A 70575-nucleotide genomic window follows, 5' to 3' on the forward strand; every position below is an offset into this window, starting at 1 on the left:
ACTTAATAATTCATTCATCAAGTATTTATTATCTACTATATTTCAGACAAACATACTGGGTTATTTTGAGGGTTAGAAGGAATTTCAGAGGTCAATGAATTCTGGTACCCAACTACAAAAAGAATCCCCACTATAACATGGCTGACTATGGCCATTCAGAGTTTGCCTGAAGATCGCTAAGAAGGGGGAAACCACCACTTTTCTAACAGTAGCTAGGTAGTATAAGTGAATATCATGCTGGCAGGAATATCATAGTGGCAGGAAGAGCTCAGTTCAAATCTGGCCTTAGACACTAATTTGTATAAGCCTGGGAAAATCTTTTAACCTCAGCTTCCTCCTCAATAAAATGAGTACCTATCACAGAGTTATTGTGAGGATCAAATGAGAGATTAGCACAGTGACTGGTACATAGTAAGTACTATATAAATGTTTAAATATTATTAAAACTGTTATTATTATTATCATTATTATTATTATTATTAAGCACTAGAGGGTAGTTAGGTGGTGCATTGAAACACAGCACCATGCCTAGAATCAAGAAAATGAGTTCAAATTTAGCCTCAGATATTTACTAGCTGTGTGATCCTAGGCAAGTTACTTAACCCAGTTTGCCTTAGTTTTCTCATCTGTAATATGAGATGGAAAGGGAAATGGGAAACTGTTCCAGTATCTTTGTTAAGAAAACTTCAAATAGGGTCCCAAAGAGTCAGACACAACTGGAACAACAACAACCATAAAATAGGCATTCGGGATAAAGAAGATGAAGAACTACAAAGAATTAAATAAATCCTTGTCTTACATTCCAATGTATGAAGGATTTCATTCCATTAGGGGAGACAAGTACAAATAAAACTTAGACAGCATAAATATAAAGTGAATAAAAGCAAACATCAACCAAGTTGTTAAATATAAGGTAATTCGGGAAGGAATTAGTAGTTTCAGGCATCAGGAAAAGTTTCTTGTGGAGGTGGCAACCAAGCTCCAAAGTGAAGGACAAGAGGGCCTAGGAGGGGGAGAGGGTGCATTTCAAGCCTGGTGGATAACCAGTGCAAAGCATGGGCATTAAAGTGTTGTATGCCTAGAACATAGAGAAGTGGACCACAGAGTGTAGGAGAAGGAATAATATCCATGAGGCTGAAAAGAAAATTTAGAACCAGATAAGGTAGAACTTTACAAGATAAATGAACTGTATATTTTATCTTAGAGACAATAGGAGGTTAGTTATATGGTTAAATCTGTGTTTAAGAACTGTTACCTTTTAAAAAAATTAGTATTGATATTTGGTTATTTACTATAAAAGATTTGTGAGCACCATATCAAATGATTTGTGAGCACCATATCAAATACAATTTTTACAAATCTTTTTGGAAATTATGTGCTGGCTGTTTATTTTGTTTCATAGTCTTAATTGCTTCATTTATAAGTTTCTTTTCTTCTTTGTGTATTATAAATGCCTAACTCATTCTGTCCTGAAGTTTAGGCAGCAGTATAGTAGATGGACTGAAGTGGGGAGTCACTGAAATCAAGGACACCAATTAAGAGGTTATTGGGGGGTAGCTAGATGGTTCAGTAGATAGAACACTGGTCTTGGAGTCAGGAGAACCTGAGTTTAAATCTGATCTCAGACATTTAATACTTGCTAGCTGTGTGATCTTGGGCAAGTCATTTAACCCCATTGCCTTGCAAAAAACAAATAAAAAAATTGGATAATTAAATGAATAAAAAAAAGAGTCTATTGTGGGGACAATTAGGTGGCACAGGGGATAGAGTACTCACTCTGGAGACAAAAGGACCTGAGTTCAAATTAGACCCCAGCACTTACTATGGGTATGACATTTAACCTTGATTAGCCTCTAAATACACACACACACACACACACACACACACACACACACACACACACACACCACACACACACACACACATATATATATTATATATGTTTGAAGCTTAGTTGCCACCTCCACAAGAAACCTTTCCTGGTGCCTGAAACTACTAATCCCTTCCCTAATGACCTTATATTTAACAACTTTTTTGATTTTATATATACAAAATATGTAATATATTTAATAATATTAATATTTATAAATTCTGTTTATATTTAATTTAATATTATATTATAATATATAATGTATTAATAATATTAGTATTTAAATATATATTTTAAAAGAGGCTATTGCAATAACCTAAGCAAAGAGAGATGAAGATATGAACTATAGTAGGCAGATGGAAGGGATTAGATGTAAGAGACGTTGCTGGGTCTGTTATGTGGGTCAAAATTGATGATTTGTATATGAAGCATTTTCTAAAGCTTCAAGTTCTATATACATGTTGGCTATTTGAATAATGAGCTCTATCTTGTCCTTTAATCTGATTAAATTTGATTAACTCCATTCAGGAACCAAAAGCAGATTTCTTCTCTCTTCCTAGCTCTAAGGGTCCCTTAGGGGCTGCATTATGTTTCCATTTCTGACCAAGGAAAATTCAGATAAGTTTAAGAGAATTTCAGATAAAAGATAACCACATGAGAGGGTTCACTGACTAATCAAACCTATCCTAGAAGCTGAATACATTTTCTGAACTTTTCTCAGACCTGTAACTTCAGTGCTTTAGGCCAAGGATCTCTTCTAAATGCCTTAAATATACATTAAATATAATGTAGATGAGAGAGACAGCTAGGTGGTGCTTGGTCTAGGGTGTTGGGTCTTGAGTTGCAAAGATCTTGCTTCAAGTTGTTCCAAGTATATGACTTGGAGGGGCGGCTAGGTGACGCAGTGGATAGAGAACAGGCCCTGGAGTCAGGAGTACATGTGTTCAAATCTGACCTTAGACACTTAATAATTACCTAGCTGTGTGGCCTTGGGCAAGCCACTTAACCCCATTGCCTTGCAAAAACTAAAAAAAAAAATCATCTAATCCAAGTATATGACCTGGGTTTAAGTTTTCATTTGAAAATCCCACAAGAGGAACCTCTAGCTCTATAGAAGAAGAAAGAATATTTATAAATAAGACTATTTATAAAGTTCTTTTTTAGATGGCCAATAATTGGAAACTGAGGAGTTACCAATCAATTGCTTAATGGCTGACAATTTATGGTATATGAATGTGATGGAATATTATTGTGCTGAACTGAACGATTTAGGGGATGATTTCAGAAAAATGTGGAAAGAGTATATGAACTGATGAAAATGGAATTGTGTAGAACAGGGGAGCAATCTAAACAGTAACAGCAATATTGTAGAACTGGGAAAGTCCTTAACTTCAGTTTTTCTCAACTGTAAAATGAGGATAACAACACCTACATTCCAGGGTTGTTGTGAAGATCAAATGAGAAAATATTTGTAAAGTATTCAGTATAGTAGTATCTAACGTACAACCGGTGTTCTTTAAAGTCTTGTTGCCTCCACAAAACTGCCTACAATTGTGTAGTGTCCAAGTAAGTATATTGGAGTACAGGGGACTCTTGAAGACCTTGTCCTGTACCCCTCAAAAGATACAAAGGCCTCCTCTGTCACTCATCTTGTTTTTGCTACAGATACCAGTTAATAGGAGAACAAAGCTTGCAGTGCATAAATGGGGAATGGAGTGGTGAGTCACCCATTTGTGAAGAGGTCTTGGAAGCCATCAGAGAGGCCCCAGTGGAAGCTGAGGAGTCAGTAAGTATTATCTAAGTACCCTATTACCTTTGAGCACAGTGGAGTTTGCGGATACATGGTGTTCAAACATAGAGTAATCCTGCAACCCAGGGTTTCTAGGTCTCCCTCTTCAAGGCAGAACAAGATGGTGACTGGTACTTTTGTGACAACTAGAACTTGGGATGTTGTAGTTTTCTCATATCTAAGTACCAAATCTGGAATGAAAACCTAACTACTGATGGGTACTATGAAGTTCTCTTTTATCAAATGGACTGAAAGAACTTAATGTTTCTTATTTCTGAGTTGTTTCCTGTCTTTCCTGTTACTCCCGAGGACATTTCTGCCATTCTAATATATGTAGACAGTGCTGTTACTAGCAACAACTTCTGAATCCCCTTCAGGCTCAGAATCTAAGTGACACCATGGGAAGGCTGATCATAAGATCATAGATTTAGAGCTGGAAGGAACCTTAGAGATCATCTTATCTAAGCCTATCATTTTACACATGAGTAAACTAAGGCTCAGAGAAGTTCAGTCACACAGACAATAAGAAGCAAAATTCAAACACACACCTTCCAAATTTTATACTCTTTTCCATCATACCACACTTCCATAAAGACATCCAGATGCTGGATAAAGGATATATATATATACAGGGATTCTAAACAAAAGGCATTTTATTTTTATGGAGACTTTCCTTTTGGTTAAAAAGTATTTAATGACCAGCATAATTTCCCTTAAAGATTTTCTTATTATCTATCTCAGGAAGTCACTTTATTATTATGTGACAATAACAAGAATTCCTTTAAGAGTTCCTGAATTTCTGAGTCTCTAATCAAGGAAGATTCTATACTCTAGTGATTGTATTGTATAGTTGTTTTTCAGTCATTTCCAATTCTTCTTGACCCCATTTAGGGTTTTCTTGGTCAAGATATTGAAGTGATTTGCCATTTCCCTCTCTGCTTCATTTTATATATGCAGAAACTGAGACAAATAGAATTAAGTGACTTACCCAGAATCACACAGCTAAGATGTATATGAGGACAGATTTAAAATGATGAAAATGAGTCTTCTTCACTTCAGTCACAGCACTCTTTCCACTAACCCACCTAGTTATCCTAGTGATTATTTGAGTAATGAGCTTTAATATTCTCCCAGAATTATAATATTGCTTTCTTTCCCAAGTGTGTGTTTCGGGAAAGGAACAACATTTGTGAAAATGTACAAAGGATGATGCAGTGTCAAAAAGAAAACAGAAAGACACTAGAGGAACTGAAATACTCTATGGAAATCAAGAAACTCCAGCTGGAAAAAATAAAAGCTGTCATGAGCACAGAATAAAAGAGAGAAGCTTTTGAATAAACTTTGTTTTTGCCTCTGAAATTCATTTACAATTAATCTGGTCTCTCTCTTTTTTTTGCTGCTATCATTATTTTTTTTCAAAGCATCATTCCCCAACTGAAAAATGGTCAAAGTATATAAATGGTCAGTTTTCAGACCAAAAAACCATAGTTTGGTATGGTAATATAAAAAAAATGCTCTAAATCACTATTAATTAGAGAAATACAAATCAAAACAACTCTGAGGTACCACCTCACACTTAATAGATTGACTAATATGGAAGAAAAGGAAAATGACAAATGTGGAAGATAATGTGGAAAAATTGGGACACCATTATACTGTTTGTGTAGCTGTGAACTGATTCAATCATTCTGAAGAGCAATAAGAATTATGTCCAGAAGGCTATAAAATCCTTTTGATACCCTTTGATCCAGCAATAACAATACTAAGTCTGTATCTCAAAGAGATAAAAAATAAAAAAGGAAAAATAACTTATATGTGTAAAAATATTTGTAGTAGTTTTTTTTGTGGTGCCAAAGAAATGGAAATTGAGGGGATGGCTATCAAATGGAGAGTGACTGAACAAGTTGGGACATATGATTGTGCCATTAAAAAATGAGAGAGATTTTAAGACTCAAAACTTTAAAAAAGAATGCAAAAGAGTGTTTTTTATTCAAAATTAGAACAAATTAAAGATTTTTTAAAAAGCACAGAGATCTTTGATTCCTTTTTTTAGTTTCAAAATCTTTTCCTTCCCTCTTCCATGCCCCATCCATTGAGAAGGAAAGAAAAACAAAACTCATTACAAATATGAAATTATGCAAAATACATTTCTACATTAGCCATGTTCAAAAAAAGAAATAAAAATAAAAATAAAAAATGTCTTCTTCATCCTGAGTCCCTCAGTTCTATATTTAGAAATAGATAGCATGTTTTACCATGAGCTCTTTAGAATTTTGGTTGGATGCTTTGTAGATCAGTTACTAAATCTTTCAAAGCTAACTATCTTTACAATATTGCTGTTACTGTTCTCCTGGTAAAGCTCATTTCACTCTGTTTCAGTTCATACAGGTCTCTCCAGATTCCTCTGAAACCCTCTCCTTCATCATTCTTTACAGCAAAATAGAATTCCAACACATTCATATACTTGTTCCATCATTAAGCAGTTGATTGACAGCTCCTCAGTTTCCAATTCTTGGCCACCAAAAAAGAGCTTCTGGAAATATTCTTGTGTATATGAAACCCTTTTCTTCTTACATAGAGCTAAGGTTTCCTCTAGGGAGATTTTTCAAATAATAACTTAAACCCAGGTGATATACTTGGGTTTAAGTTTTATTTTGTTTTTTTCCCCCATGGACTGTACAAGTAGAGGATGTCAGTCCAGGAGAAATAACTTATATATAAGGGATTATAATTTCAAGATGTGTCAATAGTATGAAATGGAGGCAAGAAAACTAATGCTACCTTGTTATCTTGGCCAGTTTGAATAAACTTTGTGTTAAACAGTGTTGTTAGAGGTGTCATGTCTCAAGATAAAGAGGTAATGATCCTATTATCCTTACCTGATCACTCTTCATATGAAGTATTGTGTTCAGTTCTGGACATTTTATTTTAATGAGGACATTGACAAGAGGGAGGTCATCCAGAGAAAATATGATGAGAGAACTGGAAGTCAAATTTATAAGAACTAATTGAAATCCCTAGGGCTATTCAGTCTAAAGAAAAGATTTTGGGGAAACATGATAGCCATCTTCAAGTAAGTCAAGGGCTATCATGGAAAAGAAATTAGTCTTTTGTGCCATTTTTCTATATAAGACAAAACTAGGAGCAATGGGTAGAAGTTGTAGAGGCAGATTTCAGTTCACTGAAAGGATAATAAAACTATAATGATAATAATATTTTGTATTTTATATGTGGTTTTAAGATTTGCAAAGTCCTTTACTGTTCTTAAAGTAAAGATCCAGTCATGTTACCTCCCCTACTCAATAGTCTAGTGACTCACTATTGTCTCCAGGAACTAATAAAAAAGCTTTGACATTCAAAACTTTTAATAACTTAACCCCATCCTACCTTTGCAGTCTTTTTTTTACTTTTCTCTCCAATGTGTATTGTTTGAACCAATGACACTGATCTCCTAAGACATTTCATGAATAAGATACTCCATCTCTCTGCTCCAGGTATTTTTTTCTGGCTGTCCCCCAGAATAGAATGTTCTTCCTCCACCTCTTTGCTTATTGACCTCCCTTAAGTTCCTACTAAAATCCCTTCCCCAATCCCCCCTTGATTCTCATGTCCTCCCTCTGCTAATTACTTCCAACTTATCCATGCTTTTGAATATATTTATTTTCATTTTGTCTCTCCCATTAGATTTTAAGTTCCTCAAGGACAGAGCTTATCTTTTGCTTCTTTTTGTACACCCAGCACATGACACCATATTAGTTAGTAGGCACTTAATAAATATGGTTTGACTGATTATTTCATGTGACCATGTGACCTGTGAGATAAGTGTTATTGTTATCATTGGATTATAAGTTCCTTCAAGCCTAGGGACTGTCTTTTGCTTTTTTTTTTCCCGATCCTCAGACAGTATAATGTCTGCCACAGAAAAGTACTTAATAAATCTTTATTGATTGACTGATTTTGCAAGTGTGATTGGGAGATGATAAATGAGTGACTCAGGATCATCCAGTTAATAAGTATCCAAGGCAGTATTTTAACTCAGGTCTTCTTAATTTGGAGTTCAATGCTTCATCCACTGTACCATCTGCTGAATAAAAAGGTAATTACCAAATCATGATTTAGGAGATCTTCCTGTCTTCCAGTGGAGGGCAAGTGGCCTCTTATTTGGAATGCTATTAAGGTTATTCCTAATCAGGAACTAGTCCTTAGAAGTCCCTTCTAAATCAAAAGGGCTAGAATGGCAAGAAGCTATCTTGTCTAACCCCTTCATTTTCCAGATGAGGAAACTGAGGTCCAGGGAGATTTAGTATCCATTCAATGTGATACAAGTAGTAAATATTAGCATTCTGGACTTCTGATATCAAAGTTAGTGTTCTCTCCCATGCCCCCTCCATACCAGACTCTTCCATAGGGGAGGAAACAGAGAAAAGCTGAGAGTTACAGTTCTAAAGGAAATATACACATTGATAACACATCTGTAAAAGTAGCAAATTGATTGTTTCATTAATTGATAATGAAAATAATATTACAAGATGAATTAGGAGATGAAGGGGCTGATCACAGAAAGACCAGCAAAGAGGTATTCGCATGTACTGAAAGTTTGTTGATATGGTGGTAAGGGCAAAGACTAGGAAGAGATTGATTTCCGAGATATTCTGAAGGAAGATTGGAGAGGATCATTGAGTGGATAAAACAGACAGATGAAATAAAGTTGACTATGATTATAAACTTGAGCACCTGAGACTGTGGTGATTCCACAAATGGAAAGGAGTCTGTCAGGGAGAGTTGTATTTCAAAAAGGGATTATAGGAATTAAAGATGGACAGACTATTTCCTCTAGTCTAATACCCTCATTTATAAGGCAAAGAAAGAAGACACTTATCCCAAATCAGGTAGTATCAGGGTCAGGGTTCAAACCCAGTTCTTCCTGAAGTAACTGAGAGGCACAGTAGATGAAATATTGGACTTGAAATCAGGAAAACCTGCTTAAACACTTATTAGTTGTGTGTTTGGACAAGCCATTGATCCTCAGCCTCACTTTTTTCACCTGGTTAACAATAGCACTATCTCTCAAAATTTTGTGAAAAAGAAATGAGATGACATATGTAAATCTTAAAGTGCTATAAAAATGATCATTATAATCATTATTTTGACTTCAAAACCAGTATTCTTTCCAAAATACCATTAGGGTATAATGTACCCCTTAAGACACAATATCTTAACTTTAAGGTATCAATTCCTGATAGGAAAAGGTAAGATTAGCTAATCCTTCATAGATCCTTTCAAACAAATATTTAGTGACCATAAATTATTTATATAGTCTTCTGAACAGTACCCATCTTTAGTTGGTAAGAAAGTTTGTTGATATGGTGGGTAGGTTGAAGAGAGATCAGGGAGGAAGTAGCAATGAAGGGCTATCATGAAAATTTAGATGTCCAGCCTTGTTGTGCTATCTCAAACATAGGAGGATCTAAAGTCCCTATGTTCATTGGACTGAATCTTGCTTAACCCCTTGTGTTTATTAAAGTTGGATGAAGTGCTGGCAAAGTGTCTTTACACTTTTGGGAAAAGCTTGGCAGAGGAGAAAAACCAATGATTACAACATCTGTTATCAAAGATGCTGGCTGGCTCAAGAAAAAGGAGAGTTAATAAATGTTGCTTCTTTGTTTCTGCAGTTAACCATTTTTTTTTGTTTTTACTGTTAATCATTTATGAGATAATCATGCTTGAACACCCTATACTCCCCTCAATTCAGCCCTTACTTTCCTATTTACACACACATACACTCTCTCTCCAGTTTTCTGTATCTCAGCAGTAGAGAAATGATTTATCAACTAGTGGATATTCCTTTAAACTACACCCTATAAAGTAAGGAACTGGACAAGATAACAGAAACTTCTCTCTGAATAATCAAGACCTCTTACTCCATATCTCCTGACTCTGAACTGGTTAACTGCAGGTTAGTGGTTTATTATGAATTAAAAGTACCCTGGAAGAGATGAGGGCAGAAGGATTTGGGGAGGAGGGAGGAGCAGAGTGGAGCGGCAGAAGTCAAGTTACTAGTGGAAGTCCAGGAAGCATTGAAATGGGAATCTCTTGATTGATTTTCCTGCCATTTTCTGCAGAGAGAAACTGAAATCTCAAAAGGTAAGGCAAGTTTCTAAAGTCTTCCCTGTGGTTTAAAGGAAACTAGGAAATCAAACTAACTCACAGAGAACCACCATATGCAAAAACATAGAATTGGAGCATTTTGTTTTTGATGATCCTATCTTGTTTATTCTTTCCCTGTCAGACCATACCATTAGGCCTTGCTAAAAGTATAAAGATAGTATAATACCAGCACTAGCATTAGCACTGCAACCCTCTATCATAAAATAAAGTGATTTGAAAAAGATTATTCCTACAATAGTGCTAGTAACAGTCTATTGGTCATTTAACAAGGAATTTTTGAACTCTTAGGTCCTTTTATCTCCAGAATGAATCATCATGTACTAATCAATCAAGAATTTATTTATTTGTTTACTGAAATATATATATTTGGTTTTTTCTTTTGAAAAGTTAATTTTTTTCTGTTAATGTATATCTATTTTCTCTTCTTCCCACATTCCTCCATTTCCTCCAGAAAAGAAAAACAAAACCCTTGTAATAAATGTGCATAGTCAAGCAAAACAAATTCACTCACCTTGTCCAAAAACATATCTCAAGCTACATGCTGAATCTCTCACCCCTCTCTTTGAAGGTAGATGATTTGCTTCATCTTGGCTCCTCTGGAATTGTGGTTGGACCTTATGTTGATCAGATCAACAGGTGTTTATTGAGCACCTACTGTGAGTTAGGCTGTATTAGGAAATGTACAAATACAAAAAAGGACATTCTAGCTATAATAATAAAACAATACAAATGGCAAGGTAAGGTGATGAGTAGGATCAGTGGAAAAAGCATTGACAGAGATAACTAGACTGAAATCCTAATTCTGACACTAGATAGTTAAATTAACCTCTTAAAAATTATCTTCTCCTCTATTAAATGAAGATAATGCTTGTGCTTCCAGGGTTATTGAGAGAATATTGGCATTGAGAAAATATTAAGGCATACTATAAATGTAAGCTAGTATTATATTCTAGGATTTTAGGGAAAGGAAGACTCAGTGAAATCTAAAGTAGTCAATGAAAGTCTCATGGAGGAAGAGACTAATCCATGATAATTTATTGACAGAATGAGGGCTAAAAGTTTACTCTAATACTCTTTTTATCAAATCACACTTCCTTAGAGATCATGAGGAATAGATATCTACTTGGGACTGAGGGCAGATGTTGGGAAGTAAGGAGAAATCTGATTCATTAGGTAAAAATGGGATGAATTTAAATAGATTTGGACATAATGTCATAGTATTTAGAGAGCCAAGGAAAGTTTCAGAACTGAGGAGTAGCAAAAGGAAAACAGTATTTTAGTAATTAAGTAAATGTGATGGAAGGATTAGAAAAGAAAGATGACTGGAGTTGGTGAAGCTAGTTAAACTACTACAGTCATCTAAATTTGACAGTAGGAAATGAGAGGAAGGGATAGTTTGAAAAGAATACAGATATATGAATCAAAGATCATTCCAAGTTTTAAGAATTTCTGATGGGATGACTAGTTATCTCACTCTTTCCATGATAACTCCAATTTGGGTTGCCAGTACTAGAAAGGGGAAAGATAGGGAAAAGGTCCAGATAGGTTTCACCCCAGCATCAAGGTTCCCAGCACCATTATATCAGCATTGTATGGTGGAAAGAATTGGAGATTTCTTCAGAAGGAAGGAAATTTAGAGTGGGAACTTATTGGAGCCGATGGTATCAGGGCTTCTGGGTTCAAATCTCACTCTCTCCCTTACTACCAGAGACCTTAAATCAGTAAATTCTCCCATTTGTGCTTTAGTTTTCTAATGGATAAAACAAAGGGGCTACACCTGAAGACTCTGAGGTCCCTTCGAGTTCTGAATCTTAGATCCTTTTACTCCATATAATGCAGTAATATTAGTCTCCTTGATACTTCTCAAACAGTGCTCTTTCTCTACTTTCATTGTAACTTTGGACTTGCTGGCATCCAAGCCTTAACTTATAATCTAATTCTTCTCTCCAACTCTTTAAGACTCAGATCAAGCACTGCCTTCTGTGAGAGGCCATTCCAAGTCCCCTCTTAAATGTTATTTTCCAAATAATCTGTATATATTTTGTTTGTGCCTATTTGTGTGCATGATATTTCCCCTCATTAGATTGTAAGATCTTTGAGGGAAAGAAACATTTTTTGCTTTTTCTTCTTCTTCCCAGAATTGAGAACTGATGCCAAGCACAGAGTGAGTGTATAATAAATGATTGCTAGTTGGGTGATAAACTAATAGGAAATTTTGTCACTGATCAAGTCACAGCACATGAACAAATACTTTACCCACCACACTAAATTAGTCTGGTTGACAACAAAAGGAATCTTAGCAACTTGATCAATTTTCCTGCTGCTTCTGGAGATTTTTTTAAAGAATATCTGGTGAGGGCAGCTAGGTGGTGCAGTGGATAGAGCACCGGCCCTGGAGTCAGGAGTACCTGAGTTCAAATCTGGCCTCAGACACTTAATAATTACTTACCTGTGTGGCCTTGGGCAAGCCACTTAACCCCATTGCCTTGCCAAAAAAAACACTAAAAAAATCCCAAAAGACACAGTTCTTGAATAAAGAATATCTGGTGGGATGACTAGTTATCTCAATCTTTCCATTATAACCCCAATTTTGGGTTGCCAGTACTAGCAAGGAGAAAGATAGAGAAAATATCTGGACAGGTTTGATCCTAAGGTCAAGGTTCCTAGCACCCTTATGCTCAATAGAATCCCACAGAATAAATCTATTTCTACAAATTATTCAGTTGTTTTTAGTCATATCCCTCCCATCCCCATAACCCCATTTGGGGTTTTCTTGACAAAGATACTGAGAATAGTTGCCATTTACTTCTCTAGCTCATTTTACAGATGAGGAAACAGATAAACAGGGCTAAATGACTTTCCCAGAGTTATATAGATAGTGTCCGAGGCCAGATTTGAAATCAGGAAGATGAGTCTTCCTAACTCCCGAGTCCATCAGTCCATACATGCACTACATAGCTGACCATTTCTACATAACAACTACAAATATTTTAAAAAATAGCTATTATATGCCTAAGGCTCTTGATTTCCAGTTTAAACTATCAGAAAATGTCACTTCATGGATAAAGTGGGAATTGGAAATAATCCTTGGAGTTTGACACTAGAAATATATTTTGCTGTCTAGAGCTAAGTGCCTAGAGTCAGGATTGTGGACTTGCAGCATAGACCTCCCCCTCACAAGTTTTTACAACACATCCAATTGTGACCACTAAGTGACCTACTTACCAAAATGTCAAAGAACCACACACTGGACTTCCAGTCTCTGGAGGAAGGCCAAACTAAATTGATCAAATTAGTTGTATCTATGTTTTCTGTTGTTTTGGGTTGAACTTGTGATTTCATTGGTCTAGGGATCTCCCAGTAAAAAAAAAATTCCCTCTACTAATGCAGAGAAGCACCTGTTCTTAGAAGACTTATACATTTCCAAGAGTCACCTGGGGCAAGTTGCCTATGGTAAAAATCCAGCATGGTGGTCTCACAGAGTTGGGCCTTGGATCCAGATCTTCTTAATTCTAGGCTGGTTCTTTATTCACTCTGGTCATGTTTGAAGATAATCTTATGCTGGTGGCTGTTTTGGTGGAGCTTCTTCTTTTCTAAAATCCTCAGGATTCTGGTTGACTTTTTAATCAGTTCTGGGGTGGAAGAAGTCACTTGGTGTTCTCCCTCATTGTATTTCTTTTTGCTAAATGAGATACATGGGAGCAGGGTGACCTACCTCCCATCCAAGTGTGCATGTCTTATCAAGAAGCCTATTTTCCCTTTTAGACACAAATATGAAATAGGGCATAGGTGGGAAATCCAAGAATAATGAAATATTTATTCCTTAGTTAACAACCACTGTTATTTTGTCCATACATTCTGCTTAGGACTTTGTTGTGATTGTTGTTGGTTCTGGTGTCATTGTTTGGACACTGATGAGCTCAGAGAGAATTAAAAAGCAATCGTTCTGGCCAAAAATTCTTAGGGTCTTTGATCCACCTAAAATAATTTTTTTGACTAGGAAGAAGAGGCCATTTTTTGTTTTGTTTTCTTCTTACTTGGTGTAATCACTGAACATTTCCTCAGACGGAGACCTATTAAAAACCTTGGCTTTAAGGTCACTGAATCCAGGGCCATCTCAAGCCATCCAGATCCTTATCTAGTCACCAGAGGAGGAAGTGAAACTGGTGACTTTGCCCACCCCTCCTTCATTTAAATCCATTTCACTAACATGACGTGGCATTACCTCCCTGAGTCATGGTCCTGTTCATGAATGAAGGAGAAACAAAAACAACATGACAAATTTCCTTTAAGGAAGGAAGTTCCTTAAATAATTTGAAGTATAAATTTCAAAATTTATGAATAAAGTCTGAAGTGGAATAAATTAATGCCAGGAAAATTCCATTATTTCCTTTTCATGGGAAAGCAATTTGCAAAACTGCAAATTATTTAAAGGAATTAATATTTGAGGCTGACACATGGCATGATGAATTTATTTTCTATTCCATAAAAGTTAATGTAGTTTGGTTTGCTTTGTTTGCCTGAATCAAGAGACCATTTTCCTACTTATTTTTGCCAGAATAACTTGGAAGAAACACTTGATCACAGCCTTCCCAAAGGTTATCAAGGTGATGGCATTTAGGAGGGAGAAATGGAAAGGATATGGTCCAACTCTATTTCTAATAATAATAGATTTTGCTCTGCTGACCAAGGTGCATGGTAAGTAATTGGAGAATGGGTGAAAAGGTCATATAAATATCAATCATTTGAACAAATCAGTACATTCTACTTCCTATCCCTACCACCTTTGATCATAATCAACTCCTGGGTGTCTGGGAAAACGCTTGTCAAAGAGGTTTTGCTGGATAGTACATTCCATCACCTAAGATGGAAGAAAATTTATATTAGTGTTACACAATGACTCTTTTCTACACCCATCTTCTTAAACTCTCAGGTTGTAGTCTAATATCTGGAGTTAACCAGGTCTAAAATCAGGAATTTAACAATAGAGAGGGCTCATCAGGAGTGTGCCTGGTAGGGAAGAAGTGTTTTCCTAGATGAGTCTCTTACCTTTATTGAAAGGAAAGGATGTCATACAGGGGAGGAGCTGAAATGAAACTCAGGATTGTTACATCTGTACTTTCTAAATTCCCATAAGGGGTAGGAGGCAGGGGATAAAGGGAAAACAAGGGAAATATTTAAATATGAAAAACCAACTGGTAATTTTGATTATGTTAGCCTAAATGTTTCTGATTATAGAGGGAAAGGATCAAAGATGGACAGGATTTCTCCATGACTGAAAATCTCTCTCTCTAACCCTTGGCAATTTAGAGTTACAGTTGCAGCATTTCTAAACTATAGAAAACTTTCATTATGAGAGAAAACATATAGAAATAAAATTAAAATTGTAAAGTTCAGTTAATATTTTGTTTCAGAATTGATAGTCAAAAAGAAAGACTGGTAAGATTTTCCTTTAAGATTAATGCAAAGATTAGGATAACTTTATAATTTTTTAAACATTTTTAAAGGAGAAGAAAAAAAAGATACAACACTCATGTACCTAATGCACCCTTGAAGTAATAGGAAAATTGTTAAGATAGGAGTGTTGGGATAGCATTAGGGGGAGCCTTGTTTTCAACATATTGAGTTTGAGATAAACTTGGGATATCCAATTCAAGGTTTCAAAGGAAAGTTATAATGAAAGACTAAACTTCAAAACAAATAGATCTGAGAATCATCTATATAAACCCCTGGAGCTGTTGAGATTACTAAGTGAGATTGTATGGTAGGCAAAGAAAAGAAGATCCAGCATACGGTCTTGGGTGATGCCCAAAGTTAGTGGGCTACAGAGATGCTAAGAAGAATGAAGAATGTATTTAGTAACTTTGAAGAAAGTTTTAGTTGAAAGATGAAGTTAGATTGCAAAGTGTTTAGAGAAGAGAAAGAGGAGAGAGAGTAGGCTAATAGAGATGTCTTTTTCAATGAGTTTAGTCACAAGGGGAGAAGAGATATAGAACAATAGGTAACAAGAATGGTCAAATCAAGTGAGGTTTTCTTTAGGACAAGAGAGAGTGCTTAAAAAATCCCATAAGTCAAGACGTCAGTAGATTGAGAGTGACTGAAATTTAGAGAAAGAATAGGGGAGGAGCAATATGTTCAAGAAGATGTAAACATAGAGGAGTTTGCCTTGGCTAGGAAAAAGGATTTTTTTTTTTGTTTGAGATGAGAGTGAAAAAAAAAGATAGAGGGTAAAGATTTCTGAATGATGTGGGATGAGGAGATAAAAGGAGTATTTAATAAATGAACTTGATGTTTTTAGTGAATCATAAGATGAAATTCTCAGTTGAAAGGATAGGGAGATAGCTCTTTGGGAGGTTTGAGGAAAAATTAGAAGATTTAGAATAGAAGCTGTAGAAACCAAAAGTATATCAATTAGGGATGAATGGGACATTTGTTTTGCTGCAATGAAGGCTTGGTTAGGAAGATAACATACTTTTCTAGTGGGGTCTATTAGCATGATTTTGAGGATTTCCCCTGCTCTATCAGTAGCTTGTAAATAGGAGCTAAGGAGGCATCTGATAGGAGCAGTGCAAGATTGTGGCTTGGTTCTGTAACCAATGAAGTGTCTTTGCAGAGATAAGGAAGGCATTAATTGATTGTGTTAACCTGAGCAGTGTTGTCTAGATAGGCTATATAAGGGGCTAATAAACCTCAGGTCTAATATTCCTTATTTAATTAAGGTGTCATATAAATTAGGAATCAGAAACGAGATTTTTATGCCTTTTACCATTATCAACCCATATTTTTCATTCTTGAGTATGTACTTTGTTCATTGTTTTCAAGGCACTCTATTGTGTTCTTTGGGAATCAGTGAACACAAAAACGTGTCCCCCCCTTTATTGTTTTTTAGCAATATACTATTTAACCCCAGGGATAATGGACCATACCTATGTTTTAATCTTTGCATTTCATTTGGTTTGCTGTCCAGGTTCTTGTGGTCCCCTGCCCAAACTTGTCTATGCTGCCCCAGTGGCAGTATTAGATCAAACTAACTTCACAGAGGGAACACAAGTGAAATACAATTGCCGCCCAGGTTACAGCCGGAGTAGCTCCAAGACTACACTTACCTGTATAGAAAATTCCTGGTATCCCATCACTCCATTCTGTGTCAGTGAGTAACTAACATTTGAATTTTGGTTTCCTAACTTTGTTTTTATTTAGAAAGTGTCTCAATGTCTGTGCACCTCCCTGATTGTGAGGCACTTTTGTAAACTATAAGAATCTTTGGTTACTTTGGGAACTATTGAGTCATTTACCCTGTCAAGGTACAGGTGCGTTCCATTTCTGAAAAAAGTCAAAATATGAAAATACAAAATGGAAAAATCATGGGGAAATCATTTGTATTGTGAAAAAAGATTTTTTTTAAATTACAAAATGATTCGTTAATAATCTCAATACATAAGCTACTCTTTTCTTAATTAAGTTTTGATTTATTTTTCAAGGCCCTCTCTATTGAAAATGACCATCTCCAAATATTTTAAGGACTATTATATAGAAAGAATAGAAATTTTTGCATGCTTTTTAGAAGGTAAAACTGGGACCAAGAGCTGAATGTAGGAAAAAGGTCCTAAATATTACATCTGTCCAATCATGGAATGTGCTACATTTTGAGCTAGTGAGTTCTGCATTATTGAAAGTAAATAGCACACATTATTTGATTCAAAGTTGAAGATGTTTTAGGGAATTTCCACATCAAGTGGGGGATTAGATTAGATAATATCTAACATCCCTATAATTCTATAAATTATAAGACTTGTACTCTACTTCCAGTTTTGACTTAGTTAATTGTTTAACATTGTACAAGTCCCTATATTTTTCTGGATCCAGATTTACCCCCTTTATAAATTTGAAGGGGTCAGATTAGATGATCTCTATGTAGCTTATTTATTGAAAGAGGTTAGTTATAACAAAGTTCTATGATTCTATAAGTAAGATCACATGCTTGTATTATTTTTTCAAGTACTTTTTCTTTTTATTAAAAAAAGTTTTGTGGTTGTTCTTTTATCTTTTTAATATTTTATTTTTCCCAATTACATGCAAAACAACTTTAACCTTTTTTATATAACAATTTTGAATTCCAAATTCTCTCCCACCTTCCTCTCTCCCATCCTTGGGAAGGCAAATAACTTGATGAAAGTTACATAATTATATTCATTAAAAGCTTATTGGTGAAAGAAAATGCTGACAACCTCCACAAATAAAGTTTATAAAAAACCCAACTATGTTTCTATCAGTGTTAAGATTCCATCCATTCTTTCTCTGGAGGTTGATAGCATTACCTTAGATCATAGTATTTCTGAGAATACCTAAATCATTCACAATGGATGATTATTACAATGTTGCTATTACATGAACAGTGTTCTCCTGGTTCTAATCATTTAACTTTTCATGAGTTCAATTTAAGTCTTTCCAGGGATTTTTCCTGAAGGCATCCTGATCATCATGTTTTTAATAGCATAATAACATTCTATCATCATCATATACAGAAAGCTTGCTTAGTCATTCCCAATTGATAGATACTCCTCCAATCTCCAGTTCTTTGTCACCATAAAAAGAGCTGCTATTTATATTTTTGTAACTACAGGTCCTTTTCCTTTTTTTAAATCCTTTTGGAATACATTCCAAGTAGTGGTATTATTAGGTCAAATAACATGCAGTTTTAGAGCCCTTTAAACATAGTTCCAAATTGCTCTCCAGAATGGTTGGATCAACACCCAACTCCACCGATAGTACATGTTCCAGTTATCCCATATTCCCTACAACATCTGTCATTTTCTTTTTCTAAGGGGAACCTCAGAGTTGTTTTCATTTGCATTTCTCTATTCAATAGTGATTTAAAGCAGTTTTTCATATGACTTATAGATAACTTTCATTTCTTCATCTGAAACTGCATCTTCATATACTTTGATCATTTATCAATTGAGGAATAATGTATGATAAATTTGATGCTATACTATATATGTATATATATACATACATATATATATATATTTATATAGTAAAGATAAAGCCTTTATCAGAGAAGCATAAAGTAAAAAATTTCCCCCAATTTTTGAATTCCTTATAATTTTGGTTGTATTGGTCTTGCTTATACAAACCCTTTTTAATTTCATGAAATCAAAATTATCCATTTTATATCTTAAAATTCTTTCTATCTCTTATTTGCTCATAAATTCTTCTTTATTCCTTAGATCTGATAAATAAATTATTTCAAGCTCATTTAATTTTCTTATGGTATCACCTTTTATGTCTGAATCATGTACCCATTTTTACCTTATCTTAGTGAGTGTTGTTTTATACCTAGTTTATTTATTTAGTATTTATACCCACTTACATGTAAAAACAATTTTTAACATTCATTTTTACAATTTTGAGTTCCAAATTCTCTCTCTTCCTCCCACCCTGGCCCCTCTTATTGCTTCATTGCTCATCAAGAAAGCAAGCAATTTGATATAGGTTGTGAATGTGTAGTCATTCAAGACATTTCCATAAGTCATGTTCTGAAAGAAAACATAGACCCCCCGACAAAATAAACAATTTAAAGAAAAATAAAGTAAATAAGTATGCCTCGATATATATTCTGAAAACTATAAGCTCTTTCTCTGGAATGGATAGCATTCTTCATCTTAAATCCTTAAGTATTATCTTGGATTATTGTATTGCTGAGAAAAACTAAGTCTTTCACAGCTGATCATCCTACAATATTGCTGTTATTTTGTGCACAGCACATTTCATTTTGCATCAGTACATATAAGGTTTTCCAGATTTTTTCTGAGAGCATCCTACCATCATTCCTGTTGATTTTTTTTAGTTTTTGCAAGGCAATAGGGTCAAGTGACTTGTCCAAGGTCACACAGCTAAGCAAGTATTAAATATCTGAGGTCATATTTGAACTCAGGTCCTCCTGACTCCAGGACTGGTGCTCTATCCACTGCACCATCTATCTGCCCCTGATCATCATTTATTATAGTAGAATAACATTCCATCATAATCACACACCACAATTTGTTCAGTCATTTCCCACATGAAAGGCATCTCTTTAATTTCCGATTCCTTGCCACCAGAAAAAAGCTGCCACAAATATCTTGTCCATATAGGTCCTTTCCTTTGTTTTTCACCTTTCTTGGGTTATAGATCTAATAGTTTGCTAGACAACTTTCAAAGATGACTTACTGAAAATATGTCATCTTTGTACAAAGATAATCATATTGACTCTTTGATAATAGACTTTACATTGGAAGAGTGTTTCCCAGTATTAGTAATGTCTTTCTGTTGATCCATCTATACTTTCTTTCATATTCCCTGGTGAATAAGGGTATGAACGAGTGAGTGGTTCTGTCTTGGGTTAGGGATGCTATGTATGTAGATGGAACAACATGAAACAGTATTGAATACAAAGCTGGATTTGGAGTTAGAAAACTTTGAGTTCAAATCCTATCTCTGACTTCATAAAATGGGATTTTATAAAAGGTATCTATATCACAAATTGGTTTTAAGCTCAAATGATGTAGAGTATGTAAGACTCTTTTTATACCATAAAATCTTATATAAGTAGTCATTATTATAACATGGAACAGAGCAAAATAAGCTGACTCATGTAGGACTCAAATCCATGACTTTCTTTTTAAAACTGCAGTATTATAATTAAATTGAAATGAACTGAATGAAAACATTTAATAAGTGATTTAAATCTTTTCTTTTTGATGTCATGGACCATTTTGGAAATCTGATTAAGTTTATAGACCCTCTTCTCAAATAAGGGTTTTTAAAAATGCTTAAAAATATTTATTGTATTTATCTTTTTCTTACATGATGGGTTTTGAGTTGTCTCTCTCTCTTTCCCAGTCTTTCATTAGAGGTGGCCAACATACAATACATACAATATATACTTCCAAAAATCAGTTCTTTATCCAGATGTAGATAGCATTTTCCTTCATAAGTCCTAAGTTGTTTTGACTGTTCAGATTACTCAGAATTGCTTAGTCATTCACAGTTACTCTTCAAGTAATTTGTTCTTGCTGATGTTCATTCCACTACTTACACATTATTTCCTGTAAATCTTTCCAAGTCTTTCTAAAATCAACCTACTTGTCATTTCTTACAGCACAATAGTATTTGACCACAAGGAAATGTCACAACCTATTTAGCCATTCCCCAATTGATGTGCATTGTCTGTTTCCGGTTCTTTACCACCACAGAAAAGAGACTTTGATTTCACCTGTTGGGCAGGTTAACTGATCTAGTGATATTATACATGGATATAACTTGGGGCCTGTGATTTTTTTTTGTTCATTGTTTTTGTTTTGCAAGGAAATGAGGTTAAGTGACTTGACCAAGGTCCCACAGCTAAGTATTTACTAAGTGTCTGAGGTTGGATTTGAACTCAGGTCCTCTTGACTCCAGGACCAGTGCTCTATTCACTGTGCTACCTAGCCTTCCCATGGGCCAGTGATGTTAAAACTTGAAAAGATGATATGATTCAACAACTAGCAACAACTTCAGAAATCTGTTGCCATTTTCCCCTTCATTCTGCCATAGAATCAGAAAAGAGAATGGATAAAAGTCGTTTTATTATTTGTCCCAAAGAAGAATCTGCAGGAATAAGAACTTAGTATTCATTCTAAGTGTTTGGTCCTCTAGGTCTTTCTGAAAGTAGAATCTGAAAACAAGATCTTAGCTTCTTCCTTGATTTTTTTTAAAAAAAACTGTTACATGATTCCAGTATTTATGAACTTTAACTCCTGCTTTATTTGCCTCCTAGAGAAACGATGCCATCACCCGGGAGAACTGAGCAATGGGAGAATAATCATTAATACAGATCTTGATTTTGGTTCCAAAATAGAATTTAGTTGCTTGGATGGGTGAGTGTCAGGGACCTGAAATTGAACGCTTTTCTTTGTCTGTAGAACAGAACTCCTGGCTGAACAGGACAAATTCAACTTCAGTTTAATTTCGAGAAAAAAAATAACTTCTTCCAATAGAAAGTAGGGCTTCACACACAGACTTATGAATATCTAGGAACATATTACTTGAACCATTCTAGCAGTTTGAATGTGAAGGTATAATTTGTTAATCCAGCATTAAGCATTTATTAAGCCCCTACTTTGTACTAATCACTAGGATCTGTTTTAAGGATGCAGACACAAAAATGGCACAGTGCCTGTCCTTAATGGGCTTACATTCTTCTAGAGACAGAAATATTAACAGCTAAGTAAATACTAGAAAACCATAAATTAACCGTATCTATGTTGTATTGTATTTTTATTTATTTATTTTTTTAAGTATTTCTCAATTATATTTTAAATCAGTGGTCTCATTCTGGAGTGTTTCAGGTGATCAGTTGAGGGCCCTTCCAAATCTCAAATTCTATAATTGTTTACTTTTTTTAAAATTATATGGTGAGAAGTAGAAAACGCAGTGAAGTAGAAGTAGAAAACAACTTTCCCCTTTGTGTCTCTGGTATCAAGAAACGCAGAGTCAGAAGTAGTTTCAAATAACTACAAACTACTTGTACAACTTCTAGAAAAATTACTTAATCTTTCTCCTATATGACTATGTAACTGTTCTCAAAAAGTTTTAATGACTCTTTTGGCCTCAGTTTCCTCATCTGTAAAATGAGGAGGTAAATGATATGATATGATTCCTAAGATGCCTTTCATTTCTACATTCTGTGAATGATTAAAGTATTAAAAGCTAACCTCTCAGGGACTCAGCACTTCTATGACTCTGCTCTTTTCATTGACTCTTGTTGGGGATTTTTGTGTATTTTGACTTTATATGTAATCCCAAATCTTTTTTGGGGGTCAGATATAAATTATAAATAAATAATGGTAATCTTGATGATATTATTGCTAGCTACACTAACCATATCTACTTTAAGGAAAAGGTAATAGAAGGACTAGGCTGGTGGGATGGAACTCTGAAATGAAAGAATGATCCAGTGAATATCAAGGTCTAATTATAAGATGAGTCTAGAATCAAGAAATCAAGGCACAAAGCAGGAGTCAATGTTTAAGTTGCAATTTAAGGTTATAGTTAAAATTAAACTGGAGGTCAAGAAGCCAGGAAGTGATTCTCTGTTGATTCTAAGATCAAATACAAATTCCTTTGGCATTTAAATTGAAAAGGGAAGTAAGCCAATATCAGCATTCAAAGATTAAACACAAGCAAAATTTTCGACATATTAATGTTAGCTTATTCAAAGGAACAACACTCACTAGTCTAACACTCCTGAATTGACCTAATCCCAAGGACAGAAGTAACTTATTTACCTTCTATCTCTTTTTATAGGATGTAGGAAATGATTTCAGGTTATAGATAAATGAGGAGTTAAGCAAAGGATGCAGGGAATTGTCACCACAAGCATAGTCCTCTTTTGGTCAGGAAGGAATAGTTTCTCTAGGAAGCTTATTTTATTGCACTGATGAACTACATCTGAATTAGGCAAAGTTGCTGTTTTATCTAGTGATACAAGACAAATTGTTAAGGTACGTCTTATGGCTGAATTATACTTATGGCAGGAAGGGTTTCACTTTTTGACTCTACTCATTCAGATACATCTTAATTGGATCACCAAGAAGTGTCTGTGAAATTTATGAATCAGGAGTTACCTGGAGTGAACCTCTCCCAACATGTGAAAGTAAGTCAAAATATTTTCTAACTTGCTCATTAACCTTCTTGTCATAAAAATCTTTGTATTTTGGTAAGTCATCCCCAACTCCTCCTTTCCCCTCTCTCCACAGTCTCATTTGGTTGCCAAGTCTTTTCAATTCTTTCTCCATAATCTGTCTCACACAGTCCTTTTTTTTCCTGTTTGGATGGCTGCTATCCTAATCCAAGCTGCCAGTCCTGTTAATTAATTGCAACAATTTCCTGTTTGATTTCTCCCTTTTCAATTCACACAGATGCCAAAAGGACATTCTTTTTTTGTTTTGTTTTGTTTTATTTTGCAAGGAAAATGAGTTAAGTGCCCTGCCCCAAGTCAGACAGCTAGCATGTATCAAGTTCTGAGTCTGAATCTGAACTCAGGTCCTCCTAACTCCAGGACTAGTAGGCTATCCTACTGGACCACCTAGCTGCCCAAGGATATTCTTAAGGCTCTATGTGACTACATCATTCTTCTCTTCAAGAAGTGACTCTAAGATCACATACAAATTCCTTTGTCATTTAAATCTGAATCTAACCCATTTTTTAGACTTACTAGATTTGGAACTGAAAGAAACTTAGAACTCATTGAACCCAACATCCTTGTTTTACAGATAAGGAAACTGAGGTAGAAGGAAATAAGTGACTTCCCTAGAGTTATATAAGGAGTAAACATCTGAATCAGGACTCCTTTTCAGGTCTACCCAATGATGATATGCTTACTCTCATCAACATACCACCTAATTTCTTTGCAAGTTATTTCTTATAACTCTCTCCCATGTAACTCTATATTACAGCCAAAATGGCCCACTTCTTGTTCTTTATATATAAACATTCCATCTCCCAACTTTTTTGTCTTCGGAAGGTAGATCTCATCTGGATACTCTCCCTCCTAATCTTATAATTCCCAGTTTTGACCAAGGCTTAGTTCAAGCTCAAGCTTCTTACACAAGGCCTTTATTGATTCTCCCAAGCCCATGGATATTTTCAAAATAAATTGTATGGTATTTACTTTGTATACATTTGTATTTATTTTTTTGTGCATATTTTGTTTATACTTGGTAGAACATTGAAGGCAGGGACAATATCTATTTTTGTCTTTGTTTTTAATATCTTGGCACATGGTCAGAATTTGCCATTTGGTGACACTTCCAGAAGAGTCTGAAGTGTGCTAGTTTGAAATCAGAGGATGTAGACTCATATTCAGTTCTACTTCTCCTTACTTGTGGAATCTTTGACTCTCTAAGTCTCAGTTTCCTCAACTATAAAATTAGTTGGTTGGAACATATGGTTTTTAAGGACCCTTCCAGATCACAAATTATGATTTTGTATATGATAGCTAGATAGATAAGATAGAAATAGATGACTGATAGATGGCTAGATGGCTAGCTAGATTGATAGATGGATAGCTGATAGATAAAAGAGATAGATTTTATGTATATATATATAAAGTCAAATGGTAGACAGAGATATATAGATGATAGATAACTTGATATACATAGGTAGATAAATATAGATTAGATAAAAAAGAGATAGATGGATAGATTAGATAAATCAAAGAGGTAGGGAATATACAGCCCATGGTCTGGCAATGTCAAGGTAACTGCAGGTGGGACTTGCAATTCAATAAATCTAATACCCTTTAAAAAGGTGAACTAATCAAATGTTTGACCAGATATAGCCCATCAATGATGTCATAAATAACCAAATGACCCTTGACAGAAAAAAGGTTCTTTACCCCAAGACAGTTGGATAGATAGATATATGAAAGATGGAGTATAGATGAATAAATATAGATAGATAAATGATGGATAAATATAAATAGATAAATATAGATAAATGATAAATAGATGATAGTAGATAGATAGATGAATAGATGGATAAAGCTTTTATTAAGAACTGGGGATAAAATGTTGATGTCTACTCTCAAAGAGTATACATTCTGATGGGGAAAGACAAAAGACATAAGGGGAGCTGGAAAGGGGAGTGGAGAAGGTTACATAGAGAGCAGGGGGTGAGGCATTCATTAAAGAGAAATGAGAAAGTAGAACTATCTGGAGAGTGAATTGAACTGGGAGTGAAGTATACAACATGGATGAAGAAAAGAAGGGATTAAGTATTTACTAATGTGCCAGATACTATGCTTAGCACTTTACAAATATCAATTAATTCAAATAATTGTTGTTTTTGTTGTTGAATCATTTCAGTTGTATCTGACACTTTGTGACCCAACCATCCCCCAACTTTGGAGCTTTCTTGGCAAAGATGTTGGAGTGATTTGCCATTGCTTTCTACAGACCATCTGACAGATGAGAAACCGAGGCAAACAGGGTTAAATGACTTGCCCAGGTAGTTAGTTTTCTGAGACCAGACTCAAACTCAGGAAGATAGGTTTTTCTGTTAGGTCTTGCCCTCTAACCATTGTGCCACCTAGTTGTTCTCTCATTCAATAGTCCCATCAAAAAAAGGCAATCCCAGGTCCGGGTCTTACCATTATGGAGACTAGGCTTAAGGATAAAGTCATTCTCAGAGGTTTCAGACAGCTCAGGGGAACTGACAGTCTAGAGAGTGAGTGGAATTGGAAGTAGAGTGGGGAGGTAACAATAAATGTCTTCCCTGACTGTGTTTTCATTTCCTTTATATTCAGTTGTCAATTGTCCTCCTCCACCGCACATCGACAATGGAAAGCACAGCAATAAAGAAGATAATGTCTACAGTTTTGGCTCTTCAGTGACCTACAGATGCAACCCCCCGTTTTCACTTGTAGGCGAGGCCTCTATTTCCTGTACTGTTGAAAATGGGTCTATTGGTACATGGAGTCCACCTCCCCCTATATGCAAAAGTAAGTGACCAAGTCTAAAAGAAGAACATCTTTAAAGTTTTATTTTTTTTTAAATGGAGGGTAAATATTTGAAGAGTTGTACCAGCAACTCAATTCAGTGTTGTAGTTTTGCATTCATTTAATACTAGACTAAGAACTAAGAGGTTAGTGGGATAAAATGAGTAATAAATTTTTTCTTTCTTCAAGAAGTTTAAAGGTTGAAGGGATCTATAAGAGGACTGGCATTTATTGTGTTACTAATATTAACACTCTCTTCCCACAGTTTGCACTGTCATTAGGATCTGCTGAGGATCCTTGTGGTATTGGTATGGATGGATAACCTAACATTAGAGGTCATGGATATCTATTGATGGGCTTTTCCTGTAATAATCAACTAGGAGAAAACTTAGTTTTTAGTAAATTTTTTTTTACCCAAATATTGTAGCACTTTTCAAACTTGGGACATATTCTCCCACAACTACACTTAAAGTTCATGTTGGATAAGACTGCGTACAAATATATAGAGCATTGATACTGAGGCACTCATGTAAAGAAGACAAAGGTCTAAGGCAATTCACAACTCTGGCCTTGGTGCCTTTCATTCTCTGGAGGGTTCTCATAAAGCCTTCTGAAGGGTATTGGAGGTAGATGGGGTTTTCAGTATTCAGCTGACCTGGCTTCTCATAGGGCATGTTATCTCTGTTCAGTTGAACTAGTGCTAGGCTGGTGCAAGATCACCCAATTGTAAAACTAGTTCCTTCTAGAACTGGACTATTGCTGGACTGGGTCAAGCAGTTCATTTTCACTAGAGAGCTGTTTCTAATAGTTGTCCTTGGGTATCGATGATTATGACATTAGAAAGTAATGCCATGATTTACATATAAGATTAAAATGAAGCAGCATTGTGCAAAGACACCATTCTCTTTAATCCATGTGAGCCTAGTTGCCTGACATAGATCAGAACAGTCAATGGTTGATGAGAGACCTTGACCTTTTAGAATCAGATCTTTCCCATATTACTGAAGTCCTTTAGATGTTTGGTATACTCAGGTGACAAATTTTCTGTAGTAGGGTAAATCAGATCTATTTGTAAATGGTCTAAGCATCAGAACAATAATTTTATGGTGACAAACATTTGACAATATGGTAAAGCTAACCTGACTTGCCATAAAATTAGACCATCAAGAGTCTGGTTAGCTTTATTATACTGTTGAAAGTGTGTTTGCTGCTGCTTCTGGACTGGGACAGGTAAGTTACTTTGTGGCTGCTTCCACTCTGGGCCAAGATCACTGAACCACTGGTCTTTTCTGAGAGTGCAGTATATTGGCTAGATGTATTGCCACTCTTCACTCTCTGGAATCACTCGTGGATGGCTAGCTGCGGCCTCTGGCAAGACTGTTAAAGGGAACAACTCTTAGGCTAAGATTGACAGAAATTTATCCTAGACTTTCTCAGAGAAACACTGAGGTTTGTCACCTCCAGGAAGGAGATGGAAGAGGTATAATCTTTCCTGTTCAACACTTATCTCTGCTTCAGAGGTGGCATTCCTGGTTGCTGCAATTTTCAGATGCCTGTTGGGTCACAGGTAGATGAATGGCTAAGAACAAAAGTAATTAAGGTCTCTTCTCTGGGACAAGTTCATGGTCTCACCGGTCTCTTCACTTGCAGTGGTCTATTCAATCTTTAGACTCCCTCAAAGACATAGCTATTTTTTTTATATGAAAGATCTTACCTTTTTACAAGTCAATATCTTTGACCTTTAGGACTCTCAACCTTTTTGAAGTCTAAATTATATATTATTGTGGCTCTAGAAGGTTATTCCTGAAAGAAATGAAACATTTTGTGTTTCCATAAAAGGTTGAAGGATTTGCTTAGTTAGTAAATTACAAAGGCAATAGCTAAAACATATAACTGCAACCTGATTGAATGATACCAAGTAGAAATGTAGATGGATGTCTAAGTCAAGAAGATTAATGTAGAAGTAGGGTGACTTAGGTTTATTTGGGTTCATTTCTCTGAGCATGCTCAATAAGTTTATTCATTTTAACTTCTCCACCCCAGGAGGAACTTAAGTTTCTTTATTATAACTTTTGATGAATGTAGAGGCATGACTGAGGGAGTGAACTAGAATTTTAGGGGCAGAGATAAAAGTTGTTTGCTTCTTTTTGCCTCTGCATATGTGTGTGTCTGTTTTTGATGACCACACTCTTCCTGCAGGAATGTATTAAAATTTAAAGTTACTTCAATCACTCTGGAGTCTTTGTTTTCCCTTTAAGATTTATTTCTCACAATTGGGGGCTCATCCTGAATCTTACAGCATTGGAGGGTAGAGTGAGTTCCCCTGCTGAATTTCAGAAGTCCATGGATCATGAGTGAGCACCCTCCTCATCCGACTGTAGGCCCAGAAACATTCTATTTGGGCAAAGGGGTGAATGAACTAGCTGGTGAGGGAGGCTGATTATGGCCATCACTCTGAAAGTCTATGCATAGGGAGAGGTAAGATAAATTGGACTTATTATATTGTCTTATTTATGAAAAATCTTGGGGCAGCTAGGTGACTCAGTAATTAGAGCATCAGCCTTGGAGTTGAGAGGATCTGAGTTCAAATCCAACCTCAGACACTTAATAATTGCTTGGCTATGTGACCTTGGGCAAGTCACTTAACCCCATTGCCTTAAATAAATAAAATTTTTAAAAAAGAAAAAAGAAAAAAATTTTGCAAGGGGTAAGAGACTGGGTGTCTGAGTGTCTGAGAAATGCTGAGAGCATGGGGGGGGGGGTCTGGATCCACAATTTTGCTGATTCCAAAGAGAAGAACAGCAAGGAAAAAGGCATAAATCCATGGGAAATCTCTGACAAAATAGGCAAGATGAGCAGGGGGGAGGAAATAAGGAAATTAAGGTACCTTATAAGGAGAGGAGAGTGTCCCCAAGAAAACCCCCAGAAAAGTCCCAGAAGGAGGACATCAGGATAATAGTACATGTACTAGGAGTAAGAATAAAAAGAAAATCCAGATGTGTTTTGTATGTGTGTATTTAAATTGTGTGTCATAGACTCATCTCTGTTGTCTAAATTGGCTTTTCCCAGCTGCCTATTTCTGTGTTCAGCTCTGGAACAAGATCAATATGACCCACTCCCTCCCTCCCTGTTCTTGTTACTGAGACGGCTGCATTATTAAGAAAATGGAAACAGTGCAAGGTGGAGAGAGGAAAGAGATAAGATGAAGAGGGAGGTTAGAAGTCTTTGGTAAATCTGAAAGTGGGACTCCCAGGGGGAATGAGAAAAACCTGGAGTAAAAGTTTCTTCAGATAGCCCTGTATAGGGAGAAAGACACAAATTCCCCAAGATAGAAAGTAATGTGAAAAAGTTTTTGCCAGATAATTTATCAGAATTTGACTAAAAGTAGAATAGATGTATGTGTGGGTGAGAGGTTCACCCCCCCCATACATTTCCAGTTTTGGGGGATGGCTGGGGAGAGACCTGTCTTACTCTCTGTGGAATGAGAGGGCCACCCACACTCACTTCTCCCTGGTTCTTTCTGCAGAGAAAATTAAGTTTTTAACTTTCTTTGAGAATCTGAACCCTAGCAGAGTCCCATCAGACAAGAGACTAACAGAGATTACTTTGGATTGAAATTAAAAGGTGCAGGTGGTAATTTATAATTACCATGGTGATCCTCACTGAGGAGGATGAGAAACAAATAAACCTAAGGAGGTAGCAACAGCCACTAAGTCCCTTTGAACATTTTAGGGGAATAAAGCTTCAAAATTACGATATACTGAAGAATAAGTAAAATACTTAGACTATCTAATTAGTGAAGGGCAGAGGAGCATCAATCTTGAAAGAATTAAAGGAATTGTTAACCTTCCCCTTCTAAAGAATTAGAGAGAGATCAAGAAATTTAAGATGTGATTGGATACTGTAGCTTGTGGATTGATTCTTACGTCCAGAGGACTAATTAATTATATCTCAAATTACTAAGAGAGTAACCAAATACTCCTCAATGGACTCCAAAGGAGAAGGAATCCATTAAAGAATTGAAACAGGTACTGATTTAGGCTCCAGTATAAGGAAGTGGTATAGGGAGCCCGTACTCAACCTGGGGAGGACAAGGAAGGTCAGTGATTTTATCAAAATTACTAGACTTAATCTCAGGAGACTGGACAGAATAAGAATACAAGCAAAAGTGGCTATTGCTGTCTTAGTGGAAGAAAGTTGAAAATTAATTTTTGGAGGAGCAAGTAACCCATTTTTAAGCAAGAGCTATCTTAAACCAAAGAACTTGGAGGCGGCTAACTGAAAGTATGAAACAATTGGAAAAAGATGATTTGGTACTTATTACAGTTTCTTGTTTAAATTTTGTCTTCTGAGATTGTATAATCCAGATTTGTACCTCATTGAGATTTGCTCTTAAAAGTTGGGGCATTTTAAGAATTTAGCATTAGATTGCCATTTTTGAAATTTCTGACAGCAAATTGACTGAAAATTAACAACTCCATAATATGAAATGTTTAGCAGAAAAACAATTGCTATGTGAATGTTTATAAAGATAATTTGAGGGGTGGCTGGGTGGCGCAGTGGATAGAGCACTGGCCTTGGAGTCAGGAGTACCTGAGTTCAGAACGGGCCTCAGACACTTAATAATTACCTAGCTGTGTGGCCTTGGGCAAGGCACTTAACCCCATTGCCTTACAATAAAATTTGACCAGAGGTTTATCAAAATACAAGTGTTTGTAAAAAGGAATATGTTATAAATCAAGTTGTTATAAGCCTAGATTTGGTACAATTTACTTAATTTAAGAAATTTCTTATTTGGCATTAAGACAATGAATGTATTTGAAATATGTTAACTGGGTGACTGAAAGAAATCTATGTTAACTGTTATTAACAGTATATAATATAAATGCTAATGAAGAAGATGCCCATAAGGAAATTTAGACATGCATTTAACTGTACAAGGTATAACCCTTTTAGTAATGAGTTTTGATTTAAGTTTCAAATAATGTTAATATTTTGATATAATGCATAATTGGTAGACTTTTATTTGTTATGTTTATATTGCTTGAATATTATAGGGCCTAAAAGATATAAAAAAATTAGTGGAAAATGGTTTTGTTAATTAGCAATGTTATTTATCAGTTCTTGTTTTGTAACTGTCTGGATTTTTCTACCTTTGCCTAAAGTTAAGAAGTATTGATATCATTTATGAAAAGGTAAATTATCTGAAGTTATTTAATGATTTTTCATGATTTAGTATTTACATCAGGACAAATTTAAACTGGAATAGTGAATTATTTTACTTATAAATGAATTAATGCATTCTTTGTTGCAGACCCATGAGGGAAGAACAACTGTATTTAACTCCAAGTTGTGATTGGAGATATTGTTATTTAGGGTAAAAGGATTTGAGATTTAAATTTTATGCCAACATAGAGTTGATAAATTCCAACTTTAAATACTTATTCCTGTTTTAGGGTTGAATAAAAGAAGAGAGATATATACTTAAAGAGAAACTCTCAGAAAAGGAAAGCTTTGTAGAAGTATTTATGCAATAGGGCCTACTAAACTTTCTAATCCACAAGCCAATACATTATCATAATGTGATGGTATTGTTTATAGTAATACTGAATCAATTAGGCATTGGATTAATATTAAAAGCATTCAGAGTTACTGTAATAATTTCAAGAGGAAAGGATCTTGCTGTTTTGGTCTAAATTTGTTGCCAGTCCATGACATAGGTAACAGTCACATTAATGTTTTGAAATTATTTTTTTGTATAAGATTAAATTCCTGAAGAATCTCATTTTCTTTTGAGGATGATATGTTTATTTGGGTAGGAATAAATCAACTTGCAAAACAAAGATAAGAAAGACATAAAGTAATGAGGTTAACCTTAACCTTAGTTCAGAAACATCTTTGTTGCTTTGTTTAGTTCTAAGAAAGAAGATTTCAGCATCAAGACATTATGTTTAATGAAGGGTAATAATTCCCATGTTATCTTATTAGGAATGTATTTTACATTTGGAATTTTTTTAGAATACCTATGGAACTATTCAAAAATTATTTGAAAGTCATCTAAAGATGTTCTCATTGTTTTAAAGGATTCTGGAAGTAATGGTTTATTATTGTGTCTATTTGAATATGGAGAATAACTGAACATATTAAAAGAGAAAATTGTTTCTATAGACTTTCTATATGAAGTTTGGGATTATTGTATTTATACATCCCACATCTTTTGTTGTTCACTTTGAAGCACAAACACTTATGCAACGTGGATGAAAACCAATTGTAACTTTTTTTGTGACAATTTCTTGCTATTTCCATTGTGAGATTATAATTCATACTTAATCCTTGAGAGATGAACTCACTTGAAGATCTGATTATTTGGAATTTGCTATTTAAGATCTTATAGGGCTACTGATTCTGTGTCCGACACCAGATATGAGAAGCAAAGGAATTCCTGTTGGGTCAATGTTCTGTGAGGTTCTATTAATGCCAGTGACCCTAAGAGATTTGAGAGGTGATAGGTTCACTGGGAAAGACAGAGAAATCAATTTCCAACAATTTTCTGAGACTGGACTTTCCTGACTCAGTTTCTCAAATGTGACATTTGGAAAATGTCTCACCTGGCAGATTTAATTTCTGGGTCAAGGCATTTGGCCATCTACATGTCTTCTGTCTAAAAACTGACATCTAAATGAATAAAAGAATTTTCTTTTCCTTTATTTCCCTGATCTTTATGGTAAATTGCTATAATCATGTCAAGTGATCAATATTAAGAACAGGAATAGAAATTTTAATTCATTTGGCCTATAGTTATCCAAATTCTAATAGCCGGGTAAGCTAGTGTAAAGCCATGGCAACTGTTGTCAGCTGCATATTCTTATGAGAACTAAAATCCCCTTTAATGCTAAGGGGTCATTTAAGTGAAACAATGAGGAATGTTTGAGACTTCAAAATATGATTTATTATATTATTATATATTATATAATATATATTATATATAATATATATTATATATCATATATATTATATATCATATATATAATATATGATATATTATATTATTATAATAATCTTAAATTTTGATTTAAGTGAAGCAATGTGAGTAAATTAAATATATATAAGAAGATTGACCAATGGTCTATTTAGAAATTTTTTTTTTAGGTTTTTTTGCAAGGCAAATGGGATTAAGTGGCTTGCCCAAGGCCACACAGCTAGGTCATTATTAAGTGTCTGAAACCGGATTTGAACCCAGGTACTCCTGACTCCAGGGCCAGTGCTTTATCCACTGCGCCACCTAGCCACCCCTATTTAGAAATATATATATATATATATATTTGTAGAAGCCCTTTATTAGAAGAATTGCATCTTCAGAAAATTATGAAGCCATTCACCTGGACCAGGTCTAGTTCCTAACAAAATGGTTGGGCTTTCCCAAACACACAAGTAACCGAAAACTTTTAAGAAAGTTGCCAACACTTAATCTACCACCTCCCAACAAGGAGGATGATATGTTTATTTGGGTAGGAATAAATCAACTTGCAAAACAAAGATAAGAAAGACATAAAATAATGAGGTTAACCTTAACCTTAGTTCAGAAACATCTTTGTTGCTTTGTTTAGTTCTAAGACGGCTTATTGTGTGAAATAAGCAGGGGGTCAAACAGGCTACTTCCCTGACTGTGAGTTAGAGAAATGAACACAATCTGGCTGAGACAGCTGCGGATTAGCAGCACTGGAGGCTTCCGCTGAAGGCTCGCAAATTTTAGATCCCCACAACAACCCTGTGAGGTAGGTGCTCTCTTCTAACTCCTTAGAACACAGAACAAAACACAGAGAGGTTATTGTGAAGGCTTGTTTGAGGCAGGGCTTGAGCTTGGTTTTTCTTGACAGGAATAACTTGTTGCCGGATGATCTCTGCCTCTTAAGCATAACCTCAAACAGACAAATGCCACACAGAGATGGGGAGAACAGTAATTTAAACTATATCACAATACACAGTTTACCGAACGAATGGATGCAAGAGATGAAGACATTCAAGGGCAAGACAAGTCGGATACTTTGCTGGGGGTTTTCTTTGACGTCTGCACTTTGGCAGACAGGTTTCCAAAATGGAAGGGGAAGCAGTAGTAGTTACTTCTTATTTGGGGGCAATGAGGCGATTTAAAGTGATAGATGAATGGATGGATGAATGAATGGATGGATGGATGGATGGATGGATGGATGGATGGATGCAATGGTAGGGAGGGGGAGGTGGTCTTGGTGTACAATGTCTTTCATTTCCCTGGCCATTCTTTATAACCCGAGCTTGGTCCTTCTCCAGCGTCTCCTCTTTGAGTTGTACCTGATCTTATCGCCAGTTTTCATCCGAATCCACTGGGGAATGGGACGATTCTGCTTCTGTTTCTTGGCCAGGAACCTCTTGATTCTGAATGTTTTATGAGAGGACATGATGATGAGATAACAGCCGAGCTTCCACCACGATGGCTGGACGGGCGAAAAAGGGGGAAAAAAAAGCTAGAAATATTTTAAAGAGAAAATTCATTTATAGCTAAGGATGTTTAAGTCATTATTTTAATAATAGCAAAAGGTTAAAACTTTTATTTATAAATCACTTATTGTATATTCTCTGTTCAGAATTAATTATCAAATGTATATGTCACAACCTCAAGTTAATTTGGCAATCTTTAGTGAATTTACTTTGTAATGGACCTGTACAGAAGTTTATTTGTCAAATGGAATGACAGCCTCCAAATGGGGGAATGATTAAAAGGAGTAAGATAAGATCAAAAATAAAACTAGGTTAATTTTTATTTGCAACTGAATTTTTTGTGTATATCAATATGAGAGTAGGCAAGTTAACTGTAAATTGTAATGACCTAAGAAGTTCAAGAGGTTTGATCTGATTAAAATCTTGTAATTAGAAGTTCTGAAAGAAAGGAATCCTCTACAAGTAACTTCAATTGAAGAAGATTTCTGGAACAGACTCCAGAGAAACAGAAGAATATCAAATATCTCAAGAAGAAAGAAAATTTGGACTAGAAGTTTATGTTTTTGTTTATCTTTTCCATCTTGTGTATATTTGTATAGGTTATTTAATTTTGATCCGATTGGGAAATGAATCAGACCTATTGGTTTAGAGAAGAAATGATAGGATGAGACCCAGTGACAAGATTTAATAAGTGGAGACCCCAGAATGATTAAGACAGCAAAATAAAGTATGGAACCAAAATTTGTATTAAAAAGAAAAAGGAAGAATTAAAAGAAATTAAATATCTTATGTTTCCATAAAAGAAATGACTCAGTCAGTAAACTAAAAAAGAGGCAGTTAATCCATGCAAACTGCATCTTGATTGAACAATACCAAGTAGACTAGTAGATGGATGCATAAATCAAGAAGGTTAGTGTAGAAGGAGGGTGACTTGGGTTTACTTGGTTCATTATTTTGAGCATGCTTAATAAACTTGTACAATTAACATCTCCAACCTGGGAGGAGCTTAAGGGACATTATAATAGCATATGGGGATGTGAAGGCATGACTAGAGTGACAGGACATAGCAAGGAGTAACTTAGAAGAAGTGAACTGGGAAATTGGGAATTACATAATCCCCAGGCACTGAGCATCTAAGGGAAGGAAGTTTCAGGGGCAGAGATAAAAGTTGTTTGCTTTTTGTCTTCAGTTTGTGTGTCTGTTTTTGATGACAGCACCTTTCCTGCAGAAATGAATTAAATTTTTAAGTTCATTCATTATGGAGTCTTTGTTTTTCTTTAATATTTATTTCTAACAATTCCCTTCTTAGCTCTTAACTAACATGAATTTATTCTTTGGGATTCTTTAGGACATTGTCAATTCCTCCCCTGCTGCACCTCAATTTTCTCATTGTCATTTCTCATTTCTCTTTCTCAAAGTTTCCTATGTATTTTCTGAATTTAAAAACTTCATTTTGAGGAGTTAATAGGTTTCACCAGATTGTCAAAAGGGATCTATGACACAAAAAAGTTTAAAACTCTCTTCTCTAGTTCAATCCCTTCAGTGTACCAAGTAGGAAACTTTCTAATACATATATATATATATATATATATATATACACACATATATATATATGTATATATAAATGCATTAAATATTAGGAACTTCCATAAATACCACATTGCTAATATGTTCTTGTTGTTATACCAGGTAATTTTGATTAAGAAAATCTCTTGTTTTCTTTCTTTAGTGGTCTCCTGTGAACAGCCACACTTTCCAAATGGGAAGTTAGCTTCTGGCCTAGGAGCCAAGTACACATACAAAGACACGGTTCTGCTTGAGTGCAACAGGGGTTACATTCTAAATGGCACCAATGTGATTCACTGTGGAGATGATAATCAGTGGCATCCTGCTCTACCCACTTGTATGATCAGTGAGTATGGATACATTCCTTTTTTAAATTGATATTTTAGTTTTTCTAATTACAAGTTACAAAAGTTTTTCAACATTCATCTATATGCATATGTACATTTTTAAGCTACATAATTTCATTCCACTTTTCCTATCCACCCACCCCATCCCCTCAGCAGCAAAAAGTCAGGTGAATATTGTACATAAACATTTGTGTTTAACATGTTTACAGATTAGTCATTTTCTATATGAGGAAATAGGATTAAGGAAAAAAGAAAGAAAAATTATGAGATAGGAAAGAAATGAGTAAGAGAAATTTTTAAAAAGTGAATGTAGTTTTCATTCTGAAGTATATTTGTTTTGTTTTGTTTTTCTTCCTCTGTATGGGGATAGCATTGTCCATAGCCATTCTCCTAGGGTTATCCTAGCTCTCTGAACTATAGAGAGGAGTTGCTTCCTTCAAGGTCAATCAACTTGTTGTTAATGTGTATAATGTTTTCTTGGTTCTGCTTCCTTCACTCAGCATCAGTTCCTGTAATTCATTCTGCTTCTCTAGAGTCTGACCATTCATGGTTTCTTATAGAACAAAAGTATTTCATAACATTTATATAGAATAACTTGTTCAATCATTCCCTAATTGATAGGCATCCCCCCAATCTCCAGTTCTTTGCTGCTACAAAAAGAGCTACTGTGAATATTTGGGAACATTTGGGACTTTCCCCATTTTTTATGATTTCTTCTGTAGTATTGGAAGTCCTGGGTCAAAGGGTATGATCATTTTTATCGCACTTTGGGCATAGTTCCATACTGCTTTCCAGAATGGTTGGATCAGTTCACAACCTTACCAACAATGCAATAATGAACCTCTCCAACATTGACTGTTTTCCCTTTTTTGTCATTTTAGGCAATCTAATTGTTTTAATTTGCATTTCTGTAATCAGTAATGATTTGGAGCAGTTTTTCATTTGATTATATATAGCTTTAATTTCTTCATTTGAAAACTGTCTATTCATATTCTTTAACAATTTATCAATTGAGGAATGACTTATAACCTTATAAATTTGATGCAATTCTCTATATATTTTAGAAATGAGATCTTTATCAGAGCCCCTAAATGTGAAAATTATTTTCCAGCTTTCTGTCTTCCTTCTAATTCTGGCAGCAATAGTTTTATTGATGGAAAAACTTTTTAATTTAATAAAGTCAAAGTCATCCATTTTGCAATTTATAATGTGTTCTATTTCTTGTTTGGTCATAAATTTCTCCCCTTTTCATAGATCTGACAGAGTATTTCTTATTCTGTTAATTGATCTATGGTGTCACACTTTAAGTCTTAATCCTGCACTCATTTTTATCTTATTTTGGCATAGGATGTGAGATGTGAGTCTATGCCTAGTTTTTGGAGTATGGACACATTCTAAGCCTACTCAGAAGTACATACATGGGAGCATATAAAGGGAACATATGCTAACATATATTTTGTCACAGTACAGTTTAGTTTTATTCTGATTCTCAGAAGACTAGAGATATGATTCTTTTTTATTATTATTAATTGAATTTTATAATTTTCCCCCCTAATCTCACTTCCCTCCCCCCCACCTCCCACAGAAGGCAGTCTGATAGCCTTTGCATTCTTTCCATGCTATACATTGATCAAAATTGAATTGCTGTTGTTAAGAATATAATAACATCACAATAACTATAATAACAATATTAATATAGGACTTTATTATTCATGAAGTTTTTACATGTATTATCTCATTTGATTTTTACAACAACCCTAGGAAGTAGGTTTTATTATTATATCCATTTTAATGAGAAAATTTGGGCACAGAAAGATTAAGTGACTGGCCCGTGATTATATAATGAATGCATCAATCTGGATTTGAACTCAGGCTTTTCTGACTCCAAGATTGTACAGTGCTTTGTGCCCTATAGCCTCTAACTTTAGAGGAAAATAGCATCTTCTGTCTAGTTCTTTCAATAACCGGAAACTATTCATCTTTTGAATCTGAAAACTCTGCCAATAGCTGTACACATTATGTATGTGACATTTCCATATGTGTGTATATGTGTCTATAAATGTATATGTAAGTATGTATGTGTATGTGTATATATATATGTATATATATATATGTATATTTGAATATGTATTCATTTAGTCCACTGGTAGAGACATTTTTATACTAGACACCAGACTTCCCATTTATCACTTTATAGGCTCTAATAAGGACACATTTTCCCCACAGAGAAATCTTTTAATTGCTAGAAAATTTCTTGTGTCCAATTTCTCCTTTCTTAATTACCCCAAAGAAAATTTCTGACAATTTCAAGATCATTGTCTAAACTGTTTTCTGCCATGTCATCCCTTAAAATGGCAGGTTGCTACGTTGTCATGTTGGCCTCAGTAACAATTGTTTCCAATGCTTCTCTTATGACTAGATGCCTGCACAAAACGACCATCCATTGAAAATGCTGAACTTAGATTACGTCATAGAGATGAGAATGTGTTCTCAGTTGGAACTGAATTAATATTTACATGCAAATATGGATACAAAGCCATTTCAGATATACCACTTAAAGCAACATGCCAGGAAGATTTTACCTGGCGTTTGAGTGAAGGACTCTGTAAGAGTAAGTATCTTTTAATATCTGCATTTTCATATGTAAAATTCAGTGTTTAGAAAACCAGTCGACCTCTCAAAAAATATTTAGGAATATTTTTTTAAAGAATTGCATTAAGTTTTAGAGTCTTAAAATGTTCAGGTTAGAAGGGTTATTAAAGGTCATCTAAAAGAGTATGGTACAGGGAAAAGTACAATGTCCCTGAAATTAGAGGACCTGGGTTTAAAACCCATTACCAACAATCACTTGTGACTTGTGTCACCTTCCTGGATGAAAGTTTCATCTTCTGTAAAATTATAGGATCAGACTCCATAATAGTCACAGAAAGTATTATTCTAGCTCTAAATATATGATCCTATGATATAGGCCAAATATCTACTTTTGTACATAAGAGTAATCTGGATTCTTTTCTCTTCTCCCTTTATACTACTTCCTATAGGAATTTTATCAGCTCTTAACATAATCATTTCTAGGCAGTTGACTTTCAGATCTACTTGTCCAACTCTAACTTCTCTCTCTTTTTTTCAGGAAAACCACAATTCTATATTAGCCATGCTGTAAAAAAGCATGAAAAGTAAAAAAAGTAAAAAAATCTCCACTCAAAATTAATTACTTTTCTTTCTGGAGGTGGATAGTTTTTTTCTATAATGAGTCCTTTGGAATTGTCATGGATTATTGAGTCTTTGATTGTTGAGTCATGGATTGTTGAGTCTTTCACAGTTGATAATCACTATAATGTTTTACTACTGTGTACAATGTTCTTCTTGTTCTGCTCCAGTTTCAATTTGTCTTTCCAGGTTTCTCTGAAATGACTGTCCTGCTCATTATTTTTTTTATAGCACCACAGTATTCCATCACCATCATATACCATGACGTTGTTCCCCAATTGATGGGCATCCACTCAATTTCCTATTATTTATCACCATAGCTGCTATAAATATTTTTGTACATAAAAGCCAATTTCCTTTTTCCTTTGATCTTTTTGGGATATTAGTTGTAATATTGATGGGTCAAAGAGTATGAACAGCTTTGTAGCCTTTTGGATATAGTTACAAATAGTATTCCAGAATATTTGAACCAGTTCATAACTCTACCAACATTGCATTGATATACCTAATCTTCCACATCACTTCCAGCATTTGTCATTTCCTCTTTTGCCACGTTAGTCAATATAATAGATGTGAAGTGTCACTGTATAGTTGTTTTAATTTTCATTCTTCTAATTATTAGTGATTTACAAATGATAAATAGCATCTTTGATTCTGAAAACTGCATCTTCATATCCTTTCACCATTTATCAATTGGGAGATAGATTCTATTTTTTTTATAAATTTAGCTCTATTTCCTATATCTTTGGAAAATGAGGCTTTTATCAGAGAAACTTGCTCTGTTTTTTTTCAGTTTTTTTCTTTCCTTCTAATTTTGGTTGCATTGGTTTTATTTATGGAAAATCTTTTTAATTACAAGTAATAAAAATTATCCATTTTACTTCCTATAATTCTATCATTAATTTATTCATAAACTCTTCCCTTATTCATAGATCTGACAGGAATATTTTTCTACATTCTCCTAATTTGCTTGTAATATCACCCTTTATGTATGAATCATTTACCCACTTTAACCTTATCTTGGTATGTGGTATGAAATGTTGGTTTACACCTAGTTTCTGCCAGACTGTTTTCCAGTTTTAGTAGCTGTTTTTCTCAAATAGTGAGTTTTTGTCACCAAAGTTTGGATCTTTATTTATCAAATATTAGATTGCCATAGACATTTACTACTGTTTATTGTGTTCCTAATCTATCACTCTGTTTCTTGTTCAGATCAGATTATTCTCATGATTACCACTTTGCAATATATATTTTAAAATCTGGTACTGCTAAATCACCTTCCTTCACTTCTTTTTCTCTTGATATACTTGACCTTTTATTCTTCCAGATGACTTTAAAAGAAATTTTTTTAGTGTTATAAAATAATTCTTTGATAGTTTGATTGATAGGGTACTGAAAAAATAAATTACTTAAAGTAGAATTGGCATTTTTATTATTTTGACTCAGCTTACTCTTGGGTAATTAATATTTCTTCAGTTGTTTAGATCTGTCTTTATCTGTGCGGTGTTTTTTAATCATGTTCATTTAATTCCTAGATTTGTCTTGGCAGATAGATTTATAAGTATGTTATACTATTCTCAGTTATTTTATTTTTTAAAATATAATATTTTTTCCTAGTTACTTGTCAAGACAAGTCTTAGCATTCACTTTTTTCTTTTTTAAAATTTTAACGCAATGCGGTTAAGTGACTTACCCAAGGTCACACAGCTAGGTAATTATTAAATGTCTGAGGTCAGATGAGGTACTCCTGACTCCAGGGCTGGTGCTCTATCCACTGTACCACCTAGCTGACCCTTAGCATTCACTTTTACAAGACTTTGAGTTCCAAATTTTTCCTCCCTCCTTCCCTTCTCTCCCCCTTTCCCAAATGGAAGACAATTTGATATAGGTTATTCATTTCCATCATGTAAAATAGATTTCCAAATTAGTCATAGTTATGAAAGAAGAAAAAGATCAAAAGAAAAAATGTGAAAAAGAATAAAATAAATGAAAAAAGTATGCCTCTATTTGCATTCAGAATCCATCAGTCCTTATCTGGCTATAGATAGTATTTTCCTTCATGAATACATTGTACTTGCCATGGATCATTGTGTTGTTGAAAAGACCTGAATTATTCATAGTTGATTATCATACGTTACTGAAATTATGTACAATGCTTTCTTGTTTCTGCTCACTTCAAATTGGATTAATTCATGCAAGTCTTTTGAAGTTTTCCTGAAATCTATCTGTTCATTATTTTTTATTGCACAATAGTATTCCATGACATATATATCATAGCTTGTTCAGTCATTTCCAAATTGATGGGCATGCCCTTAATATTTTGCCACTAGAGAAAGGGTTGCTATAAATATTTTTACATATGGAGGTTCTTTACCCTTTTTATGATGTCTTTGGGATACAGACCTAGTAGTGGCATTGCTGGATCAAAAGATATGCACAGCTTTGTTGTCCTTTGGGTATAGTCCAAAATTGCTCTCCAGAATGGTTGAATCAGTTCACAACTCTACCAACAGTGCATTAGTTTCTCAATTTTCCTACATTCTCTCCAACATTTATCACTTTCTTTTTTTTTTATCATATCAGTCAATCTGGTAAGTATGAGGTGATTCCTCAGAGTTGTTTTTAATCTGCATTTTTCTAAACAAAAGTGACTAGAGTACTTCCTTTTGGGTCTTTAGATAGCTTTGATTTCTTCAACTGAAAACTGCATGCTCATATCCTTTGACCATTTATCATTTGGGAATGGCTCGTATTCTTATAATTTTAACTCAATTCTCTATATATTTGAGAAATGGGCCTTTATCAGAGACACTTGCTATAAATATTGTTTTCCAGTTTTCTGCTTTCCTTCTACTCTTGGTTGCATTGGTTTTGTTTGTGCAAAACTTTTAAATTTAATATAATCAGACTTATCAATTTTACATTTCATAATGCTCTTTATCTCATGTTTAATCATGAACTTGTAACTAATTTAACTTCTCTACTAGGAATTTGGATGCTATACCACTTCATGCATCTCTGTTTAGCATTGATATTGCTTCTTTGTCTATCATACCTTTTAGTAAGATGGTTTCCTTCCTTACCTCTCTTAATTAGATCTTTCTTTGCTTTTATCTTTTCTGAGATTAGGATTGCTAACCCCTGCATTTTTTTTATTCCGGCTGAAGCATAATAAATTCTACTCCAGCTCCTTCCCTTTATTCTATGTGTGTGTATCTCAGCTGCAAGTATGGTTCTTGTAAACAATATATTGTAGGAATCTGTTTTTTGATCCACTCTACTATCTGCTTTCCATTTATGGGAGAGTTCATTCCAATAACATTCACAGTTAAAACTGATAACAGTGCATTTCCCTCCATACTATTCTTCCTCCTCAACAGTGTTTTGTCTCTGCCTACCATGGGGGAGGGAGTGGACAAAAATAGTCACTACTCTTAAGGAGAGAATTAGGTGGAAGAAAACATAAAAATATCTAAATATGTATACACAAGTTATAGAGAGTGGATGAAAGTAAGTTGAAGAAGAAAACATTACTTTTGTACAAGTCCGTTCATGCTTCTCTGAGTCCATCCCTTTCATCATTTCATTATATCTCATATATCACAATTTTTTCCAGCCATTATCTTATTGGTGGGTATCCTTTTCATTTCAGTTCTTTAAATAACACAAAAAAGTATTGCTATAAATATTTTTATAAATATGGTTCTTTTCTCTTTTTATTTTTGTCCTTTGGGATATACATATAATAGTGGCATTGCTGAATCAAAGAATATGTATTTTTTCCAAGGTAGTGCCAAACTTCTTTCAAGAATAACTAGACCAGGGGCGGCTATGTGGCACAGTGGATAAAGCACCGGCCCTGGAGTCAGTAGTACCTGGGTTCAAATCCGGTCTCAGACACTTAATAATTACCTAGCTGTGTGGCCTTGGGCAAACCACTTAACCCCATTGCCTTACAAAAAGAAAACCTAAAAAAAAAAAAAAGAATAGCTAGACCAATGAATTCATAGCTCCATCAAGAGTAAAATAGTATGCTTATCCTCCTGCTGCCCCTCTAACAATTGTCATTTTTAAAAACATATTTACCAATTTGATAGGATAAAGTGAAATCTCAGGGTTATTTTAATTAGCATTTCTCTAGTTATCACTGGTTTAGTACCATAGATATGTGAAAATTTTATATATGCATATTCACATATCCACACATTCTCATCCATATTTACATATCCACATCCACATCTACACACAAATACATACATACAGACATATACTTGATATTTTGGTTTCTTCTTTTTTTCCAAAACTGCCTGTTTATAACTTTTAACCTTAATTACAAGAAAAAAGTTCTGGTTTTTATATAATGAAATGATTTCCTTTTTCATCTTGGCTACCAGACCTTATCAGAGGAGCTTGTTATAAGGACCACGAGCTCTCTGCCAAACCTCTCCAAATATCTTTAGGTTTTTTTGTTTTTGTTTTTGTTTTTGTTTTTGTTTTTTGCAAGGCAATGGGATTAAGTGCCTTGCCCAAGGCCACACAGCTAGGTAATTATTAAGTGTCTGAGACCAAATTTGAACTCAGGTACTCCTGACTCCAGGGCCGGTGCTTTATCCACTGTGCCACCTAGTCGCCCCTCCAAATATCTTTAAATAATGATTCTAATCAAATTTTAGAGGGGCAGAACCCACAAAAATACTAAGTGAAATAATTTTCTATCTGAAGACAACTTGAAAGATCTTGTCCATTGCACCAGGATTACAAAGAATCCCATAGCATAGCCCAGATCATGCTGGAGAGAACATGTTCCAGGCATCCAGGAGCAGACTTCAGGGTGCCCAGGACCATGGCAGTGGTGGCAGTTTCCAGATCTCTCAGCCCAGGGATTGCTAAAGACAATTGGGAAAGGCAGAAGAAAAATTTTGCCAAACTGGAGTGAGAGTGGAGTCCAGTCTGTCACAGGCCTCAGGACAGATCTGACCACAGGGGACCAGAAGCATGCCTGAGGAATCACCTGTCAGGGAGCCAACAAGCAGCTGCTTCCAGATTACTCAGTTCTCTGATGGTAAAGGGGTCAGGGAGATTGCAGAGGTCTCTTTGCTATCACTGAGGCAGGACTCCGTTGTTTTGCCCATATTCAGATCTAGATCACAGTCTGGGACACAAGTCTCAGAAAAAGGAGCAAAAACACATAAAAGCTTATACTGCCTGCAGCAGAGTAGAGACTCTCCTCATGGTTCCAGGGCATAAAGGAGTGCTTGTAGTCTTCCATAGAGCATAGCACAGGCCAAGAGAAGAAGTAGTCATAGCCTCTCATAAGACCTTGAAGGAATTGAGAATTAGCAGGGCCCTGGGAATGTTCCTGAAAACAGCTGCAAATCTCCCCCCAAAACTTGGGACAGTACATCCTCCACTCTGGAAGCAGAGCTCCACCTCAACAAAAAGTTAAAATCAAGTCATGGGCTGAGGAAATGATCAAACAACGGAAGGAAAAAACATCTTACTATAGACAATTACTTTGGTCCTATGGAGGATCAAAAATATACACTCAGAAGATAATAAAATTGAAGTTTCTGAATCCAAAGCCTCCAAAGGAAAAAATATGAATTGGTCTCAGGCTATGGAAAAGCTCAAAAAGATTTTGAAATTCAAGTAAAGGAAAGGAAAAATTGGGAAGAGAAATGAGAACTATGTGGGAAAATCATGAAAACCAAGTCAGCAACTTGGTGAAAAAGATAGAGTATACTGAAGAAAATGACATCTTAAAAAGCAATTTGGACCAAATGGAAAAAGCAGTGCAAAAGGTCAATGAGGAGAAGAATGCCCTAAAAAAAACTGACCAGATGGAAAAGGAAACACAAAATTTCTCTGAAGAAAATAATTCCTTCAAATGTAGAATGGAACTAAGCTGATGACTGTGAGAAATCAAGAATCAATAAAACAAAACCAAAAGAATGAAAAACAACAAGAAAATGTGAAATATTTCATTGGAAAAACAACTGACCTGGAAAACAGATCCAGGAGAGATAATTTTAAAATTATTGAACTGGGGCAGGTAGGTGGTACAGTGGATCGAGCACTGGCTTTGGAGTCAGGAGGACCTGAGTTCAAATCTGGTCTCAGACACTTAATAATTATTTAACTGTGTGACTTTGGACAAGTCACTTAACACTATTGCTTTGCAAAAACCAAACAAGAAAAGAAAAGAAAAAGAAAAAAAGAAAGAATGCAGGAAAATTGCCCTGATATCCTAGAAGCAGAGGGGAATATAGAAATTGAAAAGATTCACTGACCCCCTTCTGAAAGAGATCCTAGAATGAAAACTGTCAGAAATATTATAACTAGGTTCCAGAACTCCCAAATCAAGGAGAAAATATTACAGTCAAAAAGAAACTATTGAAATATCATGGAGCTACATTCAGGATAACACAAGATTTAGTAACTTCTACATTAAGGGATCATGGGGCTTGGAATATAATATTCTGGAATGCAAAAGAACTTGGATTACAACCAAAAATCAACTACCCAGCAAAACTGAACACTCTCTTTCAGGTGAAAAGATGGACATTCAATGAAATAAGGAACTTTTAAACTTTCTTGATGAAATGACCAGAGCTGAATAGAAAATTTGATCTTCAAGTACAGCACTCAGGTAAAGCATAAAAGGGTCAACAGGCAGGACAAATTATGAGAGATTTAAAGATGTTGAGCTTTTTGTATTCCTGCATGGGAAGACGATAATGATGACTCATATGAACCTTTTCATTTATTAGGGCAGTTATATAGACAAAGCACAAGAGGGAGTTGAATTTGAAGGTATAATATATTAAAAAGATGGAGTTAATGAGCAAGAAAGGAAAGAAGTAGAATAGGGTAGACTATTTCACATAAAAGAGGTAAGAAAAAGCTTTTGCCTTACTCTCATTGGAAGTGGCTCAGAGAGGGCATAACATACACACTCAATTGGATATAGAAATCTATCATATAGGAAAATAGGAGAAGAAAGGAATGGGAGAAAGGGGATGGGGAGGGGAGGGGGTGTAGGTGATAGAAGAGAGGGAAGATCAAGGGAGAAGGTTTTCAGATACAGCACACTTTTGAGGATGGACAGGGTAAAAGGAGAGAGAGAGAGTAGAATAAATGGGAGTGGAGGTGAGTAGAATGGAGGGAAATACAGCTAGCAATAGCAATTATGGAGAAAAAATATTGAAGCATTTTCTCTGATGTACTTATGATAAAGAATACTTCCCATTCCAAAGTCAGATCTGATGGTATCTGAATACAGACCGAAAAACGTTTTCTCATTTTATTTTTCTTGAGGTTCTCACTCTTTGTTGGGGGAAGAATTGTTTACTTTTACAACATGACTATTTTAGTAATGTTTTTCATGGTCCACATTTTTAACTTACACAAAGTAACTTGGTTACTCAGTGAGGGGAAGTGGGATGTGAAGAAGAGAGAGAGAGAGAGAGAATTTGGAACTCAAGGTTTTGAAAGTAAATATTGACATTTGTTTGTTTGTGTTACCTGGTGGAAAAATTTAAAAATAATTAAAAAGAAAAAAAGATGAAAACAACTTTTAAACTTTCTATAAGCTTTAATTGATTATTTTATTTTCTGTGATTTTCTCTGTCCCTTCTTCATTCTATCATGAATTTTTCTCGTGTTCATATCTATAAAAGATATGTCTCTCCTTGCTTGTAAAAGAAATGTTCATTTGGTGCTGGTGTTATATAACGTGAGAGGTTGACCTAAGTCAAATTTTTACTTCAATGCATTCCATTTTCCCAAAAGTTCTTGTCACGTTATAAGTCCTTGCTCCAATATTTAAAATTATCAAACACTGTATTACTGTGTTCTTTTGCTCATGTATATTTTGTACTTAATCTAGTCTATGATAGAATTTTCTATTTTCTTAACTTATGCCAAATGATCTCTTCAGTTATTTTGGCACAATCTATTGTAAGGCAATCATATTTCTATCTCTTCCATTCATACTCAAACTTCCCTGACCTTTCTTATTTGTTATCACTTTCTCTAGTTGTAAAAAGTTTTCTTTCTTCCTTTGATTTAGTTATCTATTTTTTTCCTCTCAGTTAAGTAGGTCAAACATAATTCCCCTTCAATTTTTCCCCTTAATATGATTTTGTTTAAAATTTTCCTTTTCTATGCTTTTTTTCAGAAGAGGATTTTCTTTCTTCTTTGTCTTCATTATTCAATTTCCTTTTCTGATTATTCTACACATTTTCTCAATGATTCATGGACCTTATTTTTGTTGTCTACTGCTTCAGTCTCTATTCTCATGGAGTTAAAGTTTCTAAAGTACCTTTCTTGGGTTGCCTTTTCTAATCAGGTTTTATTTTATTGCCTTGTCGTTCTTGCCCATCCTACTTTTTCTGCTTACTCTTAGGAATACCATTTCTTGCAGGTGAGAACAAGTATAGAGTTATTGCCTTATGGTAGAAATTTTCTTATCAATCTAATTGTGCAAGTCATTATACATTGCCTTTACCATGTTCAGTTCTCTCTTTCTGTCTCTTGCTCTTTCTCTGCTGTCTGTCTCTCTTCTCTGTCTTTCTCTGTATCTCTTTCTTCTCTCTGTTTCTCTTTCTTCTCTCTGTTTTTTCTTTCTGTCTCCCTCTGTCTTTGTCTTTGTCTGTCTCTCTGTCTCCCCTTCTGTCTCTCTGTTTATTTGTCTCTCTCTCTCTCTCTCTCTCTCTCTCTCTCTGCCTCTGTCTCTGTCTGTTTCTCTGTGTCTCTTTGTCTGACACTGTCTGTCTCTTTCTCTTTGTCCATGTCCCTGTCTCTCTCTGTCTCTCTGCCTCCCCTTCTGTCTCTCTGTCCCTCTGACTCTAGCTATCTTTCGGTGTGTCTGCCTCTTCCCTGTCCACCTTTATCCTCTTGCCATGTGCCATGAAATCTCCTTTTGGGCACCATGCCTCTCACTCCATTCCCAAGTATAGAATGTGTCTCTTCCCCCATGGAAGCATACTTCATTAGGACTTCTTACCATCACTAAAACAGAAATTTCCCCCCTTCTTTTCCCATTTGGCTCCTTCCTTATCTCTTCACCCCTTCTCTTACAGGACTTCTTCAGAAATTTCAGGAGGTTTGTTTCCCCTTCATTGCTGATTTTTGAATTGATTAGGACACATCAAATATTTCCCTCTATCTTTTTCCTATGCATGTTTTTAGAAAAAAAGTCATTATCTCTGTTATTTTTCTTATCATTGTCCTTAATTGTGGTATTTATTTACAAATTCCTGTATTTTTGTTGTCCAGAGTATTTAAAAAGCAACTAGTTTGTTCAAGTCTAGATAGGTAGGTAACACATTGGAAAGAACACTGGAGAAAGATAAACTTGAATTCAAATCTGGCCTTAGATATTTATTAGCTTTATGATCCTTGACAAATCACTTAACTCCTTTTTTTTAAATTTCTATTTTTTTTTTAGGTTTTTCAAGGCAAATGGGGTTAAGTGGCTTGCCAAAGGCCACACAGCTAGGTAATTAGTAAGTGTCTGGGGTCAGATTTGAACTCAGGTACTCCTGACTCCAAGGCCGGTGCTCTATCCACTGCGCCACCTAGCTGCCCACTTAACTTCTGTTTACCAAAGTTTACTCAACTGTAAAATGAAGTTAAATAATAGTATTTACTTCTTAGGGTTGTTATAAGGATAACATGAGCTGCTATTTTTAAAGTGTGTAGCATAGTATCTGGCAAATAGTAGGCACTTAATAAATGCTTGTTTCCTTCCTTTATTGTGGGAAACATCTCTTTTTTATTGAATGTCCATTGTTTTTCACTAATGATTTTTTCATTAATAAAACTTTGGGTTTCATCTTGAGTGCCTTTGTTCTTTGAATACATTATTCCATTCTCTTGAAGCTTCTAGTGGGTACACATGATGCAACCTTGAACTATTTAAATTTCCTTTATATTTAAAAGATATAGTATGTGGTCTAGCTCAGATAAGTGAGGTTTATGTGGCACCTACTTCTCCCTCCCTTTCCATGTTTGGATAACCATTTTTCTTGCAATCTGTTTGTGAGAAATAGTGAAGTTCACTTTGTCTCTCACTCCCTTCCTCCTTGCATTTTCTTATTATATTCCCTGTCAGGGCACTCATACCAAGCTACACAGTTTCTGACTCTGTGTAATACTAGGAATGGATGAAGGAACTTATTTTGGGTTTCTTGATCACTGGTGCTCTTTCTATATTAAAGGCAGAGTAAAAATGGGGAATTTGAGTTTTTGTATGGCTTACCACACTATCATCTTAGATAGGAGTTGTGCCTTTTCAGGTAGGCAGTTAACCCTAGCAGAATAATAAAATTTAGTTAAATGTAGATCCTTAATGATGGAGTATTCCAATTCTATTAGGCATCTGTAAGAATTAATAGAAGGAATTTACTTTGATAACAATCTGTGATAGTGTTGGGACCCTTAGGGCCTTGCTTTAATGAACATGCAAGAATTATTTATAATTAGTATATCAATTGGAATGTTGTGGAAGTTGTTTCTTAAGAGCTCAAAAAGTTTATTCTTTTTTCCCTTCTATAGAAATAAGGTTGGGAGGGTAATATTAAATATGCCATCTATAATCTTTTTTCATTCTTTTATTTCTTTGGTAAAACTTTGCCACAAAAAGAGCAAAAATGAAACTCTATCTAGTCAAATTATAACAGATTCTAAATTAGGAAGGTTTTAATTAATATAGGTATGTGTATTAGAATAAATTCTAAGACTGTAGGAATTAAATCATGGAATTCTATAGATATAGGTTGATAATCCCTGAAAATACATTTTTTTTGGCAAGGCAATGGGGTCAAATGGCTTGCCCAAGGCTACACAGCTAGATAATTATTGTGTCTGAGGCCAGATTTGAACTCAGGTACTCCTGACTCCAGGGCTGGTGCTCTATCCACTGCGCCATCTAGCTGCTCCAAGATGCATTTTTTAAATGAATACATTAGAAAGTTTTATCATTACTACATCAGTTTTATATATCAGTAGATAAATAAATTCTTTCAAGGACTATTTTGTCTTTTTAATCTAGTATATTAGGACAGTTTTTCATGACAATTTTTTGAAAGACATTTTTACCAGGCTTTGTTTTTTAATCTAAGCTTCAGTTAGACCAATAATTCCTAGATTATCTCTTCTGGATCTATTTTACAGGTTTGTTTTTTTCTAAAAGTTACTTTACATTTTCTTCAATTTTTTTTAGCCTTTTGATTTTGTTTGATGGAATCTTGGTGTCTTATAGAGTCATTAGTTTCTATTTATCCAATTCTAATTTTTAGAGTTTTATTTTCTTCAGTTAGCTTTTGTGTTTCCTTTTCAAGTTGACACATTTTACTTTTAAATGAGTTGGGTTTTTTCCAGTTGGACAATTTTATTTTTTGATGAGTTACAAGGAATTGGTTTCTTTAGTCAATTTTTTCATAATTCTCTTGTATAGCTATCATTTCTTTTTTTCCACTTTTCTTCTTCCTTTCTCTTTTGACTTTTACAATCTTTTTTTAAGCTCTTCCATGAAATTTTGGATTTAAGTTCAATTCATATACTTGAGACTTTCCATGTAGTTAATTTGTCACTGCTTTCTTTTTTTGAGATGACATTTTTATCATCTCTATCTGAATAATAGTTTTCTATGATTAGTTTTCTTTTTTTTCTTTGCTCATTTTAATAGTTGAGCTCTGCTCCTGGGGTATAGGGATATAAACCAGAGCTTTTTGTCCTGGGGCTGGGATATGGTCCCTGGCTTACTGTTTTTCAAGGTATTGCTTATGCAGAGGCTTTGCCTGGGCAGTGATTTGTTCCCTTCCCAGTCCTTTCTGTTGCCCCAGTGTTTCTAGGGTTCAGACTTTATCTGGGGTTGGGACTTTCCAACTAGTATGCTATCTAGATGAGCCAGGACCTAGGCTGCTGTCTAGTTGTTGGAATCTGGATTTTGCTTCAACTAGAAATCTCCCGTTGGCTTTCCCATTCTCTTGCCTAAAGTTCAACTTCCCCTTCTGTGTACTCCACAAGAAACAGAACTCCATTGAAGATCCTCTATTATTAGAATTGAGAACTTGTTTTGCCCCCCCCCCCCCTTTTTGGTGAGATCTGTAGCTTTCATGTTTGTGTAGAGGCTTCATTTAATGTTGTATAGGGAAAAACTCCAAAAGCATGCTAGCTGCACACCACCATTTTGACTCCACTCAAGAAGTCCACTCCCTTGTTTTCCATCAATAACTTCATTCCACCATGAGGGTTCATAGTGGGGCAGCTGTTAGCAAAACTTAATCTCAATCCTTACATTCCCAGTTAATGAAATAAGGTAGGGGGCCACAAAAGGATTCTTTGACTCCTTTCAGGGAAAGACCAGTGACAGTAAGTAGAGAGTATGATTTCAATCTTACTTAAAAAAAAGCACAGAGAACCCCTAAAACAAATAGCTCAGGAGGGTAGAGGAGCAGATGGGGTGGGTTGAGATGGGGTAGTGGAGGGAGGAAGGCAGTGTGGGGAGGAAAATAAGGTGGGTAAAGGACACAGAAAGCCAATTATGTAACCTCAGATCCCTCTTGGGAGCACTTGGACCCATAGTAGGCAGAGGAGTGTTTGGGGAGGCTGGAGTTTGGATCCTACTTTTTTTTCTTTTCAGGATTAGAATCTTTTATTAGCCTAGGACATACGGCAGCCCAGAACAAGTCTCCTCCCCAAACACTTGGGCCTCCCCACATCTGCTCCTGTCTACCTGCTTCCCCCTTCGGGGAGCTCCCTGGCCCCAGGCCTGGGCCAGAGCTAACTTGGGGCCTTAGGATTTCTACTTTCTGATATGAATCAGGGAAACCCCAGGCCAATGCTTGTTCCTGCTCTGGTCCTCCATCCCAAGGACCCGTCCTGGAGTCAGTCTGGCCTGACATAGGTTGGCCTAACCATGCTGCTTTGAACTCCCTCCTTGCCAGCCAGCCCCTCCACTGCTTTGATCCCTAAAGTGCTTTGAGATCCCCAGTGACTTGTCTCCAGAAAAGTGGGGTCCCATTTGGAAGAGTGGGTCTGAGTAGCCCCTACTCATATTCTTCTCTATCGTCTGGATACAGTAAATCAGTTAAGTTAAATGACAATCTCTGATTAGGTTTCTAGGGCCCACAAGTGTTTAGCAAGCTCATGGCCAGTCTTGTTCCAAGCTCAGGCCCAGATGCCCAGTTCCCTGCCAGGGGCTTGGCTCCTCCTGCTAGCTCAGTCGGTGCAGGAGGCAAGGCCCCTGTGGCCAGGGAGGCAGTCCCGGTGCTTGAGATAGGACAGGTAGGTATCCCAGCCCAAGGTCATGCTGTTTACATACATCACTTGGTAATGGGTGGGCACATAAAGGAAGTTCACCAGCTGAGCTGCTGGCCACAAACACCAATTAGCCTTGTAAAACTCCCAGAATTTCTCCTGCAGCTCCTGGCTGGCGCTGTCCAGGCTCTGGCCCTCTAAGCAGCCCATCCCCAGGAAGTCCCAGATACCCAGGAGCCGGGAGGCCACCAGCTGGGCCACGAGGACCTTCTTCAGGATGGTCCGGATGCCTTTAAAGCCCATGGCAGGGAAGAACTTGTCCAGCCACTGGTACCAGTAGTGCAGGAAGGAGCCCATGCTGCAGCCCAGGGCAAACATGCCAGCCGTGTGGCGCAGGTCCAGGGGCGGGGGCGGCCTGGGGGCGCGCTCCAAGCCGTCCCTCCCAGGCCTGGCACACGCCGTCCCCCGCCACCATCAGGCCGCCGCAGCCCAGCGTGTTGGTGAGCCCAGCAGGCGGCCCCGAACAGCGGCCGGCAGGCGGCCAGCAGCCCCTCGGAGGCCGGCGCCCGGGGCGGAGGCATCGCGGCCCCCGAGAGCCCGCTGGGCCCGGCTCCGGCTTCTCCGAAGGCCCCGCTCTGGATCCTATTTTTATAAGATTTGAGTAACTGGAGACCAGACTGATTCTTATTCAATCCACCTTTGTTTTTGTTCATTAACATATCAACATTATCATCTCAAATTTATCGGTAACATCTTAGAGGTAATTTATTAGCATAATGCTTTGCTAGTGTTTTCCTGGGCTCAAAATTAGGGAAGCATTTTTGGCTTACAGACCAAGCAGTTAGTAATACTGTCCTGAGGGGCTATTACTATTAGAGCCCAGAAGACTCCCTCATTTAACACAGACTCAGGGTGTGGCCTCAGTTAATTTATTATAGAGATATTTGCTAATGGTTCCTAATGTTCTAATATTTGAGACACTTTGTATTTGCTATGCTCCTCTGATTTTGGGGAGCAGTTTGTAAATGGCATCTGTGAACCTCTGAAATATCCTTACAACAATTTCATTATTTTCTAATTTAATTCTTGTTGCTTTCTTAATATCAAAAAATCTCTTTCTTTATTAGAGATTTGTTGCCAAACACCATTAATGGTCAATGGAAGAATTGTACAGTTGATCAATGACTGCAAATATGGGCTGAACTCTAAAATTAGAGACTACTGTGGTCACCAAAAAATAAGCACCTGCCAAGCAGATGGCACATGGAAACCTGAAATACATGTGTGTGACAATGAAGAAATATCTGGTAAGCACTATCAATTTCTAAGTCACAAGGCATTACTAGCTCAGACATCTTTTTTAGAATTTATTAATTTTCTCATAGGGTGACATTGGAATAGTTTTTCTAAGTAGAAAAAGAGGAAAAGCTTCTTGACTAGGAAAAGGGTTTCCTTGACATAAAACATTTAGAGTATCACATTAAGTTTTGGACATCAAATGTTAGGAAAGAGATTGTTTAACTAAAGTACATCCAGAGGAAGTCAAGAAGGATGTGAGGGAACTAGAAAGCATACCATCTGGGAATTGATTAAAGGTTGGCAGAGGGTCTTTACACAAATCTTTCAGGGACTGCTTTCAAGTATTTGAAGAAATGTTTGTTATTCAAAAGAGCAACTGGGCTTATTCTTCTTAGTAGAAACACTCAGCAATGGGTGGAATTTTCTGAAAAGCAGATTTTTGGCTGGATATATAAAGGAAAACTTCCTAACAATTGAATGTTCAAAACTGGGATGAGTTGTTTAGGGAGGTAATGTATTCTGCATCACGGAAGATCATCAGATAACTTGTTATCCTCTATCTTGCCATAACCTTCTACAATACTATCTCTTTCTATGCCTCCTAAACCCATTCTTTGTCATCTCTGCAACCTTCAATCCTTCTACCTCTCAATATTTTCTGAGACCATTATCCTTTTTTCTGACTGTACTTTCCTTCTTTTTTCAATCTTCATACTATAGCATTGAATTGACTCTATTGATATCCATTCCTTACCAAGTTGTTTCCATTGTATGATTCCTGCCCACCTCATGTGTTATCTGAACATAGTTAGAGTCACTCCTGTGCTAACTGGATAAATTATAAACTCATGCCATCTAATTTCAACTGACTTCATGCTGTGGGTAGGCCGGCAAAGTTTTGATTCCCTATTACCTTCCTTACAGAAACCTTTCACCTTTCTTTCTTCAAGTTTCTACTTCTTCAGTTGAGGACATTGCCTCTGTCCTGAGAAAATTAAAAATAGTCAGTGTGAGCTCTCTCTTTTTCCCTTTTCAATTCAAAACCCCCTACATAATCCTCAGCTCTAACCCCTTCTATCCTAGGTTTTGACAATGAGGTAACTTTTCTTCTTGCCAAGACAATCCTAACACATGTTTCCTTGATTCCATTCCCTCTTATATTCTACAGAAGAACACGACCTCAACATTTCCACCCAACCCACTCTCTAATCTTTTCTAACCTTTCCTATGCCTTGTTGTAACAACAAAAATCTGTTGTGTACTCAAAAATTAGTTGAATATGCTAATTACTTAATTTAACATACTAATTTAAATTTAATTATTATATTCATTGTATTTGTTATTTTATTTTACATTATTTTAATTATTATATAATATAGTAATTTAATGTTGTAATTTAATATACTTACACCCTTAAAGCATCATTGAAGAATTTTTTATTCAAATCCTTTGGACCATTTTCACAAATCTCCAAGGGGTTTATTGATCACTAAAGGGGAGTACCTGGTATTGTGGATAGAGTTGGAAGGTCTCAGCGAAAGTCCTGCCCTGATGTATTTTAGCATCATGTCCATGGCAAGTTATTTAGTCTTCCAGTGTGCCAGGTAACTGTCTAAGACCCTAAGTTATGGATGATATGCTGGTAAGTTGAGGGAGTTTCCACATCAGATTTTCCCCACAGGGTCAAACAGACATCCTCCCCTCTATTCTCTCCACCAATTGTGCAGGAGCACTGTGGTATTGCAGTAGCAATGAAAAACAGGCCTGCCTTCAACTGGGAGGTTACATGTAAACCGAGAAAGAAGAGAAAATCAGCATTTAGAGCAGGAATAGGGAATCTTTTTTTTTTCTGTTGAGGGCCATTTGGATATTTATAACATCATTCACCTGCTATATTTGATCAAACATTTAATTCATCCCTAAAAAGCTCCAAGACCTATTGAACTTTGAGTCTGATCTGTGGTTGCCATGGCATAGCCAGACCAAATGACCCATGGAACAGATGATCCCTACTCCTGGGGAATTCAGAAAAACTTTAATCAATCCCAATACTTCTGCAGCCTTAATCTGGGGGGTGATGTAGGAGGGTACCACTTTAATAGGGAATCATGCTATGTGATCTTATTTGAGACTTCATATCTTTTTTCCAGATCACCCAACTCTTATTCTTGTCAGTGATGAGAAGAAAATCCATAAGTTTTCTTAACTGATCATTATTCTCACTTTTTTTCACTTTCTTGTCATCCTAGGCTGCCCTGAACCCAATGTCTTTGCAAATGGGATATATAGAACAGTTAATGGACTAATAAGTTATAGTTTGATATTTTCATGCAATGATGGATATGTCTTGATTGGAGAAAAAGAGATTACCTGCAGATTTTCAAAATGGTCACATCCTTTCCCTCACTGTCAAGGTAAGTCCAGACTTGTTTAATGGGAAGGAGAAACCAAGAAAGGTCTTATATGAGTTTCTTTACTACCATGTAATTATACTTTAGCAATTGACTTTTTCAGTGTCCTTTGGGGATGTGACAGGATTGATAAAGGTACTGGCAGGAGCAGATGAGCAAGGAAATCCTGGTTTAATATAAAATTTCTAAAAATTATTAGATGTTTGCCTCAAGGTCACATGTAGGGTCACTACTATATGATATGATATATAATAGCATATGAAATGCATATTACTTATTTTTAGGTTTTATCCTTTATTAGGTAGTAAGAGACAATGAATATTTACAGGTTAAATTTAAATGTGACCATTTGAAACAAAATTATTCCAGAGGTGAGAGAGATTCAGATGCTGTGTAGGATTTGCAATATAATATGTAATATATGTGATATGTGAAATTTATATAATGTATTACATACTATATTAGAATAAATATAAAATTATATGTTTTTATATATCTATGTGTATATGTTATTGTTAGTTGTGATCAGAAAACCTTGTCCAGTAGATAGGTAAATTCCCATTTAACTAGAGAGGAAATGAGAGAAAGGAAAGGAAAATAAACTGCCAAAAATAATTTAGAAATCAAGCTAATGTGGTGAGGTGAGCTAAGAATGGAAAACGCTTAGTCTCCAAGGATATTTTAGATGTTCTATTTTTTGCTTTCATTGCTTTACCTTTATCCCTTGCATCTCAGAAATAGGAATTACTCAATGAAGGTATTTTTCTTATAGCTCTTTGTCCAAAACCAGAGGTATTAAATGGAAAACTGTCTTCAGAGAAGATTCAGTACCTTGGTAATGAAAGAATCAATGTCCAGTGTTCCCCTGGATATTATTTGGTTGGTCCTCAATACATCACTTGCTCAGAAAACAGATCCTGGGTCCCAGAGGTGCCCAAATGTGAATGGGTAAGTAATATGTCTATGGTTAAGTTCTTGCCACATGACCATTCAGTGAAATATTGGACAATGGGTAAGGTCATAAAGTGTGAAAATGCTCCCCCCCAGGAGAATTAGTAATATAATGCCCATACTAAAAAAGATATGTCAATTATAACTAAAAATGATATATCTGTTAAAATTAATTTTAGAATTATTTGAAATCACTTACAGGAACTATTTATTTCATCTTTAAAGCATCTTAATAAGATATGGTTTATTTTCTAAGTGGTAGCTAGAAAAACCTCTTACTTTCAAGGGCACTGACATTTTACCACAACCAGCCCAGGAAGCAACAAAAGCCTTTAGAATACCCTAAAATATAACTCAATCTATTCTTCTGACTCCTTTTGTTTTGTGTTAGCTTAGGATCTATAAGGAAGACAACTACCCATCCTAGGGGTTATCTTGTCTGAAAATTCCCTACATTGAAGTATTCAAGTCTCCCTCAAACAAAGATGATACTGATGAAAGAGTCTGGGGAGTTCCACCTTGATTATATAAGTTGTAGAATCATCAAAGTAAGATACTCACTTATTGAAGTCTAGGTGGTAATTACAGAAAATAGACAAAAGAAAGAGGATTTTGTCAAGATGGTATTTTGGGGTTCCCTCTGCTCAGCACTGGCCTCAGGTACCAATCACCTGGATGCCTTATCAGTGTTGCTTGAGCTAGAGTCCCAGACTTGCAAGGTTATAGACTGGACATGTACAGTCAGGTCTACCCTCCCCTTGTGCTCTGGTCAGTATTCATTCTTTTGGCTTACTTTAATCTTAATTTACATTATTCATGGATTTCACTATTGAGATTTTTGACAAGAAAGTCACATTATTCTTGATTTATGCTTAAGGAATGGCTTTCACTCCCAAGGACACTGACAAGAGTTTAGAAAATTCCTTGTTAACTCTTGCTAAATTCCCAGGTGTAAACCTTTGACCCAAAACTCATTTCAGGGATTCTGTAACACCAATTTCTTAGAAGCTACTTAGGAAAAGTAGCTAAGGTCGACCTGCTCTGAAAAGACTTTCTTATTAACATGCAAATAAACTTGGAAGAATATCTCCAAAAAAGATTATAGAAAGAAGGAAAAGGCTCATATGTACAAAAATATTAGTATCAGCTTTTTGTTATTACCTCAAACTTGAACTTAGGGGTTGTCTTCCTATTGGTGAATAGATTAAACATATTGTGGTATATAAAGGTGATGAAATATTATTGTGCTGTAAAAAATGAAAAAAATGGAAGACCTCTATGAACTGATGCAGAGTAAAGTGAGAAAAAACTAAGGGAACAATTTTATGATGACAACATTATAAGTAAAAATAAATCAAAAGACTTTAGAACATTTCTCAGTGCAGTGGAAAATCATGGTTCCAGAGGACTGAAAATGAAGTATATGACCTGCCTCCTGCCAAAGATGTGGTAGAATTAAAATGCATAAGACATACATTTGGAGTCAAAGTGAGAATATATTTTACTGGTCTATACATATTTGTTACAAGGATTTTCTTATTCTTTTAAATTGGTCAGTTGGGGGCTAGGAAGGAGAGAATAACCATTTGATTTAATATTTAAATAAATATTTAATTTAAAACCTTTAAAAACTGAATAAAAACTAGGTGAAGCAGACTAAATCTGAAGTCCTGATTTTATTGTGCTGATTAATTTTTGTGCTATATACCTGGTAGCTCAAATCAGCGCTCCCCTTATAATATACAAAATGGAAACTCAGAATATTAGAAAGAATGATCTAGTTCATCCTGACTTCAAGCCCCATTTACTTCCCTCCAAGAGGTGAAATGACCTCTGCTTCACTTTTGTTTGGATGGAGTACCAATTTTCCCTCTCCCTCATCTCCCATTGCCCTTACCCTTGCCCTTGGATCTTTCTTGCAATCTTGATAGTATCATCTTCATTGAAGTGGATAGAGCATTGACCCTGGAGTTAGGAAGCTTGAGTTCATATCTAGCCTCACTTATTAGTTGTATAACCCTGGACAAATCACAACCCTGATCCAGATTAATTTCCTGATCCATATCTGACCACTGGACCCAGATGATGACAGCAGAGCAAGTAAGGTTGGTGACTTAGCACAGCAGTCCCTTGCTCAAATTCAATTAACTTGCTTGTCATGGCATCACCTCCCTGATGTCATGGTCTTCTTTGAGAATGAAGGACAAACAAAACATCATCATTATAACTACCTATTACCATGTCTTAGTTCAATCCTTGAAATAAATGCTACTCAGATACAAAGTAATTCCTAGCCCTTTCTGCTCTTCAGAATATGGAAAATTTTGGCACAGACCCTAAAATAATTTCCCTTTCCTCCAAATGAAAGCCTTTCTAAAACCATCTATTTGTTTTCGGTTTTTGTTTTTTGTTTTTTTTTTTAGGAATTCCCTGGGGGCTGTGAGAAAGTTTCAGCAGGCTACAAGCTTATGCAGTGCTTCTCAAATGCTCAGGATGTGAAAACAGCCCTGGAGATTTATAAATTATCCCTGGAGATTGAGATGTTGGAACTAGAGATAGACAAAAAAAGGTGTACTAATCCACAATCATCACCACCACCACCACCACCACAATATTCTGACAAAATAGAAAGAGATCACCACAGCCACCATTATGATTGAAGTTGTTCTTTAGGTACTCATTCATAGGAATAAAAGACTGCAATGGGAGAATTTGCTAATGTATTTTATACTGTTGAAAATGAGAAACTGGTGATAATTTGATCTGTTGTAGTTCATTCTTCCAGACTGAGCAGCATGGCTGGTGACTATAAATAAAATCATTAGAAAATCAGATTGCATTTACTTTCATTTAACTCCTCTATCATAGGATGGGAGAACCCTTTCCAAATCTATAGGTAATTAAACCTATTTTTTCAGAGTAGATAGAAAGTTAACTGTGAAACCAGAAAGACCAGGATTCAAGTCTTGCTTCAGACACATATAATAAGCCTGGAAAGATAGACTTGTTTTGAAAAGTTTTGATAGTCGGATTTCACAGGTACCCCTAGGTGAAGGAAAAAGAAAATAAGTAATAATGATTAGTGACTCCCAGTTAATTGCTAATGAAGCAACCATTAAAATGGAAGGGCAGGGCATTTATATAGCATCTACTATGTGCAAGTAGCTGTGTTTAGAAATCTTTACAAATATCTCATTTTATCTTCACAACAACCTTGTAAGGTGTGATTTGTCACCCTCATTTTGCAGCTGAGAAAATCGAAGCAAAGATTAAATGACTTACCCAAGACTGTGCAACTAATGAGAGCTGAGACCAGATGTAAGTTCAGATATTTTTGACCCCAAGCCTAGCACTCTGCCTACTGTGCCATTAACACAATAACAATAAAGAGGTTGTATCTCTAAACATTTTTCTAGGATATAAGAAAGAATACCCAGAGCTTGTCAAATTGGGTGACTACTATCTACTTCCGGTGCCTTGCATGGGAATGCTACTCCAGGAAGAAATCCAGAAAGCATTACTAAGTATTAGGAAGTCTTAGACCAAAAAACCCCCAAAAACTGAAGACTTGAGAGGGGAAAGTGGTGTTTTTATTTCTGCTGACCAGTGGAAAGAATTTCAGGAGAGAAAGGCAGATTTGGGAAGATAGTAGCTAAGAAGATGGTGTTAAATAAAGGGATTTGAGTGATTATAAAAAATAGATACAAGGAAATTTGAAATGGTAAGTACAATGTATAGAGTGTTAGATCCGGAATCACAAAGACCTGTATTCAAATTGTAGTCATGTGACCCTGCACAAGTTACTTAACCTATCTTAGATAAGTTTTCTCATCTATAAAATAGGAATAATAGTACCTACCTCTTAGATTACCGGGAGGACAAAATGAGGTAATATTTTTAAAATAATTTTGCTGGAACCATCCTCAAACTCTTATGACATTTCAAAGATATTAATGGAGCTTATACATTATTCAATGCTCTTACTATGTGACAATCTTTTATCAAACATACATTTCCTTGATGAAATCTTCCCACAATTTTGCTTATAAGCCCTTGTATAGAATATACTGCATATTTTTCACTACTTACTCTCCTCTTATTCCAATCCAGGAACAATTTATTGTCCATTTTCATGTGCCCTAGAGCTGTGGATGGGTTTTGTAGATTGTCCAATACATTTAACATGATATAATAACTGGGCATTTTCTGTTAGGAACATATTCTATTCTTGTTATTCCCACTAGAGGGCATGTTATGGTAAAACCATATACTCTTACCTTCCTAAACACAGTAATACTGAGTAGCAATGTTTTTCTGCTTTGCTTTTTTTTTTTTCTGGGGTTTCCACAAGGAAAACAAAACAGTGTTACCAAGAAATAATCTTGATAATTAAGGAAATTCCTAGGATAATTCAGGTAGACATACTTGTGTTTAAAACCTGATCAAGAAATTGATTTAACTTGCAAAACTTTTCGTCTATATTTTATTTTTTACAAAAAAAGCAATATGATATATGGATGATATGGATAGGGAGCCAATCACAAAACCAGAAGCAAATCCTGTTTTTGACATATACTGGCTGTGTGACCTTGAGCAAAGATCTCATCTTCCATGTTCCCTAAGACAGTAATTTGGAAAGAAGGTGTGAATTCAAATTAGTATAGAGTAGGTATTAGCAAACTATAATCTATGGGTCAAATGCAGCTAGGAATGGTTTTTGGATGTTGGATTTTTAAAATAAAGATAGGTCCCAGGGTCATACAAAATCAAGAGTCTGTCTTTATTTAGTCACTGACCTATGGCAGAGAGAGTTTTTCCTCTCTGGAATTTCCCATGAATCCAATCTTTATCTTTTTTTTTCAAAATAAATTTAATTATTTTTCCAACTACATGTAAAAATAGTTTTTGTCAATCAATTTTTGTATGGTTTTGAGTCCCATATTTTTCTTCCTTCCTTTCTTCCCTCCCCCTTCCCTTGACAGCAATCTAATATAGATTATAATATATATAATGATAAACATATTTCCATATTAATTATGTTGTGAAAGAAGAATCAGAATAAAAAGTGCAAAAAGAGGGAAAAAACATAAAGCATAAAACAAATTTAAACAATTGAAAACAGTAAACTTTAGTCTGTATTCATACTTCAAAGTTCCTTCTCTGGATGTGGATGGTATTTTCCATCACCAGTCCTTTAATATTGTTTTTGATTATTGTCCTGCTGAATAGAGCAAGTCTATCATAGTTAATAATCACACAATGTTGCTGTTAATGTGTACAATGTATTTCCAGTCCTGCTCATTTCACTAAACATCAGTTCATGCTAATCTTTCCAGACTTTTTCAAAGTTCTCCTTTGTATTTTTGCTATATAGAACTCACCAACAAGAGGTAGGGGGATTTTTTTAGGGGGGAAGTTGAGAGAATTGTGCTATTTTCTTCTAGTTTTTTTTCCTGTGGACCTGTCTTTAAAAAGTCCTCTGATAATTATGAAAGAAAGAAGTGCCTATATTTCCTAAGTTATTTAATAGTAATCCTTTAAAAATGCATGGAAACTCATTTACTTTTGGGAGTTGGAATAGGTCAGAGCAACTGCTTACAAAATGAAAGTTGCTTTGCCCACCAAAGAGGTAGGAAGGGTAAAAGGGAAATATGAGAGTCTATAAATCTTGTCCCCAGGTTCTAGGGATACCAGTCCTTTGAAAGCTTAGGTTTTCTGTCTTTTACTTGACTTGAATTCAAACAATACTTATTTATCACTCCTTCTTAGACCTGCCTAGAGAGTGTATGATGGGCACAATCTGCTGCCCAATCTGAGGAAAAGGAGAAAGAAAAGGACCAGTGACAATGAACATCCTGTCATACACTGGAAACCCCCTTGATGAATGACTAACTAGATATATTCATTATAGAAGGCATTGTACTAAGTTGCTGTGGTTAAATGATGAAAAAAGTACCTGCCTTCAAAACATAATAGAGATGAGATTTCATAATAAAATTAGTTAGAAAAGCTTAAGAAGAATTATAATCACGACCATGGCCTATATATTTGCATCAAGTGAGATATATTAATTTGAGAAGTCTTCATATACTAATGATAAATTAGGCTATTTATATTTGTGGCAAGCTTATGTATGCCAGCACACTTTGTAGTAATATTATCATTGGTCATCTCCTCTATTTCCATTCTCCTCAAAGAAGTAAGGGGATGAGAAGTAGCAACAGGGCATATAAGTAAACCCTATAGAAATAATTACAGGCAGACTGCACAAATAACTAAAATGATTAAATCTGTTATGTCTTCTTAGAGTGATTAAGATGAAGGATAATAGTTTTTGTTCCAGTCTCTTCTTTTAATGCTATAAATCTTTGTTTTAAATATTATTTCTTACAGACAACATATTGTTGGATTCCGTTTTCTGGTCCATTCTACTATCTTTTTCAATTTTATAGGCAAGTTCATCCCATGCGTATTCCCAATAAGTGGGAATTTATTTCCTTCTTATTCTCTTATGCTTTTTCCTCTCTTCCCTGTTCACTCCTTTATAAGAAGATGAAGATGGTTCCTTGACTCACTTTTCTATGCTTGATATCTCTGCTCCTTTACTTATCCTCTCTCACTCTCACCCTGAACCCTATCACAGGTTCATACTTTTTCTTTCATTTTAAACTCATCTTTTGCAATCCTCCTTCTGAGTTTGGCATTTTGTATTGCTTATAATTAATCTCTCTGAATCTACTCTCCCTCATATTTGCCTCTTTCCCCCTCCCCATTCTACTTGTATCTTTGTTAAATTAAATGTATTTGTATATCTAACCATCTGTGGATATTTTACCTTTCTTTGAGAACTTCAGCTGAAATTGAAGTTCGAGGCTCACATGCTCCCCCAATTCTTCATATGTTCCACTTTTGTTTTTCAAAGGAATTTTAAAGAGGAATAGCAGAATCTCCATTATTTAATGGGAACCAATACTTGTGGAAGGCTGGATTTTATGTTTTAGTATTAATTTGACTAGTTTCATTCCTTACTTCAGTTAGGTTAAATTTAGAGTTAAGAGTATTCTTACAAGTAATCACTATTAATTAAACGACAACTGTGTCAGGAAACGAAGAGAAGGGGCGGCTAGGTGTGCAGTGGATAGAGCACTGGCCCTGGAGTCAGGAGTACCTGAATTCAAATCCAGCCTCAGACACTTAATAATTACCTAACTGTGTGGCCTTGGGCAAGCCACTTTAACCCATTGCCTTACAAAAAAATAAAAAAAAAAAGAAATCAAGAGAAAAGAGTTTGCTGAAATGTTACAATTGCTTCTTTTCTTTTAAACACAAGCTCCATTGAGTGGGATGAGGCTCTGTGTCTTTTTTTCTGAATCTGTCTCTCAACACCCTAACTACCCCACACCTTGATGTCAATTAAATGTGCATATGATGTGACTACATTTTTTTTAAAGTTTAAAGAAATAAAAAAACCAGTCCTATTCTGAGATATCTAATAGCTTAGAAATAACAGAACAAAGAAAGGAAAAATCCCAAAGTCCATGCCTGCTGCATGAAGAGTTTTGGGTTTTATATGATGTGTGTAACTATTTTCAAAGACAACTTTCAATGAAAAAAACTCAAATCCATCCATAAGAAAAAAATTTAAATATTTTCTTGTAGTTACACTGTACTTTCATTATTTCTTGACTTATTTAATGTCTCAATGACCTATTTTTCCTTTTGTTCATTTATTGAACCTAAGTTCAAGGATTTGTGTCAGTCTTTGCCTATAGAGTCTGTTTAGCTAGATTTGTTTCTTTAGGAGATAATAATGATTCTTAATTAAACTTACTCAACTTTTATGACATTTAAGGAATGGGATTATGTCATTAAAAAAACTTTTTTGTGAACTTCTGGCTAAGGTGGTGGAGAGAAGCCAGGCCCTGTGCTAAGTTCTCCTGATCTTCCCTCATATATAGTATGAAACAAACCTAGTAATAGAAATCCAATTGACAAAACTCAGAAAGAGAAGCTAAGAGAACACCTACCTCAAGGTCTGTCTTTGGAGATCATGGGTGTTCCAGGTGCAGAGTGCAGACAGTTAGTGGGGGGCGGAGTGAGAGCTGGACTAGTTTAAGATGAGCCCCAGAGGCTTTCACTGTGGGAACCACTTCACTCTGAGAAACATCCAGAGAGTGGAGGTGTGGTGGTGAGATTGACAGTCTAGGGCTTACCAGAAGGGCTGAAGGTCCAGCTGTATACATTACACTTGGTGAGCAAAGCCTTTAACACCCCTACTGGCCAGATGGAGATATTACACACAGTGAGCAAAGCTTCTAGCACCCCTACTGTCAGGCCCATTTGGAGTTACTAAACCCAGTTAGTAAAGCCTCTAGGGATCTCAACACCAAACATCTGTGAATAGATCCTCCCCCAACACAAGATCTTAGGAAAATGAAGAAAGGACATCGAAAAGGGGGTTCCATAGAAAAATATTAAGAAGGAAAAGACCCTAGCTCAGAAAGACATAGAACCTGTGAGGAGATTATGATTTGGTCTCCTGCACAGAAAGACTTCTTTGAAGAAATCAGGAAGGAGATTAAAAATCAATTGGAAAATTTGGGAAAAGAAATCCAAGAGAAGATTAACACCTTGCTACAAAAAAACAAATTCTTGGAAAATATAATTGGACAAATGCAAAAAGAAAATAATTCTCTCAAAACCTCAATTGGTCAAATGGAAAACTCTTACAATAATAGAATTGACCAATTGGAAAAGGAGTTGCAAAAGATAAATTAAAGAAAATTCTTCTCTAAAAAAAGAATGGAGTCTGTGGAAACCAATGACTTCATGAGACAACAAGAACCTGCTAAACAAAACCAAAAGATTGAAAAAATAGAAGAAAATATAAAATACCTCTTCAGCAAAACCACTGCTTTTGAGAACAGATCAAGAAGAGAGAACCTAAGAATTATTAGTCTTCCTGAAAACATTGTAGAGAAAAAAATCCTGGACTCATCATTAAAAGATATTATGGAACCAAAGGCAAAATAGCTATTGAAAGAATACATCGATCCCCTCCAGAAAGGGATCCTAAAATGAAAACATCAAGGAACACTGGGGCCAAATTCCACAACCATCAGATAAAAGAGAAAATCCTGTAAGCAGCCAGAAAGAAACAATTTAGATACCAAGGAGCCACAGCAAGGATCACACACGACCTGGCAGCATCAACATTAAGGGATCAAAGGGCCTGGAATGCAATACTCCAAAAAGCAAGGGATCTTGGAATGCAGTCAAGAATTCATTATCCAGCAAAACTGAGCCTTCTCTTCCAGAGGAAATGATGGACATTTAGTGAAATAGGAGATTACCAACTTTTCCTGATGAAAAGACCAGAGTTTAATAGAAAATTTGGACTCCAAACAAAAGACTCAAGAGACACATGAAAAGGTTTAAAAAGGGGGGCGGTGAAAAAAAAAGAAAAAACTGTTAACTAATAAGATGAAACTGGCTATATCTCTATCTGGGAGAAAGACTTTAATAACTCTCAAGAATTGTAACTCCATTAGAGAGAATTTAATTAGCCAGAAGAATAGACACTCATGATTTATTCTAGAAACTGCTATCTAATAAGATGAAATGGGCTATATCCCTACTTGGGAGAAAGATACTCTCAATAATTGTAATTCTATTAGAGAGAATATAGTTAGCCAGAAGTTATGGACACTCATGACCTTTCTTTGACTCAGAGAGAATGATTTAAAAACAATAACTCCTTAAAAAGGAGGACAGTAAAGAGATGGGAGGATGAAGGAGACTGAATGAGATAAATCTCATTACTTTAAGAGGTACAGCAGAGTTATTGCAATAGAGGGGCAGAAGGGAGAAGGTGAGAACCACCTGAATCTTACTGTCATTAGATTGGCTAGAAACTTATCTTATTTTTAATGAGTTAAAAGGGGAAAGGGGGAGAGGGAGGAAAGGGGGAACCAACAGAAGGAAGGGAAGGAAGAAGGGTCAAAGGGAAAGGGGGAAAAAGGGGGGGTTGGAAATAGGGGGGCAAACACACTGAAGGTGATGATATTCAGAAATAAAATACCAGGGAATATTGATAAAGGAGAAAAGGGGGAAAATACAAACAGAGGGAAGATAACTTGGAGGGCAATAAGGAGTTAGTAATTATGACTTTGAATGTGAATGGAATGAACTCTCCCTTAAAATGTAAGTGAATAGCAGAATGGATTAAAAACTAGTGTCCTACAATATGCTGCTTGTAAGAAACTCATTTGAAGCAGAAAGACACATATAGAAAAAAGATAAAAGGTTGGAGCAAAATATATTTTGCTTCAGCTGAAGTGAAAAAAGCATGGGTAGCAATCCTTATCTCAGACAAAGCAGTTGCAAAAATAGATATTATTTAAAAAGATAAGGAAGGAAACTATATCCTCCTAAAAGGTACCATAGACAATAAAGTAATTTCAATACTAAATATATATGCACCCATTGGTATAGCATCCAAATTCTTAGAAGAAAAGTTTACGGAGTTACAAGAAGACATAGACAGCAAAACTCTACTAGTGGGAGACCTCAACCTCCCACTCTCAGATTTAGATAAATCTAACTGTAAAATAAACAAGAAGGAAATTAAGGAGATAAATAGATTGTTAGAAAATCTAGAAATGATAGACTTATGGAGGAAACTAAATGGGAATAGAAAGGAATATACTTTCTTTTCTGTAATATATGGCAATTACACAAAAATTGACCATGTACTAGGACATAAAAACCTAATAATCAATTGCAGAAAAGCAGAAGTAGTGAATACATCTTTCTCAGATCATAATGCAATAAAAATCACATGAAATATTGGGCTAGGGAGATATAGACCCCAAACTAATTGGAAAGTAAAGAACCACAATTTAAAGAGTGAGGGGATCAAACAACAAATTATAGAAAGAATCAATTATTTATCCTGGATAATGACAATAATGAAACAACATACCAAAAATCTATGGAATTCATTGAAGGTGGCTGTCAGGAGACATATTATATCCTTAAATGCTTATTTGAATAAATTTGAGAAAGAAGAAATCAATGAAGTAAATATGTAATTAAAACAATTAGAGAAAGAACAAATTAACCCCCAGTTGAATACTAAATTAGAAATTCTAAAAATTAAAGGAGAAATTAATAAAATCAAAAGCAAGAAAACTATTGCACTATTAAATAAAACCAAGAGATGGTTTTATGAAAAAAACAATAAAATTGATAAACCTCTGGTCAAATTTTATTGTAAGGCAATAGGGTTAAGTGGCTTGCCCAAGGCCACACAGCTAGGTAATTATTAAGTGTCTGAGGCCGGATTTGAACTCAGGTACTCCTGACTCCAGGGTCAGTACTCTATCCACTGCGCCACCTAGCCGCCCCTTCTGGTCAATTTGATTAACAAAAGAAAGCAAACCAAGTTGCTAGTATCATAAATGAGAAAAGTGAACTCCCCACTACTGAGGAGGAAATTAAATTAATAATTTAATAATAGAGCAATCCATAGTCATATGAAAAATTGCTCTAAATCACTAATTATTAGAGAAATGCAAATTAAAGCAACTCTGAGGTACCACCTCACACCTCTCAGACTGACCAATATGACCAGAAAAGACAATGATCAATGTTGGAAGGAATGTGGGAAATCTGGGACATTAATACATTGTCGGTGGAGCTGTGAACTCATCTAACCTTGCTGGAGATCAATTTGGAATTATGCCCAAAAGGCAATAAAAATGCACATACCCTTTGATCCAATAATAACACTACTGGGTCTATACCCTGAAGAGATGATGAAAAAGGGTAAAAACATCACTTGTACAAAAATATTCATAACAGCTCTGTTTGTGGTGGCAAGGAATTGGAAACTGAGTGAATGTCCATTAATTGGGGAGTAGTTTAATAAATTGCAGTATATGTATGTGATGGAACACTATTGTACAATTAGAAACCAGGAGGGATGAGAATTCAGGGAAGCCTGGAAGTATTTGCATGAACTGATGCTGAGCAAGATGGAGCAGAACCAGAAGAACATTGTACACCCTAACAGCAATATGGAAGTGATGATCAACCTTAATGGACTTGCTCATACCAACAGGGTAACAATCAGACACAACTTTGGGGTATCTGTGACAGACAATGCCATCTATAACCTGAGAAAGAATTGTGGAGTTTGAACAAAGATCAAAGCCTATTACTTTTAATTTTAAGAAAGTTATCTTATTATGTAATTCTGCTATATATCATACTTTATGTTTCTTCCTTAGGGATATGATTTCTCTCTCATCACATTGAACTTAAATCAATGCATACCATGCAAACAATGTAAAGACTAACAAATTGCCTTCTGTGGTGGTGGTGGGGGAAGCAGAATTGGGGGGGGGAATTGTAAAATTCAAGATAAATAAAATCTTTCTTTAAAATCTTTTTTTGTGAGATTTGTGATCATATGTGTTCTTTCAAGATTTAGGAAATCTCCTTATATTGGGTAGTATACTTATTTTCTTTTGTAGGTCTAAAGATATTCAGTTTTATCCCTCTGATTATGAGAAAAGATCCCTCCTTAAAAAAAGAATTTTATCAAGCTCTTGATAAGTAGTGAAAGAGAAGCCTCCAATGAATTGGGTAATTTTAAATATTAACCTATCTGTTTCTGTAATTGTGCTTCCACCATT

General features: G+C 35.5%; 2 protein-coding genes and 1 pseudogene across 4 annotated transcripts in view; 2 read left to right on the top strand and 1 right to left on the bottom strand.

Moving 5' to 3' along the window:
* C4BPB (complement component 4 binding protein beta) overlaps nt 1-4998 on the top strand; it is a 15204-nt gene extending 10206 nt beyond the window's left edge. For both annotated transcript variants that reach the window (XM_074222554.1, XM_074222555.1), the window contains exons 6-7: nt 3536-3656; nt 4821-4998. In XM_074222554.1, the coding sequence (XP_074078655.1) occupies nt 3536-3656; nt 4821-4976 (277 nt within the window). In that variant the 3' untranslated portion in view covers nt 4977-4998. The remainder of the gene's footprint in view (nt 1-3535; nt 3657-4820) is intronic.
* Nucleotides 4999-9401: 4403 nt separating this feature from the next.
* C4BPA (complement component 4 binding protein alpha) lies at nt 9402-60706 on the top strand. 2 transcript variants are annotated; one of them, XM_074222552.1, is made up of 12 exons: nt 9402-9615; nt 14386-14525; nt 16795-16977; nt 21628-21727; nt 23420-23505; nt 26158-26352; nt 36554-36736; nt 39157-39348; nt 54341-54520; nt 56762-56926; nt 57696-57871; nt 60298-60706. In XM_074222552.1, the coding sequence occupies exons 2-12, from the start codon at nt 14438-14440 to the stop codon at nt 60532-60534; spliced, it is 1785 nt and encodes a 594-aa protein (XP_074078653.1). In that variant the 5' UTR covers nt 9402-9615; nt 14386-14437; the 3' UTR covers nt 60535-60706. The 2 variants fall into 2 exon arrangements, with proteins under 2 accessions (XP_074078653.1, XP_074078654.1); XM_074222553.1 differs by lacking the exon at nt 9402-9615 and adding an exon at nt 9662-9803.
* LOC141510841 (mpv17-like protein 2 pseudogene) lies at nt 52223-53932 on the bottom strand (annotated as a pseudogene).
* Nucleotides 60707-70575: the final 9869 nt, after the last annotated feature.

Source organism: Macrotis lagotis, chromosome 2 (genome assembly GCF_037893015.1).
Source record: "Macrotis lagotis isolate mMagLag1 chromosome 2, bilby.v1.9.chrom.fasta, whole genome shotgun sequence".
Taxonomy (NCBI): Eukaryota; Metazoa; Chordata; class Mammalia; order Peramelemorphia; family Peramelidae; genus Macrotis; species Macrotis lagotis.

Bases quoted from the DNA above. Each gene is read 5' to 3' on its own strand.
- C4BPA (XM_074222552.1), top strand. From the start codon at position 14,438: ATGGCATTTAGGAGGGAGAAATGGAAAGGATATGGTCCAACTCTATTT. The intron at 56,927-57,695 runs GTAAGTCCAGAC...TTTTTCTTATAG, and splicing joins TCCTTTCCCTCACTGTCAAG to CTCTTTGTCCAAAACCAGAG. The intron at 57,872-60,297 runs GTAAGTAATATG...TTTTTTTTTTAG, and splicing joins AGGTGCCCAAATGTGAATGG to GAATTCCCTGGGGGCTGTGA.